The sequence below is a fragment of the Anomaloglossus baeobatrachus genome, chromosome 7, assembly GCF_048569485.1.
Source record: "Anomaloglossus baeobatrachus isolate aAnoBae1 chromosome 7, aAnoBae1.hap1, whole genome shotgun sequence".
NCBI classification, from domain to species: Eukaryota; Metazoa; Chordata; class Amphibia; order Anura; family Aromobatidae; genus Anomaloglossus; species Anomaloglossus baeobatrachus.
The window spans coordinates 20475946-20535193 of NC_134359.1; the positions used below are offsets into that span (position 1 = coordinate 20475946).

At 50.3% G+C, this 59248-nt stretch overlaps 1 protein-coding gene across 3 annotated transcripts; it reads right to left on the minus strand.

Moving 5' to 3' along the window:
* Window positions 1-7415: 7415 nt before the first annotated feature.
* On the minus strand, window positions 7416-52408 carry STK11IP (serine/threonine kinase 11 interacting protein). 3 transcript variants are annotated; one of them, XM_075317129.1, is made up of 25 exons: window positions 52146-52408; window positions 46498-46562; window positions 44848-45047; window positions 44488-44562; window positions 43899-43994; window positions 41744-41851; window positions 40389-40460; window positions 40184-40313; window positions 40004-40107; window positions 38979-39065; window positions 38858-38899; window positions 38070-38213; window positions 36026-36098; window positions 35280-35666; window positions 34959-35155; window positions 34578-34688; window positions 19701-19890; window positions 18090-18389; window positions 15721-15836; window positions 15546-15643; window positions 15288-15466; window positions 12017-12101; window positions 10943-11016; window positions 10105-10421; window positions 7416-7761 (listed from the first exon to the last, which is right to left on the minus strand). In XM_075317129.1, exons 1-25 carry the CDS (start codon window positions 52256-52258, stop codon window positions 7600-7602), a joined length of 3525 nt encoding a protein of 1174 aa, XP_075173244.1. In that variant the 5' UTR covers window positions 52259-52408; the 3' UTR covers window positions 7416-7599. The 3 variants fall into 3 exon arrangements, with proteins under 3 accessions (XP_075173244.1, XP_075173247.1, XP_075173246.1); XM_075317132.1 differs by having other exon boundaries at window positions 46498-46552; window positions 52146-52225; XM_075317131.1 differs by having other exon boundaries at window positions 46498-46570; window positions 52146-52205.
* Between the last annotated feature and the right edge of the window lie 6840 nt (window positions 52409-59248).

Here is a 59248-nt window from a genome sequence, read left to right on the forward strand (position 1 = left end):
GACCAGGAAGCCACAGAGGCCAGGTAGCCACGGAGGCCACAGAGGCCAGGAGGTTCATAGACCAGGAGGGCCAGAGACCAGGAAGCCCCGAGGCCACAGAGGCCAGGAGGCACAGAGGCCAGGAGGCACAGAGACACTAGGCCAGGAAGCACGAGACCCGGAGGCACAGAGGCAGGAGGCACGAGGCCAGGAGGCAACAGAGGCACGCGGCCAGGAAGCACGAGGTACGGAGGCAGGAGACACAGAGGCCCGAGGCCAGGAGGCACCGAGGCCAGGAGGCACAGAGGCCCGAGGCCAGGAAGCACAGAGGCCCGAGGCCAGGAGGCACAGAGGCCCGAGGTCAGGAGGCACAGAGGCCCGAGGCCTGGAGGCACAGAGGCCCGAGGCCAGGAGGCACAGAGGCCTGAGGCCAGGAGGCACAGAGGCCAGGAGGCCCAGAGGCCACAGAGGTCAGGAGGCCCCAGAGGCCAGGAGGCCCAGAGGCCAGGAGGCCCCGAGGCCAGGAGGCCCAGAGCACAGTCCAGGAGGGTACACCAGTGAGGCAGAGAGCCAGGGTGCTCCATGAAATTCAAAGGCCTAAGCAGTGAGCCCTGAGACACCCAACGTGCAAAGCCAGAGGTGCAGGCGGAGCCTTGAACAGCAAAGCACAGCAGACTTGCCCACAAGAAACAAACCGTGGTCCCAGGAGAAACCTACCCAGAGAAAGGCTGTCAAGAGTCAGATTAGTCCCACCTGAACCAATTAATTCACCCTGAGATCCAGCTGAGGTGAAGGTCCCACATCCCATAGAGCGTGCAAGAACCACAATAGGTGCCCCAGAACAGAAGGAGTAGACCGGTGATATAATAGTGGGAACATACAAGGGCCATGCAACCACAGAAAGGAGGAGCAACAGAGAAATTCGGAAGCTCCAATATGAGACAGCCGGCCCAAATAGAACATGAGACAGCAACAACAGCCACGCGGCATAAACTCAGCTCAAAAGTTCCAAGGCCTGGCTTCTGGGCCTGAAGCAAACGGTAATGCATGAGGCCCAGGCATTGCATAAGAGCATGAAGCATGAATCAGTTCAGAGGCCCCGAAAAACCCCTGTGCACTCCCCAGTGCAGACTCCACTGTGTCGCCTTTCACTGGGAGCAGTGGAGTCATGGGCAGTAATACCACAGTATTTTAGATGGTGCGCTGATGGCTGAGGGACCTCTACCCAGAGAGGTATCGACCCCGGACTGCTGGTCTGGGGGAAGGGCTGGCAGAGACTCCTCTCCGATCCTCCGAGCCGCAGGAGCAGTAGTACTTCCGGGCTACCGCCGTGGAGACCGAGCGCAGACGCGGCAGGCTTCGGACACACCCCCTCCCGTGTGCACAGGCCGTGCAGCCGGAAGTCGCAGGCACGCGACACAGGGAGTCTCCGGCCCGACCGCGTACAGCAACTCACCGTCACTTGCAGCGTCCGGCTCAGGATGGAGGGGTCCGCGGGCTTCTCCAGGTACCTCCCTGGTCCGTTCCCCCGGAAGTGCTCCTGTGCACTTCTGGGTCACTGCAGCAGAGAGCACGCGCCGACGCGGCAGGTCCCGGACCCCCCCCCCCGCGCACACGTGCTGTGCAACCCGGAATAAGCAGGCACATGGCACAGGGGAGAGCCTCCGGTCCGCGCGCAGCATACTTACCAGCGCTCTTTTGCAGGCGTCTTTTCCTTGGAGGCAAAGCCGGACCAAGAGAAAGAGGACGAGGTGCACCGGAGTCCACGAGGGGAGCTCCACCGACCGTGCTTCTGGATCCTGAGCTCCGCCGTTCCCCCGGAGACTGCACGGACTCAACTGGACCCAGGTACTGTAGGTTCCGATCCATGCAGGACAGGAAACCAACTGATGGGGGAGGGGGTCTGCCCCTTTTTATCTGTAGGTTTCCTGTCCTGAGGGAGGCGGATCCCTCTCTCGTGGGTGCTGTCGTGACGAAAGGAAAACAAAATTTATTGCAGCAAAATTTATCTGTAATATTTGGATTTCTGAGTCTTTCTTAAAGATTAGCGTCGGTCCGGTCCCCGCACCCCAGAAGTGAAGCTTTACACACTGATGGAGCCGCCAGTTATCTTCTCAGACCTTTCCTATTTGTCATCAACTGGTAACCCAAAACCCCGACCGCTCCTGAGGTTTATTTCTTCTCTGCCGCCCTTTGACCCCCTATAACAGCCCCCAACCACCAACAACAAAGCACTCTTAGTAAAATCCCCCCTTGACTGGTCCTTGAAGCAAATCAGGACGGAGACACAATGGCGAGCACCATTAATGGAGAACGCACAATAATCTTACATTGTTAACGTTGTAGAGAAGGCGTCATGTTCAGTCTTTGTTGCATTTTCCGGGCAGAAATCACAGAAGAACCAGTCAAAATCCATGTAATAAAACCTCTACTGTAAGGCTGTTACATGAGGATTGTCAGGTGGGAAAAAAGAAAAAAGTTTTTGAAGTGAAAATTGCTTCAAGAAACACCGGTGTTTTTTGTTGGTTTTTTTGGTAACTGTTTTTATTAACAACTAGCTGTACACCACGGCTTCGCCCGGGTTAATAACTGCTGTTAACAAAATAGAATGTATTAACAAAAATGTATTCTGCACACAAAAACCACAAAACAAATAGATAGAAATGTAATTATGTCTGTCTGTATATATCTCTGTCTCTCTCTTTGTCTGTCTCTTTCACTCTTTGTCTCTGACTGTCTCTGTCTCAATCTCTTTCCCTGTCTGTCCATCTGTCACTTTCCCTGTCTGTCTCGTTCCCTCTCTTTCCCTGTCTGTCAGTTTCCCTGTGTCTGTCTCTTTACCTGTTTGTGTGTCTTTGTGTCTGTCTCTTTCCCTGGCTGCATTGTGACATGCCAACATTCCATATAAGGGCGTGGCTGCGCATTCTTCTGACGTTCTGGCTGCACTGTGGCTCTCAGCTCCATTCGCTTTAATGGAGGCAGGTTTTTTGAATAACTGTAAAGCGCGGGGTTAAAATTTCCCCTCAAAACATAGCCTATGACGCTCTCGGGGTCCAGAAGTGTGAGTGTGCAAAATTTTGTGGCTGTAGCTGCGATGGTGCAGATGCCAATACCGGACACACATACACACATACATACACACATTCAGCTTTATTAGATTATTTGGGGTTTTCTTTTTTCTTTGTGGCTTTTTGTGTCAATCAAGCAATGTAAAAACACTAGCGGTATTGAGGTAAAAAAGTGTTTACACTTCTTAGGGCGGCTTCTCACTTGCGAGTTTCTCGCAGTAGAGCAATGTGAGAAAATCTCGCATTGGAATCGGACACATGTTAGTGAATGATTCAGCTCTCATCTGCAATTTTTTTCTCAGTCCAAATCGGGCTGAGGAGAAAAAAAAAAAAAAAAAAAAAAAAAAAAAAAAAAAAAAAATCGCAGCATGCTGCTTTTTTGCGAGTTTCTTGCACCATTTGTCCCAATGATTCCCTATGGAAGGGGATTAAAAGTAGGATCACACACGCGCACCAGCGTTCACATTTGCGAGTGTGGCAGTAACTTCGCTCATTAGATGAATGTGACATCACATTCCCAAAGGTAAATTAAATGACACATGTGTAATAGCTTTTATATAATTAAGATGTTGCATGAAACTAGCATCGCAAACGCGACACACACGCGAGCAAAAAGCATCGCACTTGCGTTGCACTCGCACCTAACGTGAACTAAAATCAGCCGAGTATTTTTCAGCCCAGTCGGACCGATTTTACTCGCATAGATGTGTTTCCAGCCTTAAAAGGAGCACCGACGTCTTCCCAAAAGGAGCCCCGGCGTCTTCCCGGTGTTTTTTAACCTTCCAATTGATTTGAAGAGCGGTCGTTTTACTTCCTCACTGCTTGGCGTTTTAGAAATCTGAATCATAAGGTTGCACGTGCAGTAGAACGGATCCATTGGCAACAAAAAAAAAAAAATTGTGTAAACAAACTTTTTGGCTGTGTGCGCACTTTGCGTTTTTTTTCATGCGTTTCCGCAGCGTTTTGAGCTGCAGCGTTTTAATGCAAAAATGCATGCGTTTTGATTTTCAAGCAAAGTCTATGGGAAATAGGGCTTTCTTGTGCGCACAATGCTGTTTAAAACGCTGCGTTTTTGATGCAGAAATTGTCAAAATCTCTGCGTTTAAAGCAGCAGCATGTCAATTGTTTTTCCCATTTTGGCAGCGTTTTGCTAACATTGAAGTCAATGGCAGCTTTCAAAACGAAGCCTGAATCAAAATCCCAGTGTTTTACATGCTTTTTTTGATGCAGAAAACATGCTTTTTTGACAAAATAAATGCATGCGTTTTTGCCTTTATAATTAAGGGAATATGTCCCTTTATACACACACATAGTCCGACAATTAAAGTAATGAAAATCCATAATTTAACATTATTTTATGCATAAATATTATAAAAGTTATAATTTTAAATAAAATAAGCCATTTTGTGCATGATTTAAATCATATGTTATTTTTTCCCGGTTTTTTTCAGTGTTTGAATGTTTAAACTTTATTTAGTAGTGTATTTGTATTCAAAACGCATCTGACTTTAAGCAATGAAAAAGCATGTAAATCGCAGTAAAAATGAGGCTAAAACGCGGTAAAAACGCACACGTAATTATAGCATTTTTGTGGTCAAAAACCAAATTTGACAGAATTTCTGCCAGAGAATGCGTTTAGAACTAAAACTACCTCGACACAAAGTGCGCACATAGCCTAACGTGGACTACATGACAGCTAAGATAACAGAGGCTGGGGCTACAACTGGAGGCCAAACTGGATATTGGGCTCGGACGGCAACTGGGAAAATTGGGGATGTACGATAACTCGCTGGAGCTACATGTGGGACTTTGGGGCAGCAAAGGAGAAATCAAATTGGTTCCATCAGTGTGATCCCACCTAGAAGGGGGCAGGAGCCAGGACGGAGCCTCGGGTGACCTTTGTTCAGAAATATGATTATTATTTTGTCTAATTTTGCAGACCTGCCTCCAGTAGTAATGGCCGCCCATATCCAGGCCTGACGAGGATCGTTAGCAGCTGCCGCTCTGGGAATGATGCTGATATTTTCTCACAAGTAACTCGAGCTTTGCTTTTAATCTTTAAGTCACTGATAAAAAACAAAAGAAGAAGAAGTCTAATTGACGGCAAGGATCTGGGAGAAAAAAAAAAAACAAAAAAAAAAAACGCGCGTCGGCCGCCCCCAGAAACAGCCCAGCTGTGACATAAGGAAATTTCAAAAAAGTGTCTGAAATGATTAATTTTTTTTAATTTTTTTTTTTTTTTCAACTTCCTACCAACTTTCATTCCTCTATTTTCAAGATCTCTGCTTGTTGTGAGGGAATTGCAAAACTCTTGTTGTATAGATGAGCAAGTCTATTTTCAGAGGGCAGCACAAACCAAAGTAGGGCAGGCAATCCAGGATGGTTATTTAAAAAAAAAAAAAAAGAAGAAGTGTTATAACCACCAAATATCAGTATCACGAAAATTAGAGTGTTACAGTAAACCGTAGAGGGGGAGGAGGGAGATGCAGCTGCAGATACTTTTAGGTCTGAATCTTAGAGCACAGTCTTTATTTGGATGGACACGTAAACACCACATCACGTCTACAGTCAGTGATTGGCTGCAGCGGTCAAACATCTGTTTAGATAAAACTAAAGTACAAAGCACAAAAACCCCTGGAAGGCAAAATACTGATTAAAATCCATGTGAACGGTTGGGCAGGAGGGTAATGTCACCTCACCGGTGTGTATCTGCTGTAGCAATAGATACGGCTGCGCCAATATGGGGCATTTCCACCATTTTTTTTTAGAATAACCCATATATTTTTACTACTCCTCCCATTGTAAATGTAACCGAGGATCTCAGACAAGTGCACAGTGCAAGAAAAGGTAAAAATATCCCCGAAACGGCCTCTTTTAGAACAGCGCGTCCTGCCAAACCTCCGGAAACCGACAGCATCCCTCATCAGGCACACGCCAGGGAAACACTCGTCCTTTTATTAGTCTCTTGTTGTTTCAGGCAGTGGAGGAAACATCATAAAGGAGCTGAAACTATTCTCCATAGAGGTCAAAGTCACAGTGCCCCAAGTGGTCAAAGAGAGAATAGCATCATTTTAAAAGGGAAATCTTGATATCCCCCCCCCCCTTATATCTGAATGCAGTTGTTTTGGCACTAACTAGATATGCCTACGAGTCAGTTGCAGAAATCTATAAAAATTCAGCGTGCGTGAATGAAATTCCCTTATTCTGTGTTTTGTGCAGAGAATATAAACTAATATGTCATTAATGACAGTCCATTCTTAGTGACAATTCTTGCTCCCTCTCTACAGAGATAAACACAATTCAGTCTACAGCCACCACTAGGGGGAGCTCCCTGTATACAGAGATACATGATAATATCCTGTCTGCAGCCACCACTAGAGGGAGCTCCCTGTATACAGAGATACATGATAAGATCCTGTCTGCAGCCACCACTAGGGGGAGCTCCCTGTATACAGAGATACATGATAAGATCCTGTCTGCAGTCACCACTAGGGGGATATCCCTGTATACAGATATACATGATAAGATCCTGTCTGCAGCCACCACTAGGGGGAGTTCCCTGTATACAGAGATACATGATAAGTTCCTGTCTGCAGTCACCACTAGGGGGAGCCCCCTGTATACAGAGATACATGATAAGATTCTGTCTGCAGCCACCACTAGGGGGAGCTCCCTGTATATAGAGATACATGATAATATCCTGTCTGCAGCCACCACTAGGGGGAGCTCCCTGTATACAGAGATACATGATAAGATCCTGTCTGCAGCCACCACTAGGGGGAGCTCCCTGTATACAGAGATACATGATAAGATCCTGTCTGCAGCCACCACTAGGGGGAGCTCCCTGTATACAGAGATACATGATAAGATCCTGTCTGCAGTCACCACTAGGGGGAGCTCCCTGTATACAGAGATACATGATAAGATCCTGTCTGCAGCCTCCACTAGGGGGAGCTCCCTGTATACAGAGATACATGATAAGATCCTGTCTGCAGCCACCACTAGGGGGAGCTCCCTGTATACAGAGATACATGATAATATCCTGTCTGCAGCCACCACTAGGGGGAGCTCCCTGTATACAGAGATACATGATAAGATCCTGTCTGCAGCCTCCACTAGGGGGAGCTCCCTGTATACAGAGATACATGATAAGATCCTGTCTGCAGCCACCACTAGGGGGAGCTCCCTGTATACAGAGATACATGATAATATCCTGTCTGCAGCCACCACTAGGGGGAGCTCCCTGTATACAGAGATAGATGATAAGATCCTGTCTGCAGTCAGCACTAGGGGGAGCTCCCTGTATACAGAGATACATGATAAGTGCAGGATAGAGTTGCAGACATGACAAAAACTTTAAAATGGGGTAGAAACTTTATTCCAATATTATTAAAAACAAGAAAACGTCAGAAATAATATAAAAAACAAACAAAAGAACAAAATCATCAGTGCAATTATCTTCCGCCTCTCCTTGGGTGGGTCCAGGATTACCAGCCTGTCCTCGTGCGGTCCGTCTACTGGACACAATCCTGCTGTGCCGGAGCGATGGTCACTATCTGGTAGACGTCAGATACGACTCCAGTGATTCATGAGTGATCTGGTTGAACTGTATGAAATACTCGGCTTCCCAGGGGCCCCGGAGCCACTCGATTAGCTCTTTGGGTAATTCTGGGTCCTCTGTCCACAGCAGCCAGGCGCTCTCCTTTAGTTGGGTCTGTAAAGTGTAAAAATAATGTCATACATGCTGCCCCTCAACAACCGAGCCTATAAAAGATTGAGAGATCATGGTAATATAGGCTGAGCCGCACCAAGGTTCACAGCAAATTTTGCTCCCTTTTTCTAATATTTTCCATAACTTGCAGTACCACTTTCCACCACTGGAAGCGACCAGATTTTCCATTAACTCTCATGCAACAGCGCCACCACACTGCAAACTTTTTTTTTTTAAATAAATAAGATAAATATTTATTGGACTTTGAGACGGCTCCCATTATTTCCAGAGGATTTTATGTCTGGCTGTGAGGCTACTGGCTGCAGCAGGAGCTGTACCCCAGACACCGGGAGCGCTAAGCTTTCCCATTGGCTGAGACTCGTTTTCTACAGTATTTGTCAGAGGGCAGAAAAAAAAAAAATTAATCTGTATGGTGCCACTATGGTATGCAGGCACCGTATGTCTGCGCTACAATTCACAAGCGCCGCATGGCTGCACCACACTACACAAGCGCCGCACGTCTGCGCTACAATACACAAGCGCCGTACGTCTGCACCACACTACACAAGCGCCGTACGTCTGCACCACACTACACAAGCGCCGCATGGCTGCACCACACTACACAAGCGCTGCACGTCTGCGCTACAAAACACAAGCGCCGTACGTCTGCGCCACACTACACAAGCACCGTACGGCTGCACTACACTACACAAGCGCCGTACGTCTGCACCACACTACACAAGCGCCGTACGGCTGCACTACACTACACAAGCACCGTACGGCTGCACTACACTACACAAGCGCCGTACGTCTGCACCACACTACACAAGCGCCGTACGGCTGCCCCACACTACGCAAGCGCCGTACGTCTGCGCTACAATACACAAGCGCCGTACGTCTGCGCTACACTACACAGGCACTGTACGGCTGCGCTACAATACACAAGCGCCGTACAGCTGCGCTACAATATACAAGCGCCGTACGTCTGTGCTACAATACACAAGCGCCGTACGTCTGCACCACACTACACAAGCGCCGTACGGCTGCACTACACTACACAAGCACCGTACGGCTGCACTACACTACACAAGCGCCGTACGTCTGCACCACACTACACAAGCGCCGTACGGCTGCCCCACACTACGCAAGCGCCATACAGCTGCGCTACAATACACAAGCGCCGTACGTCTGCGCTACAATACACAAGCGCCGTACGTCTGCGCTACAATACACAAAGCGCCGTACGTCTGCGCTACAATACACAAGCGCCGTACAGCTGCGCTACAATACACAAGCGCCGTACGTCTGCGCTACAATGCACAAGCGCCGTACAGCTGCGCTACAATACACAAGCGCCGTACGTCTGTGCTACAATGCACAAGCGCCGTACAGCTGCGCTACAATACACAAGCGCTGTACGTCTGCACTACAATACACAGGCACTGTACAGCTGCACTACAATACACAAGCGCCGTACGTCTGTGCTACAATACACAAGCGCCGTACGTCTGTGCTACAATACACAAGCGCTGTAAGTCTGCACTACAATACACAGGCACTGTACAGCTGCACTACAATACACAAGCGCCGTACAGCTGCGCTACAATACACAAGCGCCGTACGTCTGCGCTACAATACACAAGCGCCGTACGTCTGCGCTACAATACACAAGCGCCGTACGTCTGCGCTACAATACACAGGCACTGTACAGCTGCACTACAATACACAAGCGCCGTACGTCTGTGCTACAATACACAAGCGCCGTACGTCTGCGCTACAATACACAAGCACCATATGGTTGCACTAATGAAGGCAGCCCATATGGCACTATTACAAGATGCAGCTGTTTGTTGCATTATTTGGGACTTCTTATGGTTATTTATCGTTACAGCTGCTGTTCAGGAGACTTGCTGAAAACCCCTTTAAGCACCTCAATAGCAGCCATACTGACAGCCGCCATACTGACAGCCGCCATACTGACAGCCGCCATACTGAGAACGGATGAAGTTATAGGACCAGGATGAGGCTTCATCTCCGGCTCATTAATTGCACCAGAAGCCGGAGCGCCCGCACGTGTGATCTGCCGCCTCCGCATCCCATATCTATCCCTAATGAGGCTGTGCGCTCCCTGCTCCTGGTGCCAGGAAGGAGGTGAACAGCTCCACTAATCTGTAGTGTCAAGGTAAAGTATATAGCAGAGTAATCAGTTTCGGGATTGGGGAGGTGCAGCTGAACAGGGGGGGGGGGCAGGAGCATCCGCCAGCATCAGGGGGCAGCAAACAGACGCTGGTAATAAGGGGCTGAATGTCGGATTTTGGAGGGGGCCGGGGGTTGGGTGCCTCGTACCTCATGATAGAGCCTGATGCGCAGATGTAGGGGCGCGGAGTTGAATGTGTGCAGGGAGCTGATGTTGCTGATCGCCTGCTTCTCTCTGACGGACACTTTTTCGGGGGGCTCGCGGCTGTCGTCCTCGCCTGTAGGTGCGGCCACGTGCCGCCACTGGTGGCTCTCCTCCAGTAGATACATGTGGGTGTGTGTGACCAGCAGCGTCATGGGGGCGGCCTCCCCGGCACCCTGAGCTAGCGCAGCGGGGGACGCCCTGTTATACGGCCGGGGATCAGCATTGGCGCAGAATTGAGCGCCTGCACCGGAGGCCACGTCCTCTGAAATAGGGAGAAAGACAGAAGACAGGAATTAATCATAAGAGTATAATATTGGCACAACGGGCGCAGATCCGCGCTAATGAGACGTCTGCTATACAGAGAACAGCGGCACCATCATCACCGCGCATCCGGCGGGATCTGATCAGCTTCACATGAAGCTCCCGACAATCTCAAATACAAAAGTCGGAATTGTCCATAAGACAGAGGTAAGAATCTGTGTAACCTTGTGGGATCTGTAGGAGGCGGCAGAAGACGCGAGCCGTGTGCACCGGAGCGCGTGATCTCACCTCGCACAGAGCCACAGCGCCAAGGACGCTAGTGTTACAGTGTATCCCGGGGCTCCTTCATTAATAAGGGCCACATGTCTGGACCAGAACCAACAGGAGGACAACGAGGGGCGGCACGGGCCGGAGACCGGTGCTGGTTACAGAGGAGGCAAAGATGGAGGAGGAGAGGACAGCGAGGGTCCGCCGGCACAATCACCACACCGCACCTGCCGACCTTGACTCGTAAAGTCCTACCTCGCAAGAAGTGTGCCAGGACGTAGCAATAACCCGGGGGGCCGCCGGTGCCAAGGCCATCACGGAGGAGCGGCCTGCAGAAGAGGAGAGATAAGGTGAAGCGGGAACAGGTGCGCAACAAGAAACAAGACCAGAAACCAAAACAAGCGAACGAGAACCTCCCACCCACACAGCGCAACGGATAGACAGGGGACACAACGTGATGGAAGACGTCTTATAACGGGAGCATTCCCTGTGCACATGACAAGAAACGGCCCCCATCTTACAAATAATGATACATCGTAATATTGCATTAAAGATGACAGGATACGCACGGCGGCCTCGCGGCGCAGGGCAACCGCAACACCGGGACGGCCTCGCGGCGCAGGGCAACCGCAACACCGGGGCGGCCTCGCGGCGCAGGGCAACCGCAACACAGGGGCGGCCTCGCGGCGCAGGGCAACCGCAACACAGGGGCGGCCTCGCGGCGCAGGGCAACCGCAACACAGGGGCGGCCTCGCGGCGCAGGGCAACCGCAACACAGGGGCGGCCTCGCGGCGCAGGGCAACCGCAACACAGGGGCGGCCTCGCGGCGCAGGGCTAGTGCAACACAGGGGCGACCTCGCGGCGCAGGGCTAGCGCAACACAGGGGCGACCTCGCGGCGCAGGGCTAGCGCAACACAGGGGCGACCTCGCGGCGCAGGGCTAGCGCAGCACAGGGGCGACCTCGCGGCGCAGGGCTAGCGCAGCACAGGGGCGACCTCGCGGCGCAGGGCTAGCGCAGCACAGGGGGCGACCTCACGGCGCAGGGCTAGCGCACAGGGGGCGACCTCACGGCGCAGGGCTAGCGCACAGGGGGCGACCTCACGGCGCAGGGCTAGCGCACAGGGGGCGACCTCACGGCGCAGGGCTAGCGCACAGGGGGCGACCTCACGGCGCAGGGCTAGCGCACAGGGGGCGACCTCACGGCGCAGGGCTAGCGCACAGGGGGCGACCTCACAAACCAAACTTTAGTTTTTGCAGATAATAAAGGATAATTGTGATATTAAAAAAATTGCTAATAATTAACCCCCAGAACCAACTCCAGTTACTTACCACAGACGATGCTCCTCAGTTACCTCCTCCTTAGGACTGTACTGCAGAGCGTTCCGATAACGTGGCGGCAGATGCGACAAAGTGTCTGAAGATTAAACACAACGTCTCCTTCAGAGATATCCAGATACATCACACCAGACCCTGAGCAGCGGGACCCTCCATCCCAGCCAGACCCTTATATATCACCACATGGCACAACATTAAAACCCATGGTTTCATTTCTTCCCTTTATCAAAATATACCCAAAATTACGTATTGAATAATTTCTTACCATATGTTTAAAAGGGAATCTGTCAGGAGGTTTGTTCTATGGTACCAAGACCTGCATAATATAGGGGCAAAGAGACTGATTCCAGCGAGGTGTCACTTACTGAGCTGTTTGGGCAAGTTTTGATACAATCTGTTTTCCCCATTGTAGAGGTAGCAGTGCTGATCTGTGTAACCCCACCCACATCACTGATTGGCAGTTTCCTGCCAATTAGTGGTGAGGGTGGGGTTATACAAATCAGCAAGACTGCTCTGCATGCAACCCTTAGTCCTGCAGTAATAATCACCCGATTGTATTGAAACTACAGCAAGCTGCTGAGCAAAGGACACATACCTGACATCAGGACGTCTGCCCCTACATTATGCTGCCCTCAAGTGGAATAACAAAAAACCCTTCTGACAGATTCCTTTTGAAGGGTGATTGACAATCATTTTCTTACAAATTCCCATTTCCCCTCAAAATTTCATAATAAAACTGACTGCTTGCAGCCTCCACTAGGGGGAGTTCACTACATACAGATTATACAGTCACCACTAGAGGGAGCTCACTACATACAGATTTATACAGTCACCACTAGAGGGAGCTCACTACATACAGATTTATACAGCCACCACTAGAGGGAGCTCACTACATACAGATTTATACAGCCACCACTAGAGGGAGCTCACTACATACAGATTTATACAGTCACCACTAGAGGGACCTCACTACATACAGATTTATACAGCCACCACTAGAGGGACCTCACTACATACAGATTTATACAGTCACCACTAGAGGGAACACACTACATACAGCCCCTAGTGGTAACTGTTTAAATCTGTATGTAGTGAGCTCCCTCTAGTGGTGGCTGTATAAATCTGTATGTAGTGAGCTCCCCCTAGTGGTGGCAGTATAAATCTGTATGTAGTGAGCTCCCCCCTAGTGGTGGCTGTATAAATCTGTATGTAGTGAGCTCCCCCAAGTGGTGGCTGTATAAATCTGTATGTAGTGAGCTCCCTCTAGTGGTGACTGTATAAATCTGTATGTAGTGAGCTCCCCCTAGTGGTGGCTGTATAAATCTGTATGTAGTGAGCTCCCCCTAGTGGTGGCTGTATAAATCTGTATGTAGTGAGCTCCCTCTAGTGGTGGCTGTATAAATCTGTATGTAGTGAGCTCCCCCTAGTGGTGGCAGTATAAATCTGTATGTAGTGAGCTCCCCCTAGTGGTGGCTGTATAAATCTGTATGTAGTGAGCTCCCTCTAGTGGTGGCTGTATAAATCTGTATGTAGTGAGCTCCCTCTAGTGGTGGCTGTATAAATCTGTATGTAGTGAGCTCCCTCTAGTGGTGGCTGTATAAATCTGTATGTAGTGAGCTCCCTCTAGTGGTGGCTGTATAAATCTGTATGTAGTGAGCTCCCTCTAGTGGTGGCTGTATAAATCTGTATGTAGTGAGCTCCCTCTAGTGGTGGCTGTATAAATCTGTATGTAGTGAGCTCCCTCTAGTGGTGGCTGTATAAATCTGTATGTAGTGAGCTCCCTCTAGTGGTGGCTGTATAAATCTGTATGTAGTTAGCTCCCTCTAGTGGTGGCTGTTTCAGTCTGTATGTAGTGAGCTCCCTCTAGTGGTGGCTGTATAAATCTGTATGTAGTGAGCTCCCTCTAGTGGTGGCTGTTTCATTCTGTATGTAGTGAGCTCCCTCTAGTGGTGGCTGTATAAATCTGTATGTAGTGAGCTCCCTCTAGTGGTGGCTGTATAAATCTGTATGTAGTGAGCTCCCTCTAGTGGTGGCTGTATAAATCTGTATGTAGTGAGCTCCCTCTAGTGGTGGCTGTATAAATCTGTATGTAGTGAGCTCCCTCTAGTGGTGGCTGTATAAATCTGTATGTAGTGAGCTCCCTCTAGTGGTGGCTGTATAAATCTGTATGTAGTGAGCTCCCTCTAGTGGTGGCTGTATAAATCTGTATGTAGTGAGCTCCCTCTAGTGGTGGCTGTATAAATCTGTATGTAGTGAGCTCCCTCTAGTGGTGGCTGTATAAATCTGTATGTAGTGAGCTCCCTCTAGTGGTGGCTGTATAAATCTGTATGTAGTGAGCTCCCTCTAGTGGTGGCTGTATAAATCTGTATGTAGTGAGCTCCCTCTAGTGGTGGCTGTATAAATCTGTATGTAGTTAGCTCCCTCTAGTGGTGGCTGTATAAATCTGTATGTAGTTAGCTCCCTCTAGTGGTGGCTGTATAAGTCTGTATGTAGTTAGCTCCCTCTAGTGGTGGCTGTATAAATCTGTATGTAGTGAGCTCCCTCTAGTGGTGGCTGTATAAATCTGTATGTAGTGAGCTCCCTCTAGTGGTGGCTGTATAAATCTGTATGTAGTGAGCTCCCTCTAGTGGTGGCTGTATAAATCTGTATGTAGTGAGCTCCCTCTAGTGGTGGCTGTATAAATCTGTATGTAGTGAGCTCCCTCTAGTGGTGGCTGTATAAATCTGTATGTAGTGAGCTCCCTCTAGTGGTGGCTGTATAAATCTGTATGTAGTGAGCTCCCTCTAGTGGTGGCTGTATAAATCTGTATGTAGTGAGCTCCCTCTAGTGGTGGCTGTATAAATCTGTATGTAGTTAGCTCCCTCTAGTGGTGGCTGTTTCAGTCTTTATGTAGTGAGCTCCCTCTAGTGGTGGCTGTATAAATCTGTATGTAGTGAGCTCCCTCTAGTGGTGGCTGTTTCAGTCTGTATGTAGTGAGCTTCCTCTAGTGGTGGCTGTATAAATCTGTATGTAGTGAGCTCCCTCTAGTGGTGACTGTATAATCTGTATGTAGTGAGCTCCCTCTAGTGGTGGATGTATAATCTGTATGTAGTGAGCTCCCTCTAGTGCCAGCTGTATAAATCTGTATGTAGTGAGCTCCCTCTAGTGGTGGCTGTATAAATCTGTATGTAGTGAGCTCCCTCTAGTGGTGGCTGTATAAATCTGTATGTAGTGAGCTCCCTCTAGTGGATCTTGCATATGTGCCATTGCAGACAGCATTGCTCACCTAGTATGTGCTGGCTGAAGGTTGTGCTGCGGTGGCGGTTTCGGGTCAGCAGAGTGTAGGAGTCTTCGGAGGATTGGAACCCCAGATACACACATTGCTCCCGGAGCCCCACATGTAAGTGAGTGAGGGAGGTGAGCTCGTGACAATCTCCCAGCTGCAGCCAGTCACAGGCAGGGCCCCTGGAAGAGAGCAAGTCTCAGTCAGTATTATGGGATCCGTCGGGCTTCACGGATCTCCCACATGTGACCTGCACCTTACCTGCTGTCTCCAGTGATCTCCAGGAAATAGAGCTTTTGATTGGAGACAACAACAAGCGCCAGGAACTCTCCAGGCTTCCCAAAATGGACCACCGGGACCTGAGGAACAGAAGGCGATGAAGGACGACCGCGCCATAAGAAGTGGGAGGCGGCAGATGCTCCTCCACCGGACTCACCTTCATGGAGCACTGGAATTCTTCCATGTCTCCACCGAAAATCTCCATGTCGAGATGTAGCTTCAGCCGGTGATCCACCACTCGGAAATCCAAGGTCTGCTGTGGACTCGCAGAAGCTACAAAGACACAAGCACACACCCTTATAGATGTGTACTGGACCACATAGCCCCCCCAAAACATGGTCACATACAGGTGGGTACTGGGCTACATCCCCCCCCAGTACACGGTCACATACAGGTGGGTACTGGACTACATCCCCCCCCAAGTACACGGTCACATACAGGTGGGTACTCGGCTACATCCCCCCCCGTACACGGTCACATACAGGTGGGCACTGGACTACACCCCCCCCAGTACACGGTCACATACAGGTGGGCACTGGACTACACCCCCCCCCAGTACACGGTCACATACAGGTGGGCACTGGACTACACCCCCCCCAGTACACGGTCACATACAGGTGGGCACTGGACTACACCCCCCCCAGTACACGGTCACATACAGGTGGGCACTGGACTACACCCCCCCCCAGTACACGGTCACATACAGGTGGGCACTGGACTACACCCCCCCCAGTACACGGTCACATACAGGTGGGAACTGGACTACATCCCCCCCCCCGTACACGGTCACATACAGGTGGGAACTGGACTACATCCCCCCCCCCCCAGTATACGGTCACATACAGGTGGGAACTGGACTACATCCCCCCCCCCCGTACACGGTCACATACAGGTGGGAACTGGACTACATCCCCCCCCCCCAGTATACGGTCACATGCAGGTGGGTACTGGACTACATCCCCCCCCCCCAATATACGGTCACATACAGGTGGGTACTGGACTACACCCCCCCCCAGTACACGGTCACATACAGGTGGGCACTGGACTACACCCCCCCCAGTACACGGTCACATACAGGTGGGAACTGGACTACATCCCCCCCCCCGTACACGGTCACATACAGGTGGGAACTGGACTACATCCCCCCCCCCCCAGTATACGGTCACATACAGGTGGGAACTGGACTACATCCCCCCCCCCCCGTACACGGTCACATACAGGTGGGCACTGGACTACACCCCCCCCAGTACACGGTCACATACAGGTGGGCACTGGACTACACCCCCCCCAGTACACGGTCACATACAGGTGGGCACTGGACTACACCCCCCCCCAGTACACGGTCACATACAGGTGGGCACTGGACTACACCCCCCCCAGTACACGGTCACATACAGGTGGGAACTGGACTACATCCCCCCCCCCGTACACGGTCACATACAGGTGGGAACTGGACTACATCCCCCCCCCCCCAGTATACGGTCACATACAGGTGGGAACTGGACTACATCCCCCCCCCCCCGTACACGGTCACATACAGGTGGGAACTGGACTACATCCCCCCCCCCCAGTATACGGTCACATGCAGGTGGGTACTGGACTACATCCCCCCCCCCCCCCAATATACGGTCACATACAGGTGGGTACTGGACTACACCCCCCCCCAGTACACAGTCACATACAGGTGGGCACTGGACTACACCCCCCCCCCAGTACACGGTCACATACAGGTGGGAACTGGACTACATCCCCCCCCCCCGTACACGGTCACATACAGGTGGGAACTGGACTACATCCCCCCCCCCAGTATACGGTCACATACAGGTGGGAACTGGACTACATCCCCCCCCCCCGTACACGGTCACATACAGGTGGGAACTGGACTACATCCCCCCCCCCCAGTATACGGTCACATGCAGGTGGGTACTGGACTACACCCCCCCCCCAGTACACGGTCACATACAGGTGGGAACTGGACTACATCCCCCCCCCCCGTACACGGTCACATACAGGTGGGAACTGGACTACATCCCCCCCCCCAGTATACGGTCACATACAGGTGGGAACTGGACTACATCCCCCCCCCCGTACACGGTCACATACAGGTGGGAACTGGACTACATCCCCCCCCCCAGTATACGGTCACATACAGGTGGGAACTGGACTACATCCCCCCCCCCCGTACACGGTCACATACAGGTGGGAACTGGACTACATCCCCCCCCCCAGTATACGGTCACATGCAGGTGGGTACTGGACTACATCCCCCCCCCCCCCAATATACGGTCACATACAGGTGGGTACTGGACTACATCCCCCCCCAATATACGGTCACATACAGGTGGGTACTGGACTACATCCCCCCCCAATATACGGTCACATACAGGTGGGTACTGGACTACATCCCCCCCAGTATACGGTCACATACAGGTGGGTACTGGACTACATCCCCCCAGTACACGGTCACATACAGGTGGGTACTGGACTACACCCCCCAGTTTCCATCTCTCCCATTACACCACTTACTTGGACTGACGTCCTGGAGAAGTGCACTGTCTTCTTTTGAGGACGGGGTTCCTGTCCCGGACTTGTATTCGGGGGTACCCTGCCCGCTTCTGATGCTGATGTCCACGTCGTCGTGAAACTTGATGGAGCAGCTCCCACTCCCCGAGCTCCCACTTTCCTCTTCGCCCTCCCCTACAAAAAAGGACTTTTGCTTCTCATCCGTGGAGCCTTCTGGTGACTGCTGGGCACTGGCCTCTCCACTGTGGGGCTGCGGAGCCAGGATAACATGGAAGCTCCCGCAGGACGGGCAGCCAGTGTTATCTACAAACCAGGAGGGAAAGAGTCAGCAGCCTATAAAACAAGCGGGCACGACGGCAGCACTGCAGGCACGACGGCAGCACCGCAGGCACGACGGCAGCACCGCAGGCACGACGGCAGCACCGCAGGCACGACGGCAGCACCGCAGGCACGACGGCAGCACCGCAGGCACGACGGCAGCACCGCACCTGCTCCCACCCTCATACACGGGGTGCAGAACGTGCTCTCGAAAAGCTAAAACTGTGTGCCCCTACTAAATGACTGACGGGAATAACGTGATCAAGACCAAATGACTGGAGGGGTTTAGCATTTTTATTATCCACCATTTCAAAAATCAAATTTTAGTTTATTTTTCCATCATTGCAGCCGTATAAGGACTTATTTTGTGAGATCATTTGCATCTTTTAATGACACCATTTGAGTGCCCAGTACTCGTAACTAGTGATGAGCGGGCACTACCATGCTCAGTACTCATAACCGGGCACTACCATGCTCGGGTGCTCAGTACTGGTAACTAGTGATGAGTGGGCACTACCATGCTCGGGTGCTTGGTACTGGTAACAAGCTGTCAGACGCTCGGATGGGTGCAACTAGTATATTGAGTATAATGTAAGTCAGTGAGGAACTTGAGCATTTTTCCGGAAGATCTTCCATTATACTTGGTACATGAGTCAAGCCCATCCGAGCATCTGACACCTTGTTACGAGTACTGAGCACCCGAGCATGGTAGTGCCCGCTCATCACTAGTTACCACTACTGAGCACCTGAGCATGGTAGTGCTCGCTCATCACTAGTTACGAGGACAGAGCACCCGAGCATGGTAGTGCCCGCTCATCCCTGGTTACGAGTACCGAGCACCCGAGCATGGTAGTGCCCGCTCATCACTAGTTACGAGGACAGAGCACCCGAGCATGGTAGTGCCCGCTCATCACTAGTTACGAGGACAGAGCACCCGAGCATGGTAGTGCCCACTCATCACTAGTTACCTGTATAGAGCACCCGAGCATGGTAGTGCCCGCTCACCACTAGTTACGTGTATAGAGCACCCGAGCATGGTAGTGCCCGCTCATCACTAGTACAGAGCATGGCGGTGCAAGCTTTTCACTAGTGAATGTCATTGGTGCCGCTCGCCGCTGATATAGAAGTCTATGGCTCCTGATAACCCCGTTAAGTAAATGGGATTGAGCAGTAATAGGCAGACAATGACTGAGCGGCGCGGAGCTTGGCAGATAGTTATGGCTGTGCACCATTCTTCAGAAAGCAGATCAGTGAATAAACACCGGCAAGTCATCCTATGCACAGTGCGGCGGTCACCTGCGGGGCTGTCGGGGATGTCGTCCTCGGCCGCTCGCTCGGTGCCGGGTCCCGGGATGACCCCGCTCTCCTCCGGTTTGCTGAATTCGGTTTTGCACTTCAGACACTGTAACGTGGGAGGACCCGGGTCTTCCGCAGCGGAGGACTTCAGATTCTCCTCCAGGGCCGGACGCAGCAGGTCAAGAAGAGTCTGAAACACGAACACACAAGAGATGAGCGGACGAGGATCGCTGTGCTGCACGGCATTGTGGGAGATGTAGTGGTAATAAAAGGACGAGCACATCTCGAAAAAGACCAAGACTACATTCTATATACAGGTGACCACAGCCCGGAGAGCAGCTTTGGCTGTGACTAGAGACAATCGGCATGCACGTGTGATTGATGAGACACCTGCAAGTTAAATTTTTTTTTATAGAAGAATCCATAAAATTTCAAGCTAAAAACGAAAAGCTATGCCCCCCTGTGCGGTGGGGAGGGGGGGAGGGGAAGGGGGGGTGGATATCGGGTCAGGACCGGTCCAGATGTGACAAGAAACATCTTCTGCGCAATTAGGCAGCTGAAGTCAGCGGCCGGCGATGGGACAAGTCACCACCTGCAGAGAGGAGACAGGGCCGAGCAGCAGACGGAAGCTATCCGGAGAATAAAGAGCCGGCTCCACCCAAACAATCCGGGAATTTCACCTCCGAGCGTCCACTCCTAGATTATACAGTCATGGCCGAAAGTCTTGGCCGCCCTGACACGCTTCCGGAAAATTATTGCAATTACACATTTTGTTTTGTATGTTTGTTTTCTGTGTGTGTATATTGGAACAACATAAAACCGCAACCGTTAAAAAAAAAAAAAAAAAAATCATCAAAAAAATAAATAAATAAATAAATTTGACAATTTAACACAAAACAAAATATGGGCTGCGCAAAATTATTGGCACCCTCAACTTACTATTTGGTTGCACCTTTTACCCTTTGGAATATAACTGCCATCAGGTGTCTGTCCCCGTCCACAGCTTCTTCCTCCTCTCACCCGGAATCTCGGACTCTTCTGTATATATGTCTCCAGGTCTCTCACATCTGAAGGAGTCTTCTCTTCTCTAATCTCTTCTCAACAGGGAATTTTCAGATCTCGCCACAAGTATCAATTGGATTTAAATCTGGACTCATTGCGGCCTCTTCAGATCTCTCCAGCGTTTTGTTTCCATCCATTTCTGGGGCTTCTTGAAGTGTTTGGGGTCATTGTCCTGCTGGAGACCCCTGACCTAGAACACACCCCAGCTTTATGACACTGGGCACTGCATTTTCACTCAGGATCCTTTGGCATCTTCAGATTTCATGATGTCTTACACACCGTCAATACCCCCCCAGTACCCCCCCAGTGTCAGAGGCAGAAAAACAACCCCAAACATCTTCGACCTCCACCATGTGTGACTGTAGGGCCTGTTATTTACTTTGTAGGCCTCATTCTGCTTTCGGTAAACAGTAGAATGATGTGATTTACCAAAATCCTCTATTCTTGGTCTCATCTGTCCACAAGATGCTTTCCCAGAAGGATTCTGGTTACTCGCGTACATTGTTTATTTTCCCCTGTGTCAGCAGTGGGGTCCTCCTGGGTCTCCTCCATAGCGTTTCATCCAGATGTGGATGGATAGTTTCCACTGACACTGATGACCTGACCCTGCATAACAGCTTAACTTTCTTTGTATTTTGATTGGGGCTTATCCACCATCCGGACTATCCTGCGTTACAACCTTTCATCAATTTTTCATTGCCATTCACATCCAGGGAGATTAACTACAGTGCCATAGGTTTTCAACTTCTTGATTATGTTGTACATCGTGGACAAAGGAACATTAAGATCTCTGGAGATGGACTTGTTTCCTTGAGATTGTGGATATTTTTCAACAATTTTGGTTCTCAAATCCTCAGACAGTTCGCTTCTTCTCTTTCTGGTCTCCATGCTTCGTGTAGCACACACAGACACAATGCAAAGATTGAGTCAACTTCTCCCCTTTTTATCTGGTTTCAGGAGTGATTTTCATATTGCCCGCACCTGTCACAGGTGAGTTTGAATGAGAAGCACATACTTGAAATAAAAGGCGTTTACCCACAATTTTGGAAAGGAACCAACAAATTTTGTCCGACCCATTTTTGGTGTGGTGTGTGAAATTATGTCCAATTTGCCTTTTTTCTGTTTCTCCAATATACACAAAGAAATAAAACAGGTGTATAAGAAAATGTGTAACTGCAATAATTTTCTGGGATAAATACTTCATTTTCTGGGTGCCAACACTGTCAGCCATGACTGTAAATAGAATTCAACTACAAGAAAAATGGAGTCACTGTGTACATATATTACATTAGTGATCCCGAGTTACCTCCTGTATTATCCTCCAGAGCTGCACTCACCATTCTGCTGGTGCAGTCACTGTGTATATATATTACTGATCCTGAGTTACCTCCTGTATCATACTCCAGAGCTGCACTCACCATTCTGCTGGTGCAGTCACTGTGTACATACATTACTTATCCTGAGTTACATCTTAAGAGTTCAGCAACTACGAAGGGAATTTTGTTTACTTACCGTAAATTCCTTTTCTTCTAGCTCTAATTGGGAGACCCAGACAATTGGGTGTATAGGCTATGCCTCCGGAGGCCGCACAAAGTATTACACTTAAAAGTGTAAAGCCCCTCCCCTTCTGCCTATACACCCCCCGTGCTCCCACGGGCTCCTCAGTTTTGGTGCAAAAGCAAGAAGGAGGAAAAAGAAGTATAAACTGGTTTAAAGTAACTTCAATCCGAAGGAATATCGGAGAACTGAAACCATTCAACATGAACAACATGTGTACACAAAAAACAGGGGCGGGTGCTGGGTCTCCCAATTGGAGCTAGAAGAAAAGGAATTTACGGTAAGTAAACAAAATTCCCTTCTTCTTTGTCGCTCCATTGGGAGACCCAGACAATTGGGACGTCCAAAAGCAGTCCCTGGGTGGGTAAAATAATACCTCGTAAGAGAGCCGTAAAACGGCCTCTTCCTACAGGTGGGCAACCGCCGCCTGAAGGACTCGCCTACCTAGGCTGGCATCCGCCGAAGCATAGGTATGCACCTGATAGTGTTTCGTGAAAGTGTGCAGGCTCGACCAGGTAGCCGCCTGACACACCTGCTGAGCCGTAGCCTGGTGCCTCAAAGCCCAGGACGCGCCCACGGCTCTGGTAGAATGGGCCTTCAGCCCTGAGGGAACCGGAAGCCCAGCCGAACGGTAGGCTTCGAGAATTGGCTCCTTGATCCACCGAGCCAAGGTTGATTTGGAAGCCTGTGACCCTTTACGCTGGCCAGCGACAAGGACAAAGAGTGCATCCAAGCGGCGCAGGGGCGCCGTACGAGAAATGTAGAGTCTGAGTGCTCTCACCAGATCTAACAAGTGCAAATCCTTTTCACATTGGTGAACTGGATGAGGACAAAAAGAAGGTAAGGAGATATCCTGATTGAGATGAAAGGGGGATACCACCTTAGGGAGAAATTCCGGAACCGGACGCAGCACCACCTTGTCCTGGTGAAACACCAGGAAAGGGGCTTTGCATGACAGCGCTGCTAGCTCAGACACTCTCCTAAGTGAAGTGACTGCTACTAGAAAAACCACTTTCTGCGAAAGGCGTGAGAGAGAAATATCTCTCATTGGCTCGAATGGTGGTTTCTGAAGAACCATCAGCACCCTGTTCAGATCCCAGGGTTCTAACGGCCGCTTGTAAGGAGGAACGATGTGACAAACCCCCTGCAGGAACGTGCGTACCTGTGGAAGTCTGGCTAGGCGCTTCTGGAAAAACACAGAGAGCGCTGAAACTTGTCCCTTAAGGGAGCCGAGCGACAAACCCTTTTCCAGTCCAGATTGAAGGAAGGACAGAAAAGTGGGCAAGGCAAAAGGCCAGGGAGAAAAACCCTGAGCAGAGCACCACGACAGGAAAATTTTCCACGTCCTGTGGTAGATCTTGGCGGACGTTTGTTTCCTAGCCTGTCTCATAGTGGCAATGACGTCTTGAGATAATCCTGAAGACGCTAGGATCCAGGACTCAATGGCCACACAGTCAGGTTGAGGGCCGCAGAATTCAGATGGAAAAACGGCCCTTGAGATAGCAAGTCTGGTCGGTCTGGTAGTGCCCACGGTTGGCCGACCGTGAGATGCCACAGATCCGGGTACCACGACCGCCTCGGCCAGTCTGGAGCGACGAGGATGACGCGGCGGCAGTCGGCCCTGATCTTGCGTAACACTCTGGGCAACAGTGCCAGCGGAGGAAACACATAAGGGAGCTGAAACTGCGACCAATCCTGAACTAAGGCGTCTGCCGCCAGAGCTCTGGGATCTTGAGACCGTGCCATGAACGCCGGTACCTTGTTGTTGTGCCGGGACGCCATGAGGTCGACGTCCGGGACCCCCCAGCGGCAACAGATCTCCTGAAACACGTCCGGGTGAAGGGACCATTCCCCTGCGTCCATGCCCTGGCGACTGAGATAATCTGCTTCCCAGTTTTCCACGCCTGGGATGTGAACTGCGGATATGGTGGAGGCCGTGGCTTCCACCCACATCAAAATCCGCCGGACTTCCTGGAAGGCTTGCCGACTGCGTGTGCCGCCTTGGTGGTTGATGTATGCCACCGCTGTGGAATTGTCCGACTGAATTCTGAACTGCTTGCCTTCCAGCCACTGCTGGAACGCTTTCAGGGCAAGATACACTGCCCGTATTTCCAGAACATTGATCTGAAGCGAGGACTCTTGCTGGGTCCACGTACCCTGAGCCCTGTGGTGGAGAAAAACCGCTCCCCACCCTGACAGACTCGCGTCCGTCGTGACCACCTCCCAGGATGGGGGTAGGAAGGATTTCCCCTTCGATAATGAAGTGGGAAGAAGCCACCACCGAAGGGAAGCTTTGGTCGCCTGCGAGAGGGAGACGTTCCTGTCGAGGGACGTCGGCTTCCTGTCCCATTTGCGTAGGATGTCCCATTGAAGAGGACGCAGGTGAAACTGCGCAAAAGGAACTGCCTCCATTGCTGCCACCATCTTCCCCAGGAAGTGCATGAGGCGCCTCAAGGGGTGTGACTGGCCTTGAAGGAGAGATTGTACCCCTGTCTGTAGTGACCGCTGCTTGATCAGCGGAAGCTTCACTATCGCTGAGAGGGTATGAAACTCCATGCCAAGGTATGTGAGCGATTGGGCCGGTGTCAGATTTGACTTTGGAAAATTGATGATCCACCCGAAACTCTGGAGAGTCTCCAGGGTAGCGTCGAGGCTGTGTTGGCATGCCTCTTGAGAGGGTGCCTTGATCAGGAGATCGTCCAAGTAAGGGATCACCGAGTGACCCTGAAAGTGGAGGACCGCTACTACAGTAGCCATAACCTTGGTGAAAACCCGTGGGGCTGTTGCCAGGCCGAACGGCAGTGCCACGAACTGCAGGTGTTCGTTTTCTATGGCGAAGCGCAAGAAGCGCTGGTGCTCTGGAGCAATCGGTACGTGGAGATAAGCATCTTTGATATCGATCGATGCAAGGAAATCTCCTTGGGACATTGAGGCGATGACGGAGCGGAGGGATTCCATCCGGAACCGCCTGGTCTTTACGTGTTTGTTGAGAAGTTTCAGGTCCAGGACAGGACGGAAAGACCCGTCCTTCTTTGGGACCACAAACAAGTTGGAGTAAAAACCGTGGCCCTGTTGCTGAAGAGGAACAGGGACCACCACTCCTTCTGCCTTCAGAGTGCCCAGCGCCTGCAGAAGAGCCTCGGCTCGCTCGGGAGGCGGGGATGACCTGAAGAATCGAGTCGGGGGACGAGAGGTGAACTCTATCTTGTAACCGTGAGACAGAATGTCTCTCACCCAACGGTCTTTTACCCGTGGCAGCCAGGCGTCGCAAAAGCGGGAGAGCCTGCCACCGACCGAAGATGCGGAGTGAGGAGGCCGAAAGTCATGAGGAAGCCGCTTTGGTAGCGGCACCTCCGGTGGCCTTTTTAGGACGTGACTTAGACCGCCATGCGTCAGAGTTCCTTTGATCTTTCTGAGGCCTTTTGGACGAGGAGAATTGGGACCTGCCCGCGCCCCGAAAGGACCGAAACCTCGACTGCCCCTTCCTCTGTTGGGGTATGTTCGGTTTGGGCTGGGGTAAGGATGTATCCTTTCCCTTGGATTGTTTGATGATTTCATCCAAACGCTCGCCAAACAATCGGTCGCCAGAAATTGGCAAACTGGTTAAGCGCCTTTTGGAAACAGAATCTGCCTTCCATTCCCGTAGCCACAAGGTCCTGCGGAGTACCACCGAATTGGCGGCTGCAACCGCCGTACGGCTCGCAGAGTCCAGGACAGCATTAATAGCGTAAGATGCAAATGCCGACGTCTGAGTGGTTATGGACGCCACCTGTGGCGCGGACGTGCGTGTGGCTGCGTCAATTTGCGCTTGACCTGCTGAGATAGCTTGTAGCGCCCATACGGCTGCGAACGCTGGGGCAAAAGAAGCGCCGATAGCTTCATAGATGGATTTCAACCCGAGCTCCATCTGCCTGTCAGTGGCATCTTTGAGTGAAGCCCCATCTTCCACTGCAAGTATGGATCTAGCTGCCAGTCTGGAGATTGGAGGATCCACTTTGGGACACTGAGCCCAACTTTTGACCACGTCAGGGGGAAAAGGATAACGTGTATCCTTAAGGCGCTTAGAAAAACGCTTATCTGGACAAGCATGGTGATTCTGGACTGCCTCTCTGAAATCAGAGTGGTCCAGAAACATACTCGGTGTACGCTTGGGAAAACTGAAACGGAATTTCTCCTGCTGAGAAGCCGACTCCTCTACTGGAGGAGCTGAGGGAGAAGAAGGGAATTTTGTTACTTACCGTAAATTCCTTTTCTTCTAGCTCCTATTGGGAGACCCAGACGATTGGGTGTATAGCTACTGCCTCCGGAGGCCACACAAAGCATTACACTAAAAAGTGTAAGGCCCCTCCCCTTCTGGCTATACACCCCCAGTGGGATCACTGGCTCACCAGTTTTAGTGCAAAAGCAAGAAGGAGGAAAGCCAATAACTTGGTTAAACAAATTCACTCCGAGTAACATCGGAGAACTGAAAAACCGTTCAACATGAACAACATGTGTACCCGAAAAAACCCAAAAATCCCGAAGGACAACAGGGCGGGTGCTGGGTCTCCCAATAGGAGCTAGAAGAAAAAGAATTTACGGTAAGTAACAAAATTCCCTTCTTCTTCGGCGCTCCATTGGGAGACCCAGACGATTGGGACGTCCAAAAGCTGTCCCTGGGTGGGTAAAGAAATACCTTATGTTAGAGCTGCGAAGACAGCCCTCCCCTACGGGGAGGCAACTGCCGCCTGCAAGACTCTTCTACCTAGGCTGGCGTCCGCCGAAGCATAGGTATGCACCTGATAATGTTTGGTGAAAGTGTGCAGACTCGACCAGGTAGCTGCCTGGCACACCTGTTGAGCCGTAGCCTGGTGTCGCAATGCCCAGGACGCACCCCCGGCTCTGGTAGAATGGGCCTTCAGCCCTGATGGAACCGGAAGCCCAGCAGAACGGTAGGCTTCAAGAATTGGTTCTTTGATCCATCGAGCCAGGGTGGCTTTGGAAGCCTGCGACCCTTTGCGCTTACCAGCGACAAGGACAAAGAGTGCATCGGAGCGGCGCAGGGGCGCCGTGCGGGAAATGTAGATTCTGAGTGCTCTCACCAGATCTAACAAATGTAAATTCTTCTCATACCGATGAACTGCATGAGGACAAAAAGAAGGCAAAGAGATATCCTGATTAAGATGAAAAGAGGATACCACCTTCGGGAGAAACTCCTGAATGGGGCGCAGCACTACCTTGTCCTGGTGGAAGACCAGGAAAGGAGCCTTGGATGACAGCGCTGCTAGCTCAGACACTCTCCGAAGAGATGTGATCGCTACCAGAAAAGCCACTTTCTGTGATAGTCTAGAAAGTGAAACCTCCCTCAGAGGCTCGAAGGGCGGCTTCTGGAGGGCAACTAGTACCCTGTTCAGATCCCATGGATCTAACGGCCGCTTGTACGGGGGCACAATATGACAAACCCCCTGCCGGAACGTGCGCACCTTAGGAAGTCGTGCTAGACGCTTTTGAAAAAAGACGGATAGTGCCGAGACTTGCCCTTTAAGGGAGCCGAGCGACAAACCTTTTTCTAACCCAGATTGCAGGAAAGAAAGAAAGGTAGGCAATGCAAAAGGCCAGGGAGACACTCCCTGAGCAGAGCACCAGGATAAGAATATGCTCCACGTTCTGTGGTAGATCTTAGCGGACGTGGGCTTCCTAGCCTGTCCCATGGTGGCAACGACCCCTTGGGATAATCCTGAAGACCCTAGGATCCAGGACTCAATGGCCACACAGTCAGGTTCAAGGCCGCAGAATTCCGATGGAAAAACGGCCCTTGGGACAGTAAGTCTGGTCGGTCTGGTAGTGCCGACGGTTGGCCGACCGTGAGATGCCACAGATCCGGATACCACGCCCTCCTTGGCCAGTCTGGGGCGACGAGTATGACGCGGCTGCAGTCGGATCTGATCTTGCGTAGCACTCTGGGCAAGAGTGCCAGAGGTGGAAACACATAAGGGAGCCGGAACTGCGACCAATCTTGCACTAAGGCGTCTGCCGCCAGAGCTCTGTGATCGCGAGACCGTGCTATGAAGGTTGGGACCTTGTTGTTGTGCCTGGACGCCATTAGGTCGACGTCCGGCCTTCCCCAGCGGCTACAGATTTCCTGAAACACGTCCGGGTGAAGGGACCATTCCCCTGCGTCCATGCCCTGGCGGCTGAGGAAGTCTGCTTCCCAGTTTTCTACGCCGGGGATGTGAACTGCGGATACGGTGGAGGCCGTGGCTTCCACCCACATCAGAATCCGCCGGACTTCCTGGAAGGCTTGCCGACTGCGTGTCCCTCCTTGGAGATTGATGTATGCCACCGCTGTGGAGTTGTCCGACTGAAGTCGGATCTGCTTTCCTTCCAGCCACTGCTGGAAGGCTAGTAGGGCAAGATACACTGCTCTGATTTCCAGAACATGGATCTGAAGGGTGGACTCCTGCTGAGTCCACGTACCCTGAGCCCTGTGGTGGAGAAAAACTGCTCCCCACCCTGACAGACTCGCGTCTGTCGTGACTACCGCCCAAGACGGTGGTAGGAAGGATCTTCCCTGTGATAATGAGGTGGGAAGAAGCCACCATTGCAGAGAGTCCTTCTGTGAAAAGGATACTTTCTTGTTCAGGGATGTTGACTTCCCGTCCCATTGGCGGAGAATGTCCCAATAAGAGGACGCAGATGAAACTGCGCAAACGGAACCGCCTCCATTGCCGCCACCAACTTCCCGAGGAAGTGCATGAGGCGTCTTAAGGAGTGCGACTGACCTTGACGGAGAGTCTGCACCCCAGTCTGTAGTGACCGCTGCTTGTCCAGCGGAAGCTTCACTAGCGCTGAGAGGGTATGAAACACCATGCCAAGATACGTTAGTGATTGGGTCGGTGACAGGTTTGACTTTGCGAAGTCGATGATCCACCCGAACGTCTGGAGAGTCTCCAGCGCAACATTCAGGCTAAGTTGGCATGCCTCTTGAGAGGGTGCCTAGACAAGTAGATCGTCCAAGTAAGGGATCACTCCCTGTGAGAGCAAGACTGCTACCACTGCCGCCATGACCTTGGTGAACACCCGTGGGGCTGTCGCCAGACCGAATGGCAGAGCTACGAACTGAAGATGGTCGTCTCCCAGCACGAAACGTAGAAAACATTGGTGCTCTGTAGCAATCGGCACGTGGAGATAAGCATCTTTGATGTCTATTGATGCTAGGAAATATCCTTGAGACATTGAGGCAATGACGGAGCGGAGGGTTTCATCCGGAACCGCCTGGCCTCCACGTGCTTGTTGAGCAGTTTTAGGTCCAGAACGGAACGGAAAGAGCCATCCTTTTTTGGCACCACAACCAGATTGGAGGAAAACCGTGTCTTGTTCCTGAAGAGGAACAGGGATTACCACTCCTTCTGCCTGCAGAAGAGCATCGGCTCGGTGGGGACGTTCTGAAGAATCGAGTCGGAGGACGAGAACAGAACCCTGTCCTGTGCACGTGGGCACAATGTCCCTCACCCACCGGTCTGTGACCTGTGGCAGCTAAATGTCGCAAAGGCGAGCGAGTCTGCCATCAACCGCGGATGCGGAGAGATGAGAGAGCTGAGAGTCATGAGGAGACCGCCTTGGTAGCGGTTCCTCCGGCTGCCTTCCTTGGGCGTGATTGAGCCCCCGGAAACTGAGCCCCTGAGGCTTTTCAGCTCTTTTGGACGAGGACAATTGGGACCTGCCCGAGCTTGGGAAGGACCGAAACCTCGACTGTCCTTCCAGGACAGCATTAATAGGGTAAGTCGCAATGCAGACATTGCGAGGTTACGGACGCCCCTGCGGCACAAATGTACATATGCTCAAGACCAGCTGTGCAAGAACAGCTGAAAAGCTTAGGGTGCCCATACGGCTGTAAATGCCGGAGCAACCGACACGCCGATAGCCTCATAGACAGACGTCAACCAGAGTCCATCTGTCTGGTATCTTTAAGTGAAGTCCCATCTCCACTGCAACTATAGCTCTAGCCGCAAGCCTGGAGATTGGAGAATCCACCTTTGGACCCTGGGTCCCACGCTTGACCACGTCAGGGGGAAAAGGATAACGTGTATCCTTAATACGTTTGGAGAAAACGCTTATCTGGTAAGCGTGGTGTTCCTGGACTGCTTCTCTGAAGTCAGCGTGGCCAGAAAAATACTCAATCTACGTTTGAGCTACTGAAATGGGACTTCTCCTGCTGTGAAGCTGACTCCTCCGCTGGGGGAGCTGAGGGAGCAATCTCCAACATTCCATTGATGGACGCTATAGGATCATTCCTTATGGCGTCACCCTCCGGTGTATCCGGATTGAGAGCGTTGTCAGGATCAAAGTCCTGATCAGCTACGTCTGCCTTATCATACAGAGAGCCTCCTGGGACCCCCCCCCCGGAGCACCGATTTTATTCCCAATGAGGGTGGCCAGGGAGCAATGATCCAGATTGCCCGTGGCCTGTCCGGACTGCAAGTCTCTATCCCATTGCAACTCCATCCCTGTCCTTGGACAGGGTTGACAGGTGGTTCCTTTGGCCACGTCTAGTAGAGACCCCGGCTGACCAAGTGCTCCAGGGGAGCATTGCACACAATGGGGTTCAGTGCCGTGGAACAGTATCACATGCAGTAAAAACAGCATCGAAAGCCCGAGTTGCTTATATGCTGCTGCCGACTAGCCATCTAGGACATAGCCAAGAATGGCGACCGTACAATGCAATGTATAGCATACAAGCATAAAGTACAATGAACACTGCAGCACATGCAATACAAGCAGCATAGAAAGCCTGTGCCTTGGCACCCCTGCTTTTCTGCTGCTGTAGACTAGCCATCTAGGGGAATATAGCCCAGAATATCGACCATACAGTGCAATGTATAGCATACAAGCATAAGTACAAATGAACACTGCAACCCCTGCAATACAAGCAGCATAGAAAAAACCTGTGCCTCAGCACCCCTGCTTTTCTGCTGCTGTAGTCTAGTCATTCTAGGCGAAAATAGCCCAGACTAGCGACTGTACAGTGCAGTGTATAGCATACAAGCATAAATACACATGAACACTTCAGTACATGCCATACAAGCAGCATAGAAAGCCTGTGCCTTAGCACCCCTGCTTTCCTGCTGCTGATGTGTCGCCATCTAAGAGGGCATATAGCCAAAAATAGCGACCTATGCAGTGTAAGCATAAAAATACAAATGGACAACTGCGGTATTTAGTGGGGTCAGCACTTCAGGTGCCGCTTACCGCCCGCCTATAAGCGGGTGTGTGGTCGCCCTAGTCCTGTGCCTGGTCGCCCAGAGTCCGATCTCTCAGCTCGGACTGCAGGAATGGCTGCCGGCGTCCTTCTCCCGCTCGTGTGAGTAGGGGCGGGCCGTGGGCGTGCCCCCAAGTCAGAGCGGGAAACCGGCGTCCCACAGTGTCCAGTGAGAGGGCTGGAGCATGTAAATAAGGCTCCAGCCCTCGGCGCTGCTGATTGTACAGCGTCTCTCCCGTACCCTGATTGACAGGGTGGGGGCGGGAACGAAGCGGAGCTAGGCCGCAAAAGCCGGGGACTGGATTTATAAGCGCCGCCGCCGTAAAAGCGCGGTCGGCGCTAAGTCCCCGGCGCACTACAAGTCCCAGCCGCGCCGCCGCTCCCGGAGCGTCCGGCGCGGTAGTTCCCCATACATAAAGTCACTCAGCTAGGCTATAGTGACTGTAACCCTTTACTGTCCCCGGCGCACTAGCACACCCAGCAAGTCTGGAGTGTGCTGTGCCTGTGTGTACGGGGACACAGAGTACCTGAATGGTGCAGGGCCATGTCCCTGAACGGTACCCAGCTCCGTATCCAGCAGGTTCAATGGGTCTGTGGATGGAGCCCGGCCTCAGGGCTTTGGGGCCGGTAAGATCCCACTTTCTCAGAGCCCCTCAGGGGGATGTGGAAGGAAAACAGCATGTGGGCTCCAGCCGCCGTACCAGCAATAGGTACCTCAACCTTACAAACCACAAGTGGGGTGAGAAGGGAGCATGCTGGGGGCCCTAGTATGGGCCCTCTTTTCTTCCATCCGATATAGTCAGCAGCTACTGCTGACTAAACAGTGGAGCTATGCGTGGATGTCTGACCTCCTTCGCACAAAGCAGAAAACTGGTGAGCCAGTGATCCCACTGGGGGTGTATAGCCAGAAGGGGAGGGGCCTTACACTTTTTAGTGTAATGCTTTGTGTGGCCTCCGGAGGCAGTAGCTATACACCCAATCGTCTGGGTCTCCCAATGGAGCGCCGAAGAAATATCCAACATACGATTGATGGACGCAATAAGGCCGTTCACTATGGCGTCCCCTTCAGGTGTATCAAGATTGAGAGCGGCCTCAGGATCAGAATCCTGATCAGCTGTCTCCGCATCATCAACTAGAGATTCCCCCCCCTCTGAGACCCTGCACAATATGATGATGTCGAGGGAAAATCTAAGCGAGCTCGCTTAGTCGGTCTGGGGCTGGGGTCTGTGTCAGAACCCTCAGCCTGGGATCCATGAGATACCCCGGGAGGACATTGTTGGTCCAGCTGAGGTGGGCCAGGGAACAAAGATTCAACAGAGTCCCTGTGCTGAGATACCGGCCTGGACTGCAAGGCTTCCAGTATCTTAGCCATAGTCTCAGAGAGTTTTGCAAACTCCGTCCCTGTCACCTGAACAGTGTTAGCAGGTGGCTCCCCCTGGGCCCCTCTTAGCAGAGGCTCCGGCTGAGTAAGTGCCACAGGGGCCGAACAGTGCACACAATGAGGGTCAGTGGAACCTGCCGGTAGCGGGGTCATACATGCGGCGCAGGCAACATAATAAGCCTGTGTTTTGGCACCCCTGCCTTTCGTGGGCGCCATGCTATTATCTTCCCTGAGTAACACAATAGGGTATATAGCCAGAAATCAACTGTGCACCATACAGTGTAAAACATATATACCATAAACATATAATGTTACACTACTGCACAATGGGGCTAGCACCACAGGTGCTGCTTACCACCCGCCTAAAGCGGTTGTGAGGCCACCAGAGTCCCTGCCTGGGTCTCCCAGACTTTGTCCCCCTCTGCTGCGTCCGAGGAGCTGACAGGAATGGCTGCCGGCGTCCTGAGGAGAGGAGGGAGCCGTGGGCGTGACCCAGAAAGAGCGGGAACTGGTGCCCGCACTGTGCACAGTGAGGGGGGTGGAGTATGCAAAGCATGCTCCAGCCCTCAGTGCTGCTCGTTCTGTGCAGCGTCCCGCCCTTCCCCTGCCTGTCAGGGCTGTGGGCGGGAGGAAAGGAAACTAGGCCGCAAAAAGCCGGGGACTCTAGTAATAAACGCGGCCGCCGTAAAAGCGCGGCCGGCGTGAAAGTCCCCGGCGCACAAGTCCCAGCCGCGCCGCAGTGTTTCCATGGCCGCGGCGGTCAGTGCGGCAGTCCCTATACATAAACACACTCAGCAACGCTGAGTGTGTAATGGCACATATTAACCCGGTCAGCGCCGTGGTCCCCGGTGCACTAGCACACCCAGCAAAGCTGGAGTGTTGCTGTGCGCGGTCCCCACCGGGATACAGAGTACCTCCAAGTAGCAGGGCCATGTCCCTGAACGATACCCGGCTCCTATCCAGCAGGCTCCACAGGAGTTGTGGATGAAGCACGGTCTCAGTGCCTGGAGACCGATAGGATCCCACTTCCACCAGAGCCCTAAGGGGGATGGGGAAGGAAAAACAGCATGTGGGCTCCAGCCTCCGTACCCGCAATGGATACCTCAACCTTACAACACCACCGACAAGAGTGGGGTGAGAAGGGAGCATGCTGGGGGCTCTATATGGGCCCACTTTTCTTCCATCCGACATGGTCAGCAGCTGCTGCTGACCAATCTGTGGAGCTGTGCGTGCGTGTCTGACCTCCTTCGCACAAAGCAAAAAACTGAGGAGCCCGTGGGAGCACGGGGGGTGTATAGGCAGAAGGGGAGGGGCTTAACACTTAAGTGTAATACTTTGTGCGGCCTCCGGAGGCATAGCCTATACACCCAATTGTCTGGGTCTCCCAATGGAGCGACAAAGAAAATTAAATTTCACCCCTTTCCTTTTACACTAAATATCCAGCCTTCCTCTGCCTCCTCCATTCATAGACTTAATAGCATGCCCCTTTAATATCCCTGTCTTCTCACTGCTGCCACTAGGGGGCGACTTGTATACACCGCTCTATGGATTCTATAGACCGGGGCAGAGGCTGCATAGAGATTGCCCCCTAGTGTTTGGCCAAGAATTGGGAAATCCCGTCTGGGCGCCCCGTTCTCACCGTCACGGAGATGTCCTTTGTATTGTCCAGCACCACGTAGCTCACGCACTGATCGTCTTTGCATATGGAGTGGAAGCTCAGCGTCAGTAGCGGCAGCTCTTGTTCTTCCCCCTGTATAAATACAGATCACAAAACAATCACCTTTATGTAAATCCGCTCTCCTCCAGAAGGGAGGAGTCTGCATCCGGGGCCGCCTTTTGGAGGGGGGCGCCCTGCAAGTCACTCCGCTTATGAGGCTGCTACCGCCAATAGGAAAGACTGGAGGCGGATTCCTCCCTCCCGGAGGAGCTACGTCCCCCTGTTCAGCATTGGCAGCAGGACTCGTATGTCGGCTCGATCTCTCCCATCAGGACCAGTGCCCCCCGTCCACCATGTACTCACGTTCCAGTCCCACGGTGTGGTGGTGGTCGTGATCTCCCGCAGGCAGCGCAGCTCCCTCCTGGCCAGCACCCGGCCACGCTCCAGATCGATTTCTATGAGATGCTGTTTTGATATGCGCAGGAAGATCCACGGCCAGTCCGGGTCACGCGGCTGTCCATCCACCACCGGGCACACAGTCACTGGGGTGCACCGAGCATCTGGGGAGGAACCGATAGATCACGTGACACAAAAACCTACCACCTATTGGCAGAGGGCCCGACCCGCCCTCATTGGCCCTGGTGGGATAGAGTCCTAGATGTGGGGTTTGTCCGCACGTCTCACCGTCTACAATGCCATCCTCTTCCTCCGGCTTCGTGCTGGCCTCCTGCGTCCGCCATAGACCATCCTCCAGAGCATCCTCGATCTTCTCCATTAACCTATCAGCGCCTTCCATGGTGGTGTCTTCCGGGCTGGGCGGCTTATCTGGGCTGGGGGTTGAGGTCTCAGCGGGTGGGTTGGCCGCTGTGGTGGATGTTTTTACGATGGTGGGATAGGTCAGGGCCAGATTGAAGAGCGGAGAGCGCCTGGTGATGTCAGGACTGTTGTTCGTGGGGTCGTCTTTCCGGAGCTCATACTCCAGGTGCGGCCGGTACTGCAGCCAGTCCACGCCAAACTGCTCCCGAAAACTGTCCGTGCGCTCAATGTCCTTCTGGTGCTGCAGGACGGAGACTGAAAAGGAGAGACAACACTTTAGTCATCCATGGACACTGTCCTAAGGAAAATCAGGAGAGAAGTCAAAACAACGGCACCATCAGGACACAGCTACGATCTGTGACTGGTCACAAGCAGCCATGTCCTTGTAATCAGGGACAACCCCTTTAAATAAAGCGGAAGACATAGTTGCACTGAAATAATAACGATAGCCAGTTTGTTGGTGATTTATTAAAAAAAAACAAAAAACTGATTGAAAGATTAAAAAGTTATGGATTTTGGAAAATAAAGATAAAAATTAAATAAAGTTTTAATGTCAATTTTTTTTTTTCTTTTTTATTTTGTTCCAGCCACCAGAGGGCGCAGATAACACTGACCGGTGGTCGGTTGGCTCCGCTGTTCACATTCACTGTCGCTGCGCTCAGAGATGCTCGGTCTGCGGACTTTAACCTGCAAAGTCAAGAAAGGAAGGAGGGGGAAAAAAAAAAAAAAAAAAAAAAAAAAAAAAATTATGGAAGTGACACACACACACACACGAGAAAGTATTCATCCCCCTTGAATTTTTCACCCTTTTCCCACATTTCAGGCTTCAAATATAAAAGATAAAAATGTTAATGTTCTGGGGAAGAATCAACAACAAGTGACAATTGTGAAGATGAAGGAAATTTATTGCTTATTTTAAATTTTAGTAAAAAAAAAATAACTGAAAATTGGGGCGTGCAATATTATTCATCCCCTGTAACTTAATACTTTGTAGCGCCCCATTTTGCTGCGATTACAGCTGCAGTCGCTTGGGGGATGTGTCTATCAGTTTTGCACATGGAGAGGCTGAAATTCTCGCCCGTTCTTCCTTTGTAAATAGCTGGAGCTGAGTGAGGTTGGATGGAGGCGTTTGTGAACAGCAGTTTTCAGCTTTTTCCACAGGCTCTCTATTGGGTTCAGGTCTGGACTGTGACTTGGCCATTCTAACACCTGGATACATTTATTTCTGAACCATTCCATTGTAGATTTTGCTTTATGTTTGGGATCATTGTCTTGTTGGAAGACAATCTCCGTCCCAGTCTCTGGTCTTTTGCAGACTCCAACAGGTTTTCTTCAATTATGATCCTATATTTGGCTCCATCCATCTTCCCATCAATTTAACCATCTTCCCTGTCCCTGCTGAAGAAAAGCAGGCCCAAACCATGATGCTGCCTCCACCATGATTGACAGTGGGGATGGTGTGGCTTGTGGCAAACTTTAAACAACACTTTTTATGGATATCTTCGAGAAATGGCTTTTTGCCACTCTTCCATAAAGGCCAGATGTGTGCAGTATACGACTGATTGTTGTCCTATGGACAGACTCTCCCACCTCAGCTGTAGATCTCTGCAGATCATCCAGAGTGATCATGGGCCTCTTGGCTGCATCTCTGATGTCTTCTCCTTGTGTGAGATGACACTTTGGATGGACGGCCGGGTCTTGGTAGATTTGCAGTGGTATGATACTCCTTCCATTACAATATGATCGCTTGCACAGTGCTTCTTGGGATGTTTAAAGTATTGGAAAACTTTTTGTAACAAAATCCAGTTTAAACTTCTCCACAACAGTATCCTGGACCTGCCTGTTGTGTTCCTTGGTCTTCATGATGCTCTCTGTGCTTTATACAGAACATGAGACTATCACAGAGCAGGTGCATTATACGGAGACTTGATTACACACAGGGGCTTATATTCATCATCATCAGTCATTTAGGACAACATTGGACCATTCAGAGATCCTCAATCAACTTCTGGAGTGAGTTTGCTGCACTGAAAGTAAAGGGGATGAATAATATTGCACAACCCAGTTTTCAGGTTATTGTTGATTCTTCACCAGAACATTATAATTTTTATCTGTATGTTTGAAGCCTGAAATGTGGGACAAGGTTGAAAAATTAAATGGGGCCGATACTTTCGCAAGGCACTGTAATATTTGTAATATATATTACATACATACACACACAATTTTTTTTATTGTCTACAATCTGCTGCCTAGCTGACCGACCACCGCTGGCGTCTTGCTTGTAAATCGCCGCAATGAACCTGTCTGGGGCAGGTTCCACACAGGGCTTGTAAGCGCAGTAGAAAGACAGCTTGTAAGCCCTGTGCACGTGCTGCCGTCTAGCAGCGGTGGTCGGTCTCCTAGGCAATGAGATGTAAAGAAAGAAAAAAAGTGTTAATAATATCTCAAGAACAGCTGCAATCTTTAATAAGTAAATTGCAGGACTGCCTGTATTTATCAGCAATATCCATCTATGGGATTAACCCTTTAAGCATATTGTTTTTATCTATTTCCTGTGGATAGACAGAGGGCACGTTGTATAAACGCCGCCCAGTACAAGGCCGGGTGGAGACCACCGATGTCCTACGACCCTGTGCATTGCTTAAGTCTGCACCCCACCTTGGACTTCTCGCGGGGGAGGCGCTTCTTGGCGGCCTTCTCAGAGGTGGAGCAGCTGTCGGTCAGGTCTCCGGTGCAGGAACTTTCCGTTGCAGAGTTATACGGCTGAGGAATGATTATCCTCTCTCTTAACACAGGTGTCGTCTGTCAGGGGGACAAGATCGTCATGTAAGGGTTAAAGGGGTTCTCCACCCAAAGAATAAACAACATTCAAGACTGGAGCCATCATCGCCCCTACTACAGTGGCCTCTGCCACCACGGTCCTGGCCCTACCGCCAAACAGCAGCTGTCAGGTCACGGGTGGTCGGTGGAGTCACCCGGATGGTGGAGCGGGGAGAGAGGTGCAGGGGAAAATATAAATAAAAATATTTATATTTATATATATATTTATATATATATATATATATATATATATATATATATATATATATATATATATATATATATATATATATATATATATATATATATATATATATATATATATATATATATATATATATATATATATATATATATATATATATATATATATATATATATATATATATATATACACACATATATATACACACACATAATATATATATATATATATATATATATATCCGCTCCTGCTTACCATGATTTTCTACTGGGCTTGTGCTTGCATAATGAAAGTAATACAAACAAGCAAAGCTGCAGTGGAAAGCATGGGGGACAGACCTGTAAATACACAATGCGGCCAAGCTGCAGTCACTGATCGCAGTGTGAAATCTGCGATATTTACAGAAACTCCATAAACTCACCATTTTCTCCAGTACAGATAGCGGCAGCCCATCCAGTAAAACCTGACAAGAAAGAAGAGATGAGGATAAAACCTACAGCATCTCATACGAGAAGACAGATATAATCTGAGCAGTTACTCACCTTGTCCGAGGCTTTGCGAGACAGGTGCTGGGCTGCGAACACCCGATAGTCCTTGTGGAAACACAAAGGGTTCCCCTTCATATATAGCTGTGAATACAAAGAGCATTGAGAATCTGGAATATCCCTTTAAAATGAAAAAAGTTCATATACCACCACTAGGTGGCGCTCCCTGTATACAGAGATACATTATAAGATCCTGTCTGCAGCCACCACTAGGGGGAGCTCCGTGTATACAGAGATACATGATAAGATCCTGTCTACAGCCACCACTAGGGGGAGCTCCCTGTATACAGAGATACATGATAAGATCCTGCGTGCAGCCACCACTAGGGGGAGCTCCGTGTATACAGAGATACATGATAAGATTCTGTCTGCAGCTATCACTAGGGGGAGCTCCCTGTATACAGAGATACATGATAAGATCCTGTCTGCAGCCACCACTAGGGGGAGCTCCCTGTATACAGAGATACATGATAAGATTCTGTCTGCAGCCACCACTAAGGGGAGCTCCCTGTATACAGAGATACATGATAAGATTCTGTCTGCAGCCACCACTAAGGGGAGCTCCCTGTATACAGAGATACATGATAAGATCCTGTCTGCAGCCACCACTAGGGGGAGATCCCTGTTTACAGAGATACATGAAAAGATCCTGTCTGCAGCCACCACTAGGGGGAGCTCCCTGTATACAGAGATACATGATAAGATCCTGTCTGCAGCCACCACTAGGGGGAGCTCCCTGTATACAGAGATACATGATAAGATCCTGTCTGCAGCCACCACTAGGGGGAGCTCCCTGTATACAGAGATACATGATAAGATCCTGTCTGCAGCCACCACTAGGGGGAGCTCCCTGTATACAGAGATACATGATAAGATCCTGTCTGCAGCCACCACTAGGGGGAGCTCCCTGTATACAGAGATACATGATAAGATTCTGTCTGCAGCCACCACTAGGGGGAGCTCCCTGTACACAGAGACCCCTATAATGAGTTTGGCGGAGTATTGTGTGAAGTGGGCATTACCTTCCTGAGGTTTTCCATGTGAGCAAGTCCTGTGAGCTGCGAGTGCTTCACTAGGAGGTTGTAGGACAGATCCAGGTGCTGGAGGTTGCGCAGATGTTCCAGTCCTAAAGAGGGAAGGAAAAATAAATAAAAATGGGCTGTGTAGTAAACCGCGCGGTTGGGCCATACGGGTGCACTCACCGCTGGTGCTGGACAGCATGTTGTGTGCCAGGATGAGGGTGTGGAGCTGCGCCGAGGAGGAGAAGCTCAGCTCCGGGATGGACGGCAGACGGTTGTAGCTGAGGTTCAGGATCTGGAGCTCCGAGAGAACCTGCGAAGAAGAGACGTGAGCGGCAAGAAAGATGGCGCCCGACCCCCGACGGTGCAAAAAGCGAAGAGGACGCACCTTCAAATACGAGCCGCAGTCTTTGAGGTAATTATGGCTCAGGTCCAGGACCCTCAGGCTGTTCAATAATTCCTGGGGGGGGGGGGGGGGGAAGGATGGAATGGGGTGGGGTGGGGGGGGGGGGGGGGGTAACAAAAAAAAAAAAAAAACACGCATCAATCAATAGAACATGTCCGACCTAAAACGCCACCGATACATTTTACCATCCCAACCTCCATCCTGGGCTCGTTATTTCTTGGAGCAATTAACCATTTATTATGTAATGTAATAGTTTCCAGTCTGGAGAAACGGACCCATCAGGGGTAGAACGCTCCTCCATGACGGTCTGCTACAATGTATCAGTGCAGGGAACGTCCGGAACGCCAGGATCAGGCTCTGTAGTCACAGGCTTCGGATGGAAGCGGAAATATAAGGAGGCAAAGTCTATGAAAAGTCGGCAGAAGTCTGCGACCTACAATGATGGAACGGCAACGGTCTGCGGGGGAAGGGCGGCTTATCAGGGGAAAGTGCGAAATGTCAAGATGTCCGGTGGTCTCTTATCTGACCACGCACACTCCCCTCCCCTCCCCCCCTTCTCACATGCAGGCCGGGGTCAGGGAGATAGCATAACCCAAGACTTCCCCATTCTGCACAATACAAAGTTCATTGCAGACATCGTCACTGAGAAACGGGAGTCATCTGTGCGACCACAGGTGGGCCGACAGCACAGGTATCCCCCCCAACATATACCCCTGTGCGACCATAGGTGGGCCGACAGCACAGGTATCCCCCCCAACATATACCCCTGTGCGACCATAGGTGGGCCGACAGCACAGGTATCCCCCCCAACATATACCCCTGTGCGACCATAGGTGGGCCGTCAGCACAGGTATCCCCTCACATATACCCCTGTGTGACCACAGGTGGGCCGACAGCACAGGTATCCCCCCCAACATATACCCCTGTGCGACCATAGGTGGGCCGTCAGCACAGGTATCCCCTCACATATACCCCTGTGTGACCACAGGTGGGCCGACAGCACAGGTATCCCCCCCAACATATACCCCTGTGCGACCATAGGTAGGCCGATAGCACAGGTATCCCCCCACATATACCCAAGTGTGACTATAGGTGGGCCAATAGCACAGGTATCCCCCCACATATACCCAGTGTGACCATAGGTGGTCCAATAGCACAGGTATCCCCCCACATATACCCAGTGTGTGACCATAGGTGGGCCAATAGCACAGGTATCCCCCCACATATACCCAGTGTGTGACCATAGGTGGGCCAATAGCACAGGTATCCCCCCACATATACCCCATGTGACTATAGGTGGGCCGACATCCCCCACATACACCCCCGGCAGCACTCACCAGGGACTGGTCCAAATTGTGGATCTTGTTGTGGCTGAAATCCAGAGTGTGAAGCTCCAGCCACGGCAAAGCGGAGCTCAGATCCCCACCGCAAAGAGAGATCACCTCCTGCCGGAGAAACCACAGAAAGGGTGAAATATAAGAACTATCAGGCCAATGTATGAAGCCCCTGGATTCAGTTTTCTCCTCCTTCAGTCCCATCACCCCAGTATATAACCTCCGTCCCCCCCCCCGCTATGTTGGCCTACACTGTATAACCTCCGTCCTGCCCTCCATTGCCCCCCCCCACCGGTGTAAAACCTCCGTGCTCTTAATTGCCCTCTGTATATAACCTACCGCCCCCCCCTTCATTGCCGCAAGTATTTAACCTCCTGCCCCTATCAGTGCTGCAGAGCTCACCGATACCAGCGCCTCCTGTACTAGGAGCCACCGGGGTAACAAGTTCGTTTATGACATTTCTCCTCCTGAATCTTCCCCATCACCTGTGAGTGATATTACTGAGAAGTGGAAGGAACCGCAGCAACTCAGCACGGAGTGGAGACCCCGTAATGTTACAGATCGGGGGGTAGAAAAATGATCCACTGCTCTTCTGACCACATAACTGCAGAGTCCAGACCTCCTCTAGTAACATCAAAAACACTGCACCCGCTGGAGCTTCACAGCTGAGCAGCTGCAACCGGACATCACCAAGCCCAACGCCGAGGCGCCGTACATCACCAAGCCCAACGCCGAGGCGCCGTACATCACCAAGCCCAATGCCGAGCCATACATCACCAAGCACAATGCCGAGCCATACATCACCAAGCCCAATGCCGAGCCGTACATCACCAAGCCCAATGCCGAGCCGTACATCACCAAGCCCAATGCCGAGCCGTACATCACCAAGCCCAATGCCGAGCCGTACATCACCAAGCCCAATGCCGAGCCGTACATCACCAAGCCCAATGCCGAGCCGTACATCACCAAGCCCAATGCCGAGCCGTACATCACCAAGCCCAATGCCGAGCCATACATCACCAAGCCCAATGCCGAGCCATACATCACCAAGCCCAATGCCGAGCCATACATCACCAAGCCCAATGCCGAGCCATACATCACCAAGCCCAATGCCGAGCCATACATCACCAAGCCCAATGCCGAGCCATACATCACCAAGCCCAATGCCGAGCCGCACGTCACCGAGCCCAATGCCGAGCCATACATCACCGAGCCCAATGCAGAGCCGTACATCACCAAGCCCAATGCAGAGCCGTACATCACCAAGCCCAATGCAGAGCCGTACATCACCAAGCACAATGCCGAGCTGTACATCACCGAGCCCAATGCCGAGCTGTACATCACCGAGCCCAATGCCGAGGCGCCGTACATCACCAAGCCCAATGCCGAGCCGTACATCACTGAGCCCAATGCCGAGCCGTACATCACCAAGCACAATGCCGAGCCGTACATCACCGAGCCCAATGCCGAGCTGTACATCACCGAGCCCAATGCCGAGGCGCCGTACATCACCAAGCCCAATGCCGAGCCGTACATCACTGAGCCCAATGCCGAGCCGTACATCACCAAGCACAATGCCGAGCCGTACATCACTGAGCCCAATGCAGAGCCGTACATCACCAAGCACAATGCAGAGCCGTACATCACCAAGCACAATGCCGAGCCGTACATCACTGAGCCCAATGCAGAGCCGTACATCACCAAGCACAATGCCGAGCCGTACATCACCAAGCACAATGCCGAGCCATACATCACCAAGCACAATGCCGAGCCGTATGTCACCATAAATAATGCAGGGGTTGAATATCAGTTCTGACCCGATACTTCCTACAACTGGAGGTTTGCTATGTCCAGTCTCATTTGTTGAAAACACAAATCACTATCTGTCCTATTAGTTGTTACAATGTGTCAGGTCCATGCGTTGTATAGACTGGACAGATGGTAACAAACACCCAGTTTTGTAAAGATATTTTATAAGCTTCAGAGTGTACAGAAGAATGGTCACATTCATTGACCGCAAACAGGGATTGGGAAAAGAGGGAGAAAGTGGAGCACAAATATTAGTAGAAAGTTGCAAACCTTCTCATCCACCTGCGCAGTTATTTGCATTATTTTGTGCACCCCTCCGTATATGTACAATACAGAAATCCCCACTCACCTCCAAGCTGGAGACGCAGCGAGAGCAGATGAGGACCTCCAGCTGTGAATAGACCCCTCGGAGGCCACGCAGACAATGCGGGGGGAGACATCGCAGCTGCAAGAGGGAAAATCAGTGCAGAAGGGTCAAATACTAACACAACCGTATACAGAAAGCTCCACCTAGTGGTGACTGCAGGAAAAGAGTAATGTCCACGGAGCTCCGGGTCAGAAAACCAGAACTCCGACTACCGGAAATTCTGCAGAACGAGCAACTACAAGGTGGACGTCTTTCCCTCATCTGGCATCAATAAGAGCAGACAAGTGCCGGATTATCAGACATTCCAGAGCACTGGACATTGCGCCAGGAGAGCATAGCCTGGAGTACTGATCCTGTGGCTTGTTAACATCTTATAGACTGACAATTTTTCTTCCAAGAGACATTTTTTTTTTTTTTTTTTAAGCCTTCCGCAGCCATCGCTGTGTGAGGTTTGTGCTTTTTGTTGCATTTTTAGCGGCGGAGCATCATGTGTCTATACTGAGCACAGCACCGCCACCAGGCCATTAGAGGTATTACACCATCAGCTTATATTTCAGACTATAATTCTCACCTCCAAATATCTTAACGACTTAAAGGGAAATATATTCACATCACACGGGAGGGGACCGTCCGGAGGGTGGACAATCTGCAGAAACAAGAGACACAAGAACGTGATGATTCGGGTAAATGCGCTTCCTCCTGCCCCCGAGTGATATCGCACGGCGTCAGGTTTCCAGTAAACCACAAGCTGTGACATTATTACACCGCGATTGTACAGAGATTCATCTTGTGCAATAGGTGACGCGATAGCGTAGCGGCATATAGTTACAGTCATGGCGGGGCCGTGACTCTAGGTACAAGACGCCGCCACGTATGACACCTGGAGGAGCGAGATGGATCTGATACAAGAAGGAAATCATGAGGAACGAACCATCAGGGAAGGAGTTTTTTGTAGGACATCGAGCAGGAACTGGGCCTTTAGGATGGGGGTGTTGTCAGTCGGGTGAGAGGGAAGCGCCTGGAACCCAATTCCCGGTCCTCGCGGAAATAGCTGTTCGAACAGGCGGCTGACGACTTGTAGGCATGGGGTGATGAGAGACAGGATGTGGCTGCCGTCCAGAACCGTGTCCCCTGGAAAAACAAGAGGACTTTACTGACCGACACACAGGAGCTAAGTGTATTGAGGCAATCCTCCATGCATGGAGGACATCAGGACCATTCAACTCCAGCCGGTCATCTCATCCAAGGACCTCCACAGACACCCTGCATGGAGGACATCAGGACCACCGCAACTCCTGCAGCCCATCTCATTCAGGGACCTCCCCAGACACCAGGAATGGAGGACATCAGGACCGCCCTAACTTCTGTGGCCCATCTCATCCAGGGACCTCCACAGACACCCTGCATGGAGGACATCAGGACCACCCCAACTCCAGCCGGTCATCTCATCCGAGGACCTCCACAGACACCCTGCATGGAGGACATCAGGACCACCCCAACTCCTGCAGCACATCTTATTCAGGGACCTCCACAGAGACACCCTACATGAAGGGCATCACGCCCACCTTAACTCCTGTGGCCCATCTCATCCAGGGACCTCCCCAGACGACCTACATGGAGGACATCATGACCGCCCCAACTTCTGCAGGTAATCTCATCCAGGGACCTGCAATGAGGACATCAGGACCGCCCCAACTTCTGCAGGTCATCTCATCCAGGGACCTGCATGGAGGACATCAGGACCGCCCCAACGTCTGCAGGTAATCTCATCCAGGGACCTGCATGGAGGACATCAGGACCGCCCCAACTTCTGCAGGTCATCTCATCCGTGGAGCTCCACAGAGACACCAAGCATGGAGGACATCACGCCCACCCTAACTCCTGCCGTCCATCTCATCCAGGGTCCTCCCCAGACACAAGGCATGAAGGACATCAAGACCGCCTTAACTTCTGTGGCCCATCTCATCTAGGGACATCCACAGACAGCCTGCATGAAGGACATCAGGACCAAGCAAACTCCTGCCGTGCACACCACCTTACATGGATACATTGGACACCATCGAAACCCACCCCACTCAGGAACCTACAAAGACACCCTGAATGGAAATCTGGATACTATCTTATGAACCCTGAGAACACCCAACCCTGGGTCCTTCAGAATGCAACCCAGCCACAGCCATCTCTTCTGCAGAACAAGCAGCACACCTTTCCTGGGGACTCCGAGCACTACCTCCACCCTGACACCTGGAGTCCACCTCATCCAGGTACCTCGAGTCAATATTCCCCGAGATCCCACAGAACCACCACCTGGACTGACATAATTCATAATACATAAGGTGACCCCCTAAAATTGACCTTGCCCACAGACCCCACAGCTTTCTCCCTGCACCCAAACCCTAGTAATACAACTCATCTAGAGTCGACCTCTCCAATGGTCACCCTTTTCCCCGCAGATTACTGCCCCCACTATCTGTAGAATAAGCTTCTGCACCTGGGCACACAAGAGCCTGCACCCCCCTGAATGTGATTACGTTGAGCCCCATTGCCCGGGGGCGCTCACCAGTCCAATCTATGCACCTACCATGGTCCTGTAGTAGTTGAGCGATGCCGTGCACCATGGACTCCGGGGTCTCCGTCTTCATGTACCTGAAAAACTGTTATTAAATTGTGCTCCGTGTAAACACAGAAAGAACAGAAACAGTCGGCTGTGTTCATCGAGCGGGCGCCAAATACACCGACGTCAGATCCCCGCGCACCACTCCGAAATGATGGAGATTGTGTGGAGGAGCTGCTACCACGACCGCTGCCGGATACCACGTGACTGCCGGGTCTCGGAGCAGATGTCTTCCATCCTAGTCAAACATGTCCATGTGCAGATTTTGGGTTGATATTACAATTCTGGGGTTGCCCCAAGCCCAAAACTTCCAGAGAAGCGATTAGGATCCCTGGTGAGCCGGGTCCCTGTGGTGCGGCTGAAGCTTTTATATCTATGTGGGCGCAGTCACTGCACCTCCCCGTTAGCACCTCTTTGTTAATGAGTGACATTTGCTCTTCCTCTCCTTATCTCCTCGCTCACAGTCACGCGGAGATTATTAGCTTGGACTGTCCATATTATGGGGGGGGAAATAACTCCCTAACCTCTTTCGGGGGAGGGGGTGTTCAACCGCTGGGACTCCAAGAAAGAGGCCATGGACCCCTGTGTGGAGCAGATGTGCCAATCACCCCATCCATCATCTATGGGACTGCTGGAAATAGCGCCGCACTTGTCAGTCCCATAGGCAATGAATGGAGTGGAGGATCCGCAGGCACCTCTGCTCCACACAGGAGACCCCCTTTCTTGGGATCGTAATGGTCGACCCCCACCTGATCCTTATTATTGGAACATATTTAAAGGGGTTTTCTGAGTTAGGCTATGTGCGCACGCTGCGTTTTTTTTTTTAAGCTGCGTTTTAGGACGCTAAAAAAATGCACAAAAACGCATAAAAACGCACCCGCGGCAAAAACGCGCAAAAAACTCAAAGGTGTTTTGCTGCGTTTTTGATCCCTGCGTTTTTCCAATGCATTAAATGGGGGAAAATGAAGAAAAGCGCAGGAAATAATTGACATGTCCATTTTTTTAAGCTCAAAAGCGCAGCTAAAAAAAAAAAAAAAAAAAAAAAAAAAAAAAAAAAAAAAAGTTGTGTGCGGACAGCAAAAATGAAAACTCAGACTTTGCTGGGGAAGCAAAGTCATGCAGTTTTGAGGCCAAAAACGCACCCGAAAAACGCGCAAAAACGCTGCGAAAAACGCACTGTGCGCACATAAGCTTAGGCTATGTGCACACCGTGCATTTTTCGCGGCGTTTTTGGCCTCAAAACTGCATGACTTTGCTTCCCCAGCAAAGTGTATGGGTATTCATTTTTTCCTGTCCGCACACAACTTTTTTTTTTTAAGCTCAAAAAAAAAAAAAAAAAAAAAAAAAAAAGGGACATGTCAATTCTTTATTGCGTTTTTCTGCGGTTTACCCCCATGCAATGCATTGGAAAAACGCAGCAAAGCGCAGAGATCAAAAACGCAGCAAAACGCACCAAAAACGCGTGCGTTTTTTTGCCGCGGGTGCGTCAAAAAAACGCAGCGTGTGCACATAGCCTTAGGGGTGCTTCACACATAGCGAGATTGCTACCGAAATCGCTGCTACGGCACGGTTTTGGTGACGCAACAGTGACCTCATTAGCGATCTCGCTGTGTGTGACACTGAGCAGCGATCTGGCCCCTGCTGTGAGATCGCTGCTCGTTACACACAGCCCTGGTTCGTTTTCTTCAAAGGCGCTCTCCCACTGTGACACACACATCGCTGTGTGTGACAACGAGAGAGCGACAAATGAAGCGAGCAGGGAGCAGGAGCCGGCGTCTGGCAGCTGTGGTAAGCTGTAACCAGGGTAAACATCGGGTAACCAAGGTGGTTACCCGATATTTATCTTAGTTACCAGCCTCCGCAGCTCTCACGCTGCCTGTGCTGCCGGCTCCGGCTCTCTGCACATGTAGCTGCAGTACACATCGGGTTAATTAACCCCATGTACTGTAGCTAGGAGAGCAAGGAGCCAGCGCTAAGCAGTGTGCGCGGCTCCCTGCTCTCTGCACATGTAGCGACGTTATGACCGCTGCTGCGTCGCTGTCTTTGACAGCTAAGCAGCGATCATAACAGCGACTTTCCAGGTCGCTGTTACATCACAGAAAATGGTGACGTAACAGCGACGTCATTGTCGCTGTCGCTATGTGTGAAGCAGCCCTTATGCTGCTGCTAAAATAACAAAAGAAGGGATTCCCATCCTTTAAAAGAAACTATCAGCAGATTTCTGCAGTGTAACCTGAAGATCAGAGTCAAAACAGAGAATTCAGCTCTACAGATCTTATCTCAGTCTTTTTTTTTGTGTACCTGGAATGTTAGTTTAAGCCTCTTATCTTTATCATTAGTGGGTCTCAGGAGGGCATGAACTCTAGTGGCCCCATTCTGTGATTAGCAGCCTCTATCTATGGATATACTGAAGCCTAGTGTGGACAAAGGCAGCTCTCCCCGCTCTGCTACATAGAAAAAATAAAATCTTCCACTGTCAGAACAGATGAAGCCACTAATCTAAAGGCCACGTCACACTTAGCAACATTGCTGCTGAGGCACAACTTGCTAGTGATGTCGCTGTGTGTGACATCCAGCAACAACCTGGCCCCTGCTGTGAGGTCGTTGGTTGTTGCTGAATGTCCTGGGCCATTTTTTAGTTGTTGCTGTCCTGCTGTGAAGCACAGATCGCTGTGTGTGACAGCGAGACAGCAACAACTGAATGTGCAGGTAGCAGGAGCCGGCTTCTGCTGAGGCTGGTAACCACGGTAAACATCGGGTAACCAAGAAGCCCTGTCCTTGGTTACCCGATATTTACCTTGGTTACCAAGCGCAGCATCGCTTCCACGCGGCGCTGCTGGCTGGGGGCTGGTCACTGGTGAGATCTGCCTGTGTGACAGCTCACCAGCGACCCGTGTAGCGACGCTCCAGCGATCCCTGCCAGGTCAGGTTGCTGGTGGGATCGCTGAAGCGTCGCTTAGGTCTGACTGTGTGACATCTCACCAGCAACCTCCTAGCAACTTACCAGCGATCCCTATCAAGTTGTATCATTGTTGGGATCGCTGGTAAGTTGTTTAGTGTGACTGGGCCTTAGGGTACCTTCACACTTAGCGATGCAGCAGCGATCCGACCAGCGATCTGACCTGGTCAGGATCGCTGCTGCATCGCTACATGGTCGCTGGTGAGCTGTCAAACAGGCAGATCTCACCAGCGACCAGTGAACAGCCCCCAGCCAGCAGCGACGTGCAAGCGACGCTGCGCTTGCACGGAGCTGCCGTCTGGAAGCTGCGGAGACTGGTAACTAAGGTAAACATCGGGTATGGTTACCCGATGTTTACATTAGTTACCAGCGCACAGCTGTGTGTGCAGGGAGCAGGGAGCCGCGCACACTGAGCGCTGGCTCCTTGCTCTCCTACCATAGCTACAGTACACATCGGGTTAATTAACCCGATGTGTAATGCAGCTACATGTTCAGAGAGCAGGGAGCCGCACACACTGCTTAGCGCTGGCTCCTTGCTCTCCTAGCTGCTGTACACATCGGGTTAATTAACCCGATGTGTACAGCAGCTACATGTGCAGAGAGCCGGAGCCGGCAGCACAGGCAGCGTGAGAGCTGCAGAGGCTCGTAACTAAGGTAAATATCGGGTAACCACCTTGGTTACCCGATGTTTATCTTGGATACAGCTTACCTCAGCTGTCAGACGCCGGCTCCTGCTCCCTGCTCGCTTCATTTGTCGCTCTCTCGCTGTCACACACAGCGATCTGTGTGTCACAGCGGGAGAGCGGCTTTGAAGAAAACGAACCAGGGCTGTGTGTAACGAGCAGCGATCTCGCAGCAGGGGCCAGATCGCTGCTCAGTGTCACACACAGCGAGATCGCTAATGAGGTCACTGCTGCGTCACAAAAAGCGTGACTCAGCAGCGATCTCGGCAGCGAGCTCGCTGTGTGTGAAGCACCCCTTAAGTGATACATTATTGAACTCAGGATCTTTTTGCCTACATTTTGCTGCTTGCAGTTGAGGTAAAAAATACCTGCTGAGAGATTTCCTTTAATCCCCCTCCGTCCGTTACAGTTCCACCCCTTCCCCATCCCGTCGCAGAGATTAGCCCCCCCCTCTGGCATCTAGGCGCACAGATCTGCCCCCTCCTTTCACGTCTAGGCGCACAGATCTGCCCCCCCCCTCTGGCATTTAGGCGCACAGATCTTCCCCCTCCCCCCTCCTTATGCGTCTAGGCGCACAGATCTTCCCCCTCCCCCCTCCTTTCGCATCTAGGCGCACAGATCTGCCATCTAGGCGCACAGATCTGCCCCCCCCTCCTTTCGCGTCTAGGCGCACAGATCTGCCCCCTCCCCCCTCCTTATGCGTCTAGGCGCACAGATCTTCCCCCACCCCCCTCCTTTCGCATCTAGGCGCACAGATCTGCCCCCCCCTCCTTTCGCGTCTAGGCGCACAGATCTGCCCCCCCCCTCCTTTCGCGTCTAGGCGCACAGATCTGCCCCCCCTCTGTCATCTAGGCGCACAGATCTGCCCCCCCCCCTCCTTTCGCGTCTAGGCGCACAGATCTGCCCCCCCTCTGTCATCTAGGCGCACAGATCTGCCCCCCCTCTGTCATCTAGGCGCACAGATCTGCCCCCCCTCTGTCATCTAGGCGCACAGATCTGCCCCCCCCCTCCTTTCGCGTCTAGGCGCACAGATCTGCCCCCCCCCCCTCCTTTCGCGTCTAGGCGCACAGATCTGCCCCCCCCCTCCTTTCGCGTCTAGGCGCACAGATCTGCCCCCCCCCTCCTTTCGCGTCTAGGCGCACAGATCTGCCCCCCCCCCCCTCCTTTCGCGTCTAGGCGCACAGATCTGCCCCCCCCTCCTTTCGCGTCTAGGCGCACAGATCTGCCCCCCCCCTCCTTTCGCGTCTAGGCGCACAGATCTGCCCCCCCCCCTCCTTTCGCGTCTAGGCGCACAGATCTGCCCCCCCCCCTCCTTTCGCGTCTAGGCGCACAGATCTGCCCCCCCCCTCCTTTCGCGTCTAGGCGCACAGATCTGCCCTCCCCCCCTCCTTTCGCGTCTAGGCGCACAGATCTGCCCCCCCCTCCTTTCGCGTCTAGGCGCACAGATCTGCCCTCCCCCCCTCCTTTCGCGTCTAGGCGCACAGATCTGCCCTCCCCCCCTCCTTTCGCGTCTAGGCGCACAGATCTGCCCTCCCCCCCTCCTTTCGCGTCTAGGCGCACAGATCTGCCCCCCCCCCCCTCCTTTCGCGTCTAGGCGCACAGATCTGCCCCCCCCCTCCTTTCGCGTCTAGGCGCACAGATCTGCCCTCCCATCTGGGAACATATATTGACAGCAATCAGTAACTGAGGGAAGTATAGCAGGAGGGTAAATAACTTATTTCATTGGGAGACAATTAAAATGTGCTTTATTTTTTTTTTTTTATAATTTCCTCTTATTTGTTAGAAAAGATGCAAAGTCTGATCTTTCCTGCATGTGAATATTCCTGTAATATGAGGAGGCTGCACGGTAAATAATCGGCATTGGTCGGACGATCTCATCGCACAGTCAAATCTGCGTCACATGACAAACAAGTGACACTTTCCCCATCTAGTGACCCCAATATCGATTCTACTGCTGCCCCCATCCAGCTCACCTGCTCCGGGGCCACACGTTGCCTTTTGTCCAATGTCCGGTCACCTGCGGCTTCCTGGTGTCTTCTATCCCAAAAATGCCCCCCGGCTCCTTCCCTGTGTCCAGCAGCCGCATCGCTGCGCTGTACTCTTCCGGCTTCTGCTCTTGCTTATGGGACTGAAGCCAAACTCTAGTACACCCGCTGCCTCCGAGTCATAGAGTGTGGAAGCGACAGTACAGTACAGCGGCCCGTCACCTGACATGTACCATAGAGTCGGCTAACTGACACAAACCGTGCACCAGAGAAAGCGGCACCAGAGAGAGGAGAGAGACGGAGAAAGCGCGTCCTGTATGTTAGCCCGTCTCCTGTTGTTTACCATCGAGTTGCGCAAATCAAAGAAGAACCTAAACCTCCCCAAGATCATAGAGAGGCGCGCAGGAGAGCAAGAGCAGGTGTAATTCTGTCCCCTCCCCTGTTAGCTACCATAGAGTTCTTTACCCGGAACACACAAAATATGTTTAGATTTTTAACCCTTTCAGAATCAGTTAATTTTTATTTTTCATTTCCTTTTTAATTTATAGAACGCGGGAATTTTTTTTTTGTTTTTTTTTTGCAGGACGAATTGTCGTTTTGAATGACGACATTAATTTTTACAGGGCTGAAAAAAAATCAGAAAAAAAAATCCAAATCTGGTGAAATAGTGAAAAAAAATGAAAATAGTTTTTTTTTATTTATTTTTTTATTTAGGTTTCATGAATAGTCGTAACATTTCTGTATTTTTTTTATATTGTAGTAGTTTAAAACAAAAACTTCCAAACTTTGTAAAAAAAAAAATAAAGTAGTTTGTTGCCGTATTCCGAGAGCCGTGACGTTTTTATTTTTCCGTCAATGGCGCTGGGTGGCGGCTTGTTTTCCGTGGACTGAACTGTGGTTTTTATTCATACCAGTTTGAGGATTGTGCGACGTTTTATTCGGTTTTTTTTTTGTTTTGTTTTTTTATTTTTTTTTAATGTTGTATCCAATGGAAATTCTGGCATTTTTTTTGTCTTTATGGCATTATCTTCATGGGTTGATTAATATTTTTGTAGTCTGGACTTTCATGGACGTAGAGACACAAGATAAGATTCAAAATAAATAAAAAAAGATATTATTCAAACTTTTTTTAAATTTGAAATAAAAAAAATAATATTTTTTTACTTTCTTTTTTAGCTTTCTTAGGGGATCTTGAATTCCTCGATCTATACACTCAATATCACAGTATTTCTTCGGTATGGCAGTATATAGGAGAAATGACGATCTTTTAAGAAGCTCAAGCTGGGTCTTATCTTCGTGGGAGGACCAAGATGGCGGCTTGATGAGAGCGGTAAGGAGGTCAGATGGGCACCGGTATAACTCTTCAGAGTGCTGAAAGCTAAGAACTTCACCAATCAAGACTCATAAGGACACCGCCAGTCAAGTACCCCCTGAAATTTAGGTGTTTTTCATTTTTTTCCTCCGCCTTTTTCCAAAAGCCATAACTTTTTTTTTATTTTTTATCCACATAACCATATGAGGGCTTGTTTTTTGCGGGGCAAGTTGTACTTTTGAATGACACTATTCATTTTATCATGTGAAGCACCACTAAGCAGGAAAAGTTCCAAGTGCGTTGAAATTGCCAAAAAAAACTGCAAATTCATAATTGTTTTTTATTTACCATGTTCATTACACAGTAAAATTGACCTGGCATTCTGCTTCTCCAGGTCAGTACGAATGCGCAGATACCAAACATGTATATATTTTGTTTAATTTAAGTGGTGAAACCCCCCCCCAGAAAATTGTAAAAAATAAAAATAATAATTTTTTGCTTGCGTCACCATATTCTGAAACCTGTAACATATTTAAGTTTCGGGATCTGGGGCTGTGGGAGGACTTGTTTTTTGCTTTGTGAGGTTACATTTTTATTGGTACCATTTTTGGGGTAGGTACGATGTCTTTATCGCCTCTTATTGCAAAAGTTCGGTGGCCAAAAATCCCCCTAATTCTGGTGTTTCCATTTTTTTTTTCTGTTACACCGTTTACCGATTTGATTAATTAATTTTATAATTTGATATATTAGACTTGTATGAAGTCAGTGATACCAAATATGGGTATTTTTTATTTATTTATTTTTTTTAATGGGGCAAAGGGGGCTGATTTGAACTTTTTTTTGTATTTTTTTCTCCAGAATTATATAAAACTTTTTTTTTTAACTTTTTACTGATTGCTTGCACTATACATAGCAATGTCATTACATTACTGTAGGTATCAAAAATCGCAGTCTCCTATGAACGCTGGCTACAGGTTGGCTTTCACAGGAGTACCATAATGACAGACCCCGGGCTAACCTACGTCACATCTCGCCAATCGATGGGTTGAATGATGCACACCCCCCTGCTGGCGTGTGTTAAATCCTGCTATCATAGATTAACAGTGGCATTTAATAACAGTGGCGGGATATCTCAGATCCACCCACAGCTGTTAAAGGCGATGATGGCTGATTAAGTCAGTCATCATTTGCTGGGAAGGTTGTGGGCTCGGTGTACGATCGGCATCAAAGGCAGGGACGCAATCTTTAACATACATGTATATCAAAGGTTGTGAAGGGGTTAAGATGCGGCACCATGTGCCAACCACTGCTGCACCGATAGTGCACCAGCAGGGAGAGCCACCTGGTGCCCCACAGCAGCCATGCTAGGTCTCAAGGCCACATCACCAGGTGAAAGGAGCTAAAAAAACCCCCTCATCTTCCACATGTTCTCAGACTAAGGCCAGAGTCACACTTGTGAGAGACTCGTGCAAGTCTTGCATCACATCACCCGGCATGGCCTGCAGCTCTCCTGACAGGAGAGTGTGTGGCCATGCCGGGTGATGCGATGTGAGTCTCTCGCGAGTCTCTCGCAGGTGTGACTCCAGCCTTAGGGCAAAAATAGATGCAGTCTGTCCCCTCTATTTTTTACTTGGACCAGCACTCCTCCCATTTGGATCAGGCATTTTTAACCCCTTAAGAACCAAGCTATTTTTCATTTTTTCACTTTAGTTTTTGTTTCCTCCTTTTATTCCAAAGTCCAAGGATTTTTTTTTTTTATTTTTCCATTTATCTAGCCATGTGAGGGCTTGTTTTTTGTGGGACAAGTTGTACTTTTGAATGACACCATTCATTTTATCATAGGATGTAATGGAAAACGTGGAGGGGGAGGTGAATTTCAAGTGTGGCGAAATAGCAAAAAATGTGTAATTCTGCAATTTATTTTTGGTTCTTTATTATAGCGTTCTTTGTACCATAAAAATGACTTGGTGTTATTATTCTCCAGGTCAGTACGATTACGCTGATACCAAACATGTATAGATTTTGTTTTATTTAAATGGTGAAAAAAAAACCCAGAAGTTTGTTAAAAAAAAAAGTTTTGTTTTCACCACTTTTTGAGAGCTGAAAATGGTTTACATTTTCCGGATATAGAGCTGTGTGAGGCTTGTTGTTTGCGCCTTAGCCGATATTTTTATTGATATCATGTTGGCGTAGGTACAATGTCTTCATTGCCTCTTATTACATTTTTTTTTTTTGCAGTGGCCACAAAAACACAATTTTGGCATGTTTATTTTTTTCCTCGGTACTCTGTTTACCGATCATATTTATTTTAGGTTTTGATAAATCAGAATTTCATGAACCCAGTGATATCGAATACATGTAATTTTTTTGTTTTTTATTTTTTTTACATTTTTTTTTAATTAATTTTTAATGTGGTAAGAGGGGGTGATTTGACCTTTTATATAAATCTTTTTCGAACATTTTATTTTTCCTCGGTATTTGTTAGCCCCCTTGGGGGACTTGAACCTGTGGTCATCCAATCGCTTGTGCTGTATACAGCAGTGCCACAGTATTGCTGTATATAGCAGAAATCCCGATCTCCTATGTACGCCGGCCACAGGCTGCTTTTCCCAGGGGTACCATAATGACAGACAAATATTTGCAAAAGGTGAGGGCAGGGCTCAATCTCACAGGTCTAACTTTCCCCACCACAGGACACCCCTCTGCTCCCCCCAAAATGTCCTCTCTCTCCGGCTATGTGTCCCGCCATGTTCGGCTCCTTTATAGCGCAGGACTCCCGTCACCTGTCGTTGCACTGCTGACCTTGGCTGTGTGTCTTGGATGATTTCCATCAACATCCAAAACCCTGTGGTGCCAAGAATAAACTAAACCTGTCCATCAAAGATGAAACGAAGGCTGATGCCAAATCACTGCCAAGCCAGGATCAGTTTTACGTGAACCAACCGTTCCCAACACCTAAATTCTTTCCCTGGTGGAAGACATGAATGGAGTGACATGGACATGCGTGTCCAAGAAAGGTGCCTGAAGGTCTTGGAGGAGATCAGTCATAAAACATCTTCTGGTGTTCCTCTGGATCAAATCACCGAACATGGAAACGATGCTGAAGACACCGTGCTGTACTCCGCTGTTCCAACAGGTGTATTACTGCTCATAGGAAGTGGACATAGTACATCCCAAATCTGGAGCACCATAATGGCTCCGACATCCAAAGGCCAGAAGAGAGTTGAGAGGCTTTTCCTCTAGAGGGTTTTTGTAGATGGAGACCTGCGAAAAGAACTAGGAGAACGTAGGACACCATCCCACGACCATGACAACCAACAATAGAGGCTTCAATGTGTCCAATGGAGGAACAGCAAAAACATCAGGGTTCGTTAATGTCATCCACTTTACATGGTACTTAGTCAAGCTCCTCCAACACCTTTCAAGGTACCTTCTCTCAGGAAGCTAATAAGAATAACACAACTGTCCAGAGAGCATCACGTGAGGTTCACTGAGGCCAACCATATCCAGGGCCATTATAGACGGACCTGATAACTGTTAAGAATATTGAGAAAGAACGGTCATGTATAACCTCGGCCCCTGTAGTGTGACTGACACAAAACCAGAATAACGTCATTTTCCTGGTGACCACCAGATGGATCTTGTACATCAGACAAGGAAAAAGTAGACAGATTTTCTGTGGTGGACGTCCATCAGACCATCTGCCTGGCGTGGAATGGATAGAATATCACCAGAGAGTAATAAACATCTGATCTCGAGGGTCACAGTGAGGTTTGTTAGTGGGAGTTCACCCAGCTTCCCCATAAAACAGACCGTAGGACCCTAACATCTCCACCTGTCCTTAGGCCTACAGGAAAAATGAAGCATGCTGACTGTACGGATAGATGTATGTGTATCATATATCGAGAGTAAAGACATCCGTACCAACCAACTACCATCTCCTCCTGGATCCGAAAGCAGAAAATACTTCTAGCTGACTACCACTCAGAAGCTACATTCACCCGCACAGACATCAATCAATGGGATGAGCAATAAGAAGGGCAGAAAAGTATCTGACTCCCTCTGATCACTGTTACTGTATATCACTATTCTGCTGGTGCAGTCACTGTGTATATACATTACATTACTTATCCTGTACTGATCCTGAGTTACCTCTTGTATTATACTCCAGAGCTGCACTCACTATTCTACTGGTGGAGTCACTGTGTACATACATTATATTACTTACCCTGTACTGATCTTGAGTTACCTCCTGTATTATACTCCACAGCTGCACTTACTATTCTGCTGGTGCAGTCACTGTGTACATACATTACTGATCCTGAGTTACCTCCTGTATTATACTCCAGAGCTGCACTCACTATTCTGCTGGTGCGGTCACTGTGTACATACATTACATTACTGATTCTGAGTTATATCCTGTATTATACTCCAGAGCTGCACTCACTATTCTGCTGGTGCAGTCACTGTGTACATACATTACTGATCCTGAGTTACCTCCTGTATTATACTCCAGAGCTGCACTCACTATTCTGCTGGTGCGGTCACTGTGTACATACATTACTGATCCTGAGTTACCTCCTGTATTATACCCCAGAGCTGCACTCACTATTCTGCTGGTGCAGTCACTGTGTACATACATTACAGTACTGATCCTGAGTTACCTCCTGTATTATACTCCAGAGCTGCACTCACTATTCTGCTGGTGCGGTCACTGTGTACATACATTACATTACTGATCTTGAGTTACCTCCTGTATTATACTCCAGAGCTGCACTTACTATTCTGCTGGTGCAGTCACTGTGTACATACATTACATTACTGATCCTGAGTTACCTCCTCTATTATACTCCAGAGCTGCACTCACTATTCTGCTGGTGCGGTCACTGTGTACATACATTACTGATCCTGAGTTACCTCCTGTATTATACTCCAGAGCTGCACTCACTATTCTGCTGGTGCAGTCACTGTGTACATACATTACATTACTGATCCTGAGTTACCTCCTGTATTATACTCCAGAGCTGCACTCACTATTCTGCTGGTGCAGTCACTGTGTGCATACGTTACATTACTGATCCTGAGTTACCTCCTGTATTATTCTCCAGAGCTGCACTCACTATTCTGCTGGTGCAGTCACTGTGTACATACATTATATTACTTACCCTGTACTGATCCTGAGTTACCGCCTGTATTATACTCCAGAGCTGCACTCACTATTCTGCTAGTGCAGTCCCTGTGTACATACATTAATTACATTACTGATCCTGTACTGATCCTGAGTTACCGCCTGTATTATACTCCAGAGCTGCACTCACTATTCTACTGGTGCAGTCACTGTGTACATACATTACATTAATGATCCTGAGTTACATTCTGTATTATACTCCAGAGCTGCGCTCACTATTCTGCTGGTGTAGTTACTGTGTACATACATTACATTATTTACCCTGTACTGATCCTGAGTTACCTCCTGTATTATACTCCAGAGCTGCACTCACTATTCTACTGGTGCAGTCACTGTGTACATACATTACATTACTGATCCTGAGTTACATTCTGTATTATACTCCAGAGCTGCGCTCACTATTCTGCTGGTGCAGTCACTGTGTGCACACATTACATTACTTACCCTGTACTGATGCAGTGTTATGCATATACTGTCGGTAAAGAGCTGTGTCTCTGACTTATCTCTTCACCTATTCATCATAACTGTGCTCTGACATTGAATGAAGTGCAGGAACTGCCGGAGGCTCCGGAGAGCGATCAATTACCGGCC

What these genes read in the sequence shown, in the direction of transcription:
- STK11IP (XM_075317129.1), bottom strand. Translation starts at nt 52,258, where the DNA reads ATGCGGCTGCTGGACACAGGGAAGGAGCCGGGGGGCATTTTTGGGATA. An exon ending in AGTCGTTAAGATATTTGGAG is followed by an intron (nt 43,995 to 44,487) that starts GTGAGAATTATA and finishes TCCCTCTTGCAG; the next exon opens with CTGCGATGTCTCCCCCCGCA. An exon ending in CATCCCCGACAGCCCCGCAG is followed by an intron (nt 18,390 to 19,700) that starts GTGACCGCCGCA and finishes CCTGGTTTGTAG; the next exon opens with ATAACACTGGCTGCCCGTCC.